General features: G+C 33.1%; 1 protein-coding gene across 3 annotated transcripts; it reads left to right on the top strand.

Moving 5' to 3' along the window:
* The first annotated feature begins 7,818 nt into the window (after nucleotides 1–7,818).
* LOC143065224 (inositol hexakisphosphate kinase 1-like) lies at nucleotides 7,819–26,962 on the top strand. Of its 3 annotated transcripts, XM_076238663.1 has the most exons (7): nucleotides 17,815–18,026; nucleotides 18,669–18,740; nucleotides 19,856–20,126; nucleotides 21,588–21,693; nucleotides 23,182–23,267; nucleotides 24,010–24,185; nucleotides 26,146–26,962. In XM_076238663.1, exons 3-7 carry the CDS (start codon nucleotides 19,937–19,939, stop codon nucleotides 26,578–26,580), a joined length of 993 nt encoding a protein of 330 aa, XP_076094778.1. In that variant the 5' UTR covers nucleotides 17,815–18,026; nucleotides 18,669–18,740; nucleotides 19,856–19,936; the 3' UTR covers nucleotides 26,581–26,962. The 3 variants fall into 3 exon arrangements, with proteins under 3 accessions (XP_076094779.1, XP_076094778.1, XP_076094777.1); XM_076238664.1 differs by lacking the exons at nucleotides 17,815–18,026; nucleotides 18,669–18,740 and adding an exon at nucleotides 7,819–7,908; XM_076238662.1 differs by lacking the exon at nucleotides 18,669–18,740.
* The last annotated feature ends 33,986 nt before the right edge of the window (nucleotides 26,963–60,948 follow it).

Raw genomic sequence — 60,948 nt, 5'->3', positions numbered from 1 at the left:
TGATCTATATATAAGTCTCCCAGGTTTTATTTGACCATGACCTCAATTTCACGGTTCACAGTGTTAAGTTTTTGTGTTTTGGTCTGTTTTTCTTAAACTATAAGTAATAGGTCAAGTATATTTGTTGTATCGAAGAATTGTTAGCTGTTCATGTCTGCCTGGTATGGTTCGTCTGACCTTTACCTCATTTTCATAATTCATTTGGTCTTTGTTTAGCTATCTTGGTTAATGTTAAGTTTATGTGGCAGTTGTAATAAATCTTTATACTTAGGGCTATCAACATAATATTAATGATGAGTAAAGTAGGCGAGACATTTCAGTGTGTGCACTCTTGTTTAAATGTGCTTATTTATCCGAGTCCTGGACTGCATTCCAGTGGCTTTCATTCGTTTACTTTTGTGTAAATTTTATACAGATCAGTATTTTTTCAAATGTTTTACCAATATTTTAGCTGCATGTAACATCTTGAACACTCAGAACAGCAAAACAAAATTTAGATTTCAGAAATAAATAGCCTTTAGTCATCGACGAATAGCCGATGATTTCAAGAGTTGTTTCCGTTAAAGGATGGTTCCTTTTTTTTTGTGCAATACTTGCTCTTTCGTAGGCTCGAGGGTAATTTCAGCAAAAATTTTATCATTTTTGTTTTCATTACAAATTTTATTTATTACACTTTTAGTTATAACTTTATGAATTGGCTCAAAAATCAACCCAAAAAATCGAATGATTTTGGCCTCAGATTTATTTTTCAAATGTTTATATCACTGTAAAAGCTCCAAATTGTCTCCCTTTAGTGCAATAATGACATTTTGTTTTGGCATTAGAATTAAAATGTCTTTTTCAACTCATCGGTGACCTATAGATATTTTTCAAATATGCTTTACGTAAACTAAACAGTTGTAAAATTAAATCGATTTCTGTAATTTAGTTCTTTTTTTATTTCGATATATATATCTCTCTATTTCTCCTATTAGTTCAACTTAAAAAAAAGTACCTTAACAAAAATGGTTGCTTCTTTCGAGGGCAGATTGTGAGCTTAAGTGAACGATAACCCCATGTTTTTATTTGATTTTTCTATTTAGTATATGATAAAAGTTCATCTATAGAAAAACAAGCAAAATCCTACATGTATATTTAAAAAATAATGGATTAATACCCTCCAGTCCCCTTAACGACAAAAAAAAAAAATAAATAGAACATTACGTTTAAGTATCACCTACAGTATTTTACAACCTCCATTGGTGATACATTATATGTATTTCTGCTGTTGTTTTATATAAGTTATTGTCCTGAATAAACATCTTTATGCGTTTTTGCGTTTTTGCGTTTCAGTTTTTATTGTGAAATTTCTTCAATCAGCCAAGACAAACTTTAAATTTCGCCTTAACGATGTTTTCGCGAGAAATCCATGTATTATTATCGAATTACTACATTTAATCATTGTCTAGTGCCCTAAAATGAGATTTTCCGAGACGCTGGGTTTGAAATGGGATACCCTATTTAATTTAAACAATATTTTCAATCTTTTCAAAAAGATGCAGATGGGAATTTTCGTTCCTTATGAAAGTTTTCGCAAGGAGTTAAATTATAAACTCCTTATAGGATTATCAAAAAGCAACTATTAAGGACCCCCTTGGAATAAAGATCTTCCAAGACAACGTGTTCGAGAGTTTGAGTTTAATACATGACTTTTTAAAACTTAATGGACGGAGCAGGATTATCTTACTCTTCCAGTTAACCATACATCATCACAGTTGCATTGGTTCTTGTTGCTCAGATTTTAAATTTCAATGATTTCGTCCGAGACCACAATTGTCGTCCCTTGATTTTCGTTATTAGTCCCTAGTGATAACAGTGGGTTACTTGCCAATAATTTTTATACCCCTTCCAAATTTATTTCTCCTTGTTTAATGCCTCACATTGTAAGTAGGGGGGGGGGGGTGAAATTACACTGTAAAAAAATTTGGGTCCAGAATTTTACAGGAAAGTAGTGATCTGGTCCAGCTGAAAAAGGTTAAAAATTAGCACTTCGGAAGCTGTCAAAAGATTTCAAGACACCCTAAACACAAAATTGTCCATATTTTGAGTTAGACGCGATGAAGTTTTCTATAATTTTGATATAATTTGTCCCAAAATTAGTACAACACACTGTAAAAGTTTCATTGAGAAAGCGCAGGTGGGATTTTTTTAATTTTCATTTATGTTCTAAAAGAAATGCACTACGAATTAATTGTGTTCTCGGACCATTTGTTTTGTGGACTGTTGTGAATCTTGTTGTTTTTCATTCAGCTGCGGCTTTGTTGGTTTGTTTCAACCCTTTTTAGTGTGATTATCCTTTGGTACACTTTGCCTCTCTCTTATATATGATATCGCAATAATTATATATATGTAAGCGTTCATATACATTTATATGGATACAATATTGAATTAAAATAGACATAATAATTAGATGAGTGAAAAAAAGAAAATGAAGTAATAATTGTACGTGTGAGGAGTTGGCATTCTTATAAAAAAGAAGATGTGGTATTATTGCAAATGAGACAACTATCCACAAAAGACCAAAATGACACAGACATTAACAGCATTAGGTCACCGTACGGCCTTCAACAATGAGGAAAGCCCATACAGCATAGTCAGCTATAAAAGGCCCCGATAAGACAATGTAAAACAATTCAAACGAGAAAACTAACGGCCTTATTTATGTCAAAAAAATAAATGAAAAAACAAATATGTAACACATAAACAAACGACAACCACTGAATATACAGGCTCCTGACTTGGTACAGGCACATACATAAATAATGTGGCGAGGTTAAAGTCTTTTACACTAGAAATATTTTAGATCTTGTTATATAGACTAATTCTTATTCATTCTGGTCGTAAGTTAGTCTGTCATCCTCAAACGTGTGAGCAATGGTGTACGTACACCAATTTGTAGAATACATGGGATATTCAAAGACTTAAACGAACGTTAGGCATGACTTTTTATTAGTTGTTAGTGGCTTTGAAATAGCTGTCAGATAACTGCGAGTACTCTCAGATCTGTTCATTGTGACTTTTTGTGTCGGGATGTATAAGTACCCGGCCACGTTCACTTGTATTTGTGTCTATCTGATGAGTTAAGCCTTTTTCAACTGATTTTTATAGTTCGTTCTTATGTAATTCAGTGGTTGTCGTTTGTTTATGTGTTACATATTTGTTTTTCGTTCATTTTATTACTTAAATAAGGCCGTTAGTTTTCTCGTTTGAATTGTTTTATATTGTCTTATCGGGGCCTTTATAGCTGACTATGCGGTATGGGCTTTGCTCATTGTTGAAGGTCGTACGGTGACCTATAGTTGTTAATGTTTGTGTCATTTTGGTCTTTTGTGGATAGTTGTCTCATTGGCAATCATACCACATCTTCTTTTTTATATGCTCGAAACTTTAGAATAGTTTAGAAATTTATCAAATCAAATAATCCTTGAGTGATGGTTTCGTTATTGAAATTCTAAATTGATGTTTAACCGCGCTAAATATTATATATGATAATCATACGAATAAGTCAGGAACGGAGTTTCAATCTGTAATTCAATAGTTGTTGTTTGTTTCTGTATTTGTTTGTCTTATAGTGTTTTGTAAATCAATGGTTTTCTCGTTTGAATAGTTTTATCATTATGTTAAATGGTGTCGGCGTTTGCTACATGTGGAAGTGCATTTACGACATGTTATTGCTTAAACGCACAGTTTCTTCTTCCCGCTAATAATATATAGTCACCATTTGCACTTATATGCGAATGGCCGATTGACAGTCGCTCCAAAATATTTTGCAACATTTCAGTTAAAAAAAAACTTTTTTAAGTCTGGTAATATTTTCGTCATATTTCCAACAACTTTATTTTTCTTAAACATTACAAATATTACAAATATAACAAACAAACAAACTTCATTTTTGGAACACTATCACAAAGTTTACGTAATACATGTGTAGCTATTTATTTAGATAAACTGTATTAATCCATACATTTCGGAATTATTTAGCAACTATATCCAAATGACGAGGAAGTTCGAGGTTATTCAAGTAATAAGATTAAGGAAACTTTGGTTAACACAACAGCATGTTCAACAAAGTAGTTTTTTTTTGTTTGACAAACTCGAAAAGAGGGAGAAGAGTAATAAAATGGTTACTTAAGCATTTACTTAATTTCTATCACGAAATAAATGCGTTTAATATTTTAGATACAGATACAATATAGTGCATTCGTAAATGTAAAACACTTTTTAATAGAAAATTTAAAAGAGATACATCAACAGTGTTTATTTTAGAATTGCTCAAGTCTGTAGGGCTTATTCCCGATTGTCCCACTTTTTTTTAAATTAAGAGCTCATATTGTCCCACATGAAAAGTTCTGACTGGTCCACATTATTTTATGAGGCGAAATGTTCTTATCCCTTGTTAGATTGTCTCTATGGTTTTGTTTCAGATATATAAGCCAAAATCTACATTTTATGCGATGCTCTTCTTTTAGACATTGCGGCCATCTTAATTATTGGGCGGGGTCATCGGATACTTTTTTGAAACTAAATACCCTAAGGATGATTTTGGCCATGTTTGCTTTAATTTTGCCAGTAGTTTCAGAAGAGAAGATTTTTGTAAAAATTAATGACGACGACGAATAATGAGAAAATGAGAAAAGCTCACTTAGTCCTATGGTCCAGGTGAGCTAAAAAGCAAAACGGACAAAAAGCAACGGACAAAAAGCAAAAGTGTCGGACAAAAAGCAAAATTATCGGACAAAAAGCAAAACGGACAAAAAGCAACGGACAAAAAGCAAAAGTATCGGACAAAAAGCAAAATTATCGGACAAAAAGCAAAACGGACAAAAAGCAACGGACAAAAAGCAAAAGTATCGGACAAAAAGCAAAAGCGGACAAAAAGTAAATCGCGGACAAAAAGCACCGTGTCAAACGTTCAATAACATACTAGTAGACGTCGCGTACGGTGTTGGTGATAATACGGGTTTTGCTTTCCAGTTCGCCTTTATTGCATTTGTAAGAAGTTTCGGAATTGATAACTATATAAATGTATATATCAAAATGTGCGTAATTAAAAGTAGAAATGGAATATGCCTTAAAATCAATACTTTTATTCATTTTGTTACTCGAATGATCCCTCATAACACTGATTTTGAGCCTTTAGACAAGTAACACCGCGACATATGATCAGCGTTGCTTTGAAGTTATTCTTGTAATTTTTTAAACTTATTAAAAAAAAGTTGTTTTCCTAGCAAGAGTAGTCTTTGGTGTTAAGGGTGTATGTTTTATTTATGACGTCATCGTTAACTGGACGCGTCTGACCAGGACGAAAAGTTCACTTTGTTTGGTGGTCAAGCCGAAAATAGAAAAACAAATTGGATAGGAGTGAAGTTAAGAGTATTTTTAAAAGTTAATTCAAATATATTATTTCGAAATATATCTTTTTATTCCGTATATAATAAGGAAAAAAAATAAAAAGTTTTGTTACAACATTTCAAAAGATTGTGTCAGAATTAATGATTTTTTGAAATTTGTATTTCTGTCACAAAACCCAAATCTCGCATATTTTTTGGAGCTCTTCAAAATTCGAACGAGTGCTGCAGATCCAAACCACAATTTACATATCCACCCTTCCTGTGTCAAAATTATACAATAAATATACAACTTTCTATGTCTTCAATTAGTAAGTATTGTTTAAATTATGTCCTAAATTGTTCATTTTATTAAATCCGTTGAAATGTCACACTCGCCGTTTTCTGACGTTTTGGCGTATTTGTTAAGTGTCTTATGAAAAGTAATAGGCAGTTGCAGTCTTTTCTACGATATGAAATTTTATTCAAACATGAAAACTATTTTTTTAAGTGTATGAAAAAAAATTGTGTCGAAGTTTTAAGAGATAATATTGAAAAAAAAATTAAACGCGATCTTTTTGTTTTTGTCTAGTCAAAATTTCACAAAACGCCGTTTTTTTTACATTTTTGTTACAGGTATGATAAGTCATATTATACAGTTTTAGAGGGGGAAAATTTGAAATTATAATAGCACAAAAAATACTATATAACATTAAAATCTACTGTTCAGGGATTTTTTTGAACCCATTTTCGATCACATGTCGGAAAAATTAACGACACAGTCAGCGACTACTTTTGTCTAGTCATAATGTCACACCATGCTTTTTTACTTGTTTTGACGTTACGTTCTGTAAAACTTGACATGTAGTGCCTAACGTCGCAAATTACGGAAGCCTTTACGTGCCATGCTAATTAACTTTTTCCAATTTGATATGACGAATTATGAATTTGATATAACAGATTATGAATTTGATATAACAAATTATGAATTTGATATAACAAAATATGAATTTAATATAACAAATTATCAATTTGATATAACAGATTATCAATTTGGTATAACATATTATCAATTTGATATAACAGATTATCAATTTGATATAACAAATTATCAATTTGATATAACAAATTATCAATTAGAAATAACAAATTGTGTATTTCTCTACCAATAGTATGATTTAATTACATGTACAATAATGAGATTGATTGAAACATTGCGTAACCCAAATTGGCGCATTTTTTTGTGTATTGATTCATTGTTTATCTGACGTCCAGCGACAAATATGTCATTGAATGCTTATGTTATACTGTGAAAAACTTTTGGATGCAAGAAATAACATGTTTTACGGAATTGTTGATGTTTTACCAGTCCAGGAATCGGTTAGCCTTTTTTCAGCAAAATCATAGCGATATAATCGAAGCCTTACCTGGTGGTATTACAGATTTTATGCAATCTGTGAACTCTGACAAATGGAGAAACATGATGTGTTGCTTGGCAGATCAGATATTTCATCTGTACGGAAAATTTAAAGGCGAATTATCTGAGCATAGGTTTAATTTTGGTCACTGAAATATCTAAACTAAACAAATGTAGCATATAGATATACATATATGTAAGAAACATGTTTTTGTTTTGTTTGTTTGTGTGTGCTTTAATTGTAGTTTGTAATTATATGTTGTTCATTTCTTGTAATAATTAAATATATTTGTGGTATAAAATGTAAATCTTCAATATATTGGAGGAAATAAAGAGAAACAATCAACCAATCAATCATGAGTGTTACTCACAAACCAAATACATGTTTTCCATGGAAAGAGACAAGGGAATAAGCCATTGGAATCAAATAGGATGAACAGACACGATTACTCAAATGTTTTCACAAAAATACAAACACATCACAATTTCGTGCGCACGAATATTAAAAGAATGAGCCGATGATATGCATTAATGATTTGCTGAATATTTATACATCTGTCGTCTTGCCAGGTAGTGTTTCCTGGATGTTTTCTCAAGCATTATTCTAACCAGATGGTGATAAATTAGAACTTAAAAAACCTCTTGTTAATTTTAGACTGTTGGTTAGCTGCACAGTTTTTGCTACACATGGTAGATATGATTAAATGTAACATTACATCATATTGTTAATCGTTTTTCTTTCAAGGAAGTTAATAATATATATAAATACCCCCAACTAACCGATCGAATTATATATAATAGTCGAAGTTGACTAGTGAAATATCACTATTGTATGTTCACATGGCCATTGGCATTATTTGTGTAACAGGAATAGTTCCTTTTATAAGTCATGTGGTAATAAATATTATTCCATATTGGTATCCATATTGGCCGTCGGCCTCAGTGAATATCATTTCTCAAAAGTCAATAAAACCGCATATTTACCTCATCAAAAGACAGTAATTGTATAATATCTTATATACACGGCTGGTAATCTACACACGCAGAACATTTGGTTCTGCAATGAAAACTGTGAGAGGATTTTCCGGTTGTGCTTGAGTGGAGCAATTGTCACCGCTTCGAAAGGTATATACATTTCTAAATCGCAATTTTCTTATTCGACTGATCAAAATATTGAAAATCGGAGAATGCTATGCTGTGGTGAATACTTGAACAAAAAGATACATGTATTATTTACTGTTGTACGTGGAGTTGAACTCCTACAAAATCAGTTGCCGCACGAGAATTTGCCTAAAAAATTGACATTTAAATTTAAAAATGGTTCTAATTACAGACCCTCACAAGTTCAAATTTACTTTTTATTCGGTGAATGGGTATGAATGTCGTTTTGGGCGGCGTGTACGCTGTCCGGTGTTGAAAGACAACTTAATAAATCTAAAAACCTCATATTTTCATTATGACATGCGTGAGGGGTTCGGTTCTGATTGAGGACATCGTGAATGCGTTTGAAGCACAACCGGAAAATCCTCTCACAGTTTTCATTGCAGAACCAAATGTTCTGCGTGTGTAGATTACCAGCCGTGATATACGACAATTAAAAAATCGATCATTGACATTTGAATATCTAAATAACACATGCAGGAAAAAAGCTCAATTTAATTTGTTTCATTTTGTTCATCGTTAACAAAAGCTATATATTAAGAATAACTCATCGGAAATAAGTGCTTTCATGGTCAATCCTTGGAAAGATGTCGATTTATAAGTTCATCTGAAATTAATGCTTGTTTGCATAATTTAAGCTAAAATATTTGTTTCATAATTTTATTTCCACTTGTAAAGATTTGTTATCAATCCTAAACTTATTTTACCTTTACCCTTTTTAAAAAGAGGGTGTATGGCCGTATGTCAATCAGTCTTTTGAATTGTATTTTATATTTGTTTTTATGTTGTTATTCAGTTATGTTTGAATATATGAAATATATGGATGTGAAATAAATATGTAAACTTTCCTGTGAATTGGACTTTATATCAACTACCGCTAGTTTCCCCCAGAAACTAATTAATATGACAGAGGTGACATATACCTCTTTTAAATACTCGAATCCGTTTTCAGCCCATCCGATGAAATTTTCGTCGCATTTTTCTACAAATCATCGCTTCAAGTTCCTGTTTCGTGCGAAAATGCAAAACTACCAAAAAAGTCCCCATTTATGAACTAGTCACTTATATTAAGGGTTGAGAAACGGCTTATCCAAAAACGATGTTTTGCTACAAGATGTCTAAAACGAAGTAGTAATTTCGGGAAACTGCATTTATTGTGTAAGGTTTAGACTCATTAATTATTTTATCAAAACAATGAGTAAAATGCCGGCTGTTTTTCATTCTATTCATATAAACATAAATGTATCATTAAATAAACATTTTTTTGAAATTATTGATTTTTTTTTACTATATTTGCAATTTCAGGGGCCAATTAATATAGCTCTTATAAATATCACATATATGAATATAAAAATTTCAGGGACTGAATTTTCGGCTCTCCCTTGACACCATTTGCGAGTATGGTCTTGAGGAAACGACGATAGTCCGTCGGAAGGGGACGATAAATGGCTGACCCGTGTGAAGAGAGAGCCATACCCTTGTAGATTTCGAAAACGAGCAACATAATGCCGCTACAAGGCAGCACTCGCACCCGCAAAGTGGAAAGGGATTAATATAAGTTGCAAAACTTGTTTCCCAATCCACTATAATAAATATGTTTAAACTAAATATCACACCTCCTATTTTTGTTTTATTTATTTCAGCGAAATATACCGTGTAAGGCGTTTTATCAATCAAGTACGTTTTACTTTACAGGGAGTATAATTAAAAGTGAGAAATGTACCGTGTAGAACGCCACATGCGGGGTGTCGCCTATGTTTGACATGGGGTGGCAATTTCGAAGCGAAGAAAAACTGTCAAAGTAAGTTCAATTATCAAAATTTCTTTATTTAGAATTCTTAGTATCATATAATGTACTGCACGGAAGGAACTGAAACGCAATCTATTTCCTGCAAGCACAATTAATCTGTCGTTTTCAGTGCTCTGTTTTCTCAAACACCTCTCCCTAGTTTTCCGTGTTTCAGATTTTGAGGCTTCATATGCAAATTTCTGGATAAAAAACTACTTTAGACGACTTCCCTCTGCATCATTTATATAGAATTGAATTCCTTTTATTGAATTTAACCAAATATAGCTTCATACTTAAAATGAATTGGTTTTAAAACTAGTTTTTCATCAAAATATAAAGTGTCGCTTGGGGTGTCAGATTTTGCATCTCAAGGCCAGGGGTAGAGGCTTCCAATAAAAAACGAATAGATTTGCATATGAATCATGTAAATCGGTCTTTATTTGATACTTTTTAATTCAAACACATCTACTATATTATGATAACATATTAAAAACTAAAAGTACTTCATTTTGTCTGTTTTTTTTTTTAGTCATATAATAAATGTGCTTTTGATTTCATAAATAGTAAAAAATGACTCAAAATATTTGTTTACCGCTGGAAAATGATTTCTATTCCTTTGCAGTTACTATCATGGTCATATAAAATAACGACTGTGGCTCAATGCACCGAAACATGGTGTAAAATCACAGAGCAGACCTCCATATAATATTTAGCCGAAGCCACCAACTCTTTCCAATGTTCAGTCAAACTCCATCAAAGTTTATCATCAGACTCTTCTCGAAAGCGCACATGCACACCGCAAAACGCTTTCACTCCAAAACGAATTAGGTTTCTCTCTTCAATGAAACACTCACCGGCATCTTTATCATCCAATGGCTATTCAGCTTCAAGGAGACATGAAAAGGATGACACTACTATTCTTAACTATTTCAAAACAGCGATTCAAACTCTTGAAAAATATCAATTTAGCTGCTGATTTCCTAACTTTTGTCCAAATGGTAAATGTAATAGGTGGACCAAAAAGTATGGAACACATAACAGAAAGCTTAGGTGAGCGCAGAATGGCCGACCCCCAAGAGGAAGAAATAAGTTTTGCAGTTCCAAGTCAAAAGATACTATCAGACTTCATCGCCATGGACCTTGGTACTTAGTATCCTAACGTCTAACCTCTGTTTAATATATCTTGGTTCTAACATTGAAACATTTCATCATGTTCCATGAGGCTGACATGGTTTCTTTAATACAAGATGTCTACTGTGCTTTCATTAACATAATGTGATTGTGTTCCAAATATGTCACTGGCACTAGAAAAACCGAGTTGATACAAGAAAGGCAATTTCACCCAAAAACAAAAATCTCGATTGATGCCAATTGTCACCCGCCATTCCTTCACATTTTAAAGACCATTTTTTTTGGGCGGATGGCGAGCTCTTTGCGATCTTTCAATCGTAGACCTAAATCTTTAAGTGCCTCGTGTGCTCTTTTACAAAGAAAAAGTTCCCAAAACTTGTCTATACCCAATAATTGTTTGCTTTGTATTTATTTGGTCTTCTAGTAGTGTTTTTCTTTCCTTGAATTTATTCCATCTTCAAAACCGTCAGCATATAACATAAACTCATAATTTTGTTGGTTACGTAACATATTCTATACAGGATAAAGAATGCCTGGATAACGTTAGAACCAAGAATTCTAAAGACGTTACGCGCGATGTTCGTACATGTAAGCGTAACACAACGTCGCGACGTTTTTATCTACAAAACGTCGTATTTTAAAGGTTTTTTTTACGTTTATGTGATTGACCATAAATATGTGTTCCTTTGTTTGTTTGTTTAGAGTAAAAAATAGAAACAGGGAATGTGTCAAAGAGACAACAACCCGACCAAAAAGGCAAACAAAATCAACGACCAACAAAGGGCCTTCAACACTGTGAAAATCCCGCATCAGAGGCGAACTTGAGAAAGACCTGAAACACTATTATAATTGATATACTGATCGGGGAAAATGTTTGTTTGTACGTAAACAACACACCTTTTTTTTCTTTTTCCTTTAAATATGACTAGTATATGACAAACAATTATTTTAATTCCTTAATTGCTGATTTATATTGTATGAAAAAAAAAAAAAAACGAAAGCAAGAATTGGGACCTAGCTTGTTTGGGACGTATCGCTTATCGCACATGTATTTACAATTTCTTTTCCACTATAACATATATTAAGGACATTCCAATGATATGAAATACTTAATCTATATTTATTTCTCTTGTGAATAAATCAAAGATTATAATTTGTCATAGTAAACTTTATTATATTATATAAGTTCAACTTTCCATTTCATCTAGTACAGATAGTATGTCCAGATGCACGGTTTCGGGAAGAGTAAGTGCAAATCGAGAATTCACTCTTAACTGTGGTGCAATATAAATTACAGATGCCTCTGGTACAATTGCCTTTTTTCGTCTAATTAATTTATATGACAGTTCTGATCTATTTAAGTCTGATTTGAAGTACTGTCCTCGAATGATTTTTGTGTTTTTTCTAAAAGAAACACCCCAATCGTCAACTTCACTTGTTCTTAGTTTTTCAGGACAAGAAGATGCGCGCAATAAATAAAACTCGGCATTTTCTTCATCAGTATAAAGGGCGAGTACTGTTCCCTCTACAATCAAGTCAGACATTGTATATTCATTGTCGTTTTCATCGTCGTCTATAGTACCTTTGTCATCAGGTCTAATAGGCACGATCTCTTTGCGACCAATGGCGTTGTTTGTACACATGTTATAATTTCCTGTCACACATTCTTCACACGAATAACATGACATATACCTAACTGTTAGTTTTTCCGGTTCTGAATTTAAAACTTGGTGTAAACTTCTTATACCCGGAATAGGTTTATAGGCTTTAACCGAATCACGATTAATTGTCTCTACAAAGCGAAATATTCTCCTCTTGCAATAATGTGACTTCGTATCCTTTAGGTTTTTTTCACAGTAGTTAAAAAAATCATGCGCATTTTGAACAACGGCGCTGCCTCGCAAAACTGCTAAATCGACGTGATTTTTTAAAAAACCTCCAGCAGCGTCCTGAGGCCCCTTTGCATGACTTGTTTCAAAATAGTTCCTTATAAATAGATCGTAATTATTTTCAACACAAATATTACGCAATGTACCGAAACAATTGCGAGATTTATATTGCACGGGACACCCGTCCGTAAATTCGTGAAAAACATTCACATTGTAACTAATTGAATCAAGATATTCTTTAACCAAAGACTGAACTTTACTAGTAAAACACTGGTCATGTTTTTCATCAGAACTGATGACGAAGAAATGTTCGGTTACGATACAGGGATCATCAGGAAAACTTTCAACACCATCCAGCTCTAAAACAGAATGTCTATAAATGATCGAAACATGAATCGTAACTTCTGTTCTCTGAAAATATGTCGATTGCACCTCCACCCTCTCCTTACATGCATAGTTTTCTGAATAGTCATGAATCACAATACAATTATTTTGGGGTAAATTTTCCTTTAGAGATTTGAGTTGAGCATTTTGCCAGTATGCGCGAAATTGATGACCTGCAAAATGATCTAGAACATGTTTAAAGTGTGCAAACATTTCAGACGGCTTTGAGCATTTTCGTACTAATGTGAGTTTTCTTTTATTATGCACTGTTATATACTCATATTTTTCCCAATTTACAGTTGGAGCCTCTGGGTGGTCATTAAGTTCCTGATCGGAGAAATCAAGTAAGCGCACACCACATTCGGTGCATTTTCTATCAAGACAGACTTTATTAAAACAGTCATGTGTTTTGTCTTTGCCACACAAAGTAGCAACCGCTATGTCGGTAAGATGCTCATATACGGGGAACTTATTTTTTTCTTCTTCCGATAATTGCGGGTGAATATGTTTCTTTCTAAACTCCATACACTTCAGAAATAAGGACTTAGCCTCGACGTGATAACGACAGCAACACGTGAGTCTGTCCTTTGGAGAAGCTGCTCTAACGAAAAATGGTTTCAAACGTTCAAAAGTTCTTTGGTTCATACTGATCTCAGGATATTTTATTTTGAATTCATGAAATATTTCTGTTTGGGTTTTATCCAAAATATGTATAGTATGTTTTGAAAATTGTTTTGGTGCGATTCGAACACGTTTAATATCTGTTTTATTCGGGGACGGTCGGGAATTGTCGGGGTGCAACCAAAAGTCATATGCAATTTTTTTTATTTCCGGGGAAATTGCGTCTTTTCTGGTTTTCCTTTGAATATATTTCCAACAGGACTCTTCTGAACTTAAAATTTTGGCTCTTACATTTTTTCCGCCGGAAATTCGTTTTACAGGAAGTCCTATTTTTTTGGCTAATAAAACTTTTTTCTTTTCATTTTGAACATTTGATCCATTTGTAGACGCCGTTATGATGCTGATTGCAGTTCTTGCACCATCTGTTCTTAATAACTTGGTTTTGTCGACAATTTCACGTAAATCGTGGATAACCGCCTTTCCTAGGTGTATGTCGTTTTTATCCTCTGGCGTTACAACAACATTCATTTTTTCCAAATTGAAAACGGTCGGTGATTTTTTACTGCTTAAGTAAGAAGCCATTACCGCAGTTCTTCGGTTCGGCGTTAATGGTAAAGATTGTTTTAATTTTTTTAAGGCGCGACTTTTTTCCGTTCTATTTACGAAAGTTTTCCGATATAGGAATATTTGCTCAATAGCGGCAGTTTTCTTCGCAGATTTGCGATAGGATTGTTTTCTTTTTGTTTCCTTTTCTCTTTTCTCTTTTTTGTCTTTTCTCTCTTTTCTCTTTTTTACTGCAGAATTTGTCATTGAAAGGGTTTCTTGTTTTGGCTGTTTTGTTTCATTACTTAGTTTCTTTTTCAAATAACAATTTTTGTTTTTTTCTTTCATTTTCAAAATTTTCTTTGTTTTCCACAGTTTTATTCTGTCGGCGACAGATTTCTTTACTTCTGTAAATGAAAGTTTATAGGGTCTCGGTCAAAGTTACATATGCTAATACAAATATCAACTGAAAGTATTCAAATACGACAAATATTCATATCTTAACCGTTTTCATAATTTCTGGAATTATCAAAAGAATAATTCGTAACGTTCAAACCAAAACTCCGACAAAAACGTTGTTTTTATCAAGTGCGACATTCTAGTAAGCCTTCGCAAAATCGACGATGCTTTTTAACTACTTATTGAAAATTGATGTATTTTATATTTTTGAAAAATTAAGAAAAATAACATTTTAAAAAATTATAAAATTCTTCCATTTTAAGAGCACAGATAAGCAAACAATTGACGTAAATTTGACTTGAGTTCGTTTGATACGTCAAAAAATGGCGGTGCGACAATCTTGTAATCCTTTGAAAAATCGCTCATAAATTACCATATATCATTTTTCAGGATATTTGTCTTTAAATTTATAGAATTAAGCAAATTAACATTGATGTAGTAAATACAAATACTAACCTTTTTCCATTTTTGATAAATATTTTTGGATTCTAAAATCAGTAATCCCAACTTTTTTTTCCGTGGGACAGATTTGCCGTTCTCGTATGGAACGCTTTTGTGTTCTATGACGTCATCATAACGTCATAACAAATGCATGAAAGACTGACGGAACCTTTCTGTTAAATAATGGAAAAAACCGTTTTTCAAAATATTTAATAGTTTAGACGAAAATCTTAGTTTAGTGGTTACAATAAATGAAATATGTTACGCGGGACAGCCTAAAAATAGCCATTTTTTTTAAATGAAGCTTACCGCATGCAGTATAAAACATTGTTTCAACAATTGTTTTTTTCGTTTTTATTTTAAAAAACATTATTTTTTAAAATACGTACAATAGCAATGAATATGATATTACAAAATTATATATTTTGGACTTGTATCTTGCCAGCTACACCGATTTTCCAATGAGGTACGAACATCGCGCGTAACGTCACAGCACTTTGGGATATCAAGGTCCATGTCAATGAGGTCACATTTTGGGATATGAATGTCTATGGCGATGAGGTCTGATGGTATCTTTTGGCTTGGAACTGCAAAATTAATTCCTGCGTCTTGGGGATCGCCCATTCCGCGCTCACACAAGTTTCCGGTAATGTATCCAATACTTTTTGGTCCACCCATAAAATATAAAAATTTACCGTGAAAAAGTCTGTAGCCAGTTTTTACGGGGCGCCGAATGGGACTCTTGTGATTTTGTACTCGAAATTCAATTTTGTACGGACAAAAGTGAGTTTTGTTCAACAAAAATGAGTTCAGTTTAACAAAATTTGTAGCATACTACAAATTTAAAATTTTGTCATACAAAATTATCTTTCAGTGGACAAAAGTTACTTTTGTCATGACAAAATTCATTTTTGTAACACAGACTTTACTTTTGTTACCTAATTTGAAAATTGGGCGACAAAAGTCAATTTTGTATGCAAATTTGTTAAGTTTGGATTCTGTGAACTAATTTGCATACAAAATCGACTTTTGTGAGACAAAATTGACTTTTGTGAGGCAAAATTGACTTTTGTGAGGCAAAATTGACTTTTGTGATACAAAATTGACATTTGTGAGACAAAATTGACTTTAGTGAGACAAAATTGACTTTTGTGAGAAAACATTGACAAAAATTGACTTTTGTGAGACAAAATTGACAAAATTGAATTTTGTCTCACAAAAGTCAATTTTGTCTCACAAATGTCAATTTTGTCGTCACAAAAGTCAATTTTGTCGTCACAAAAGTCAATTTTGTCTCACAAAAGTCGATTTTGTATGCAAATTAGTGAGACAAAATATAATTTTGTCAATTTTGTCACACAAAAGTCAAGACAAAATGTCAATTTTGTCTCACAAAAGTCAATTTTGTCTCACAAAAATGAATTTTGTCATCACAAAATTGAAGTTCTCATAAAACAAGTCTATATCACATAGTTTTGTAAGACAAAAATGATTTTGTTATGACAGAATTGAATTTTGCACAAAACTACAAGAGTCCCATTCGGCGCCCCGTAGTTTTCCAAATTAACCTCTTAGTTGTTTCCCGATACCATAGTTCCGATGTTATTCTTTTTGACATAAATCTGACCGTCCGAAAGAAAAGTCGAAGAGAAATATTCTCGAAAGGATATTTATTTGCTTTCACCATTCGGATAAAATCAACAGCCATATAAAGTTTTTAAAGATTTTGAATCGCTTTTTTAAATTGTTGAGAGTAGAGTGTCATCGGCTTCAGGTCTCCTTGAAGCAGTATTGTCATTTGATGATAAAGATGTCGATGAGTGTTTCATTTGAGAGAGTAATCGATTTCGTTTCGGAGTGAGTGGTTTTTGCAGCATGCACAAGCGCTTTTGAGAGGAACCTGATGAAGACCTTTGATGCCAATGATAGAGTCTGACTGTTGTTGGCTTTGGCAAAATCTTATATTGAGGTATGCTCTATGACTTTCCTCCATGTTTCGGTGCTTTGAGCCACAACAGTGACATTTCATCTGACCATGATAGTGACTGGAAAGGAAAAGGGATATTTTTTAGCTTCAAAACAAAATATTTTGAGTCATTTATACTATTTATGAAATCAAAAGCCCAGGTCTTATATGACTAAAAAAAACAACAGGCAAAATGAAGAATTTTCAGTTTCTTATTTGTTACCATAATATAGCAGATGTGTTTGAATTAAAAAGTATCAGATAAAGACCGATTTACATGATTTATCTGCAGATCTATTCGTTTTTTTATTGGAAGCCTCTACCCCTTGAGATGCAAAATCTGACACCCCAAGCGACACTTTATATTTTGATAAAAAACTAGTTTTAAAACCAATTAATTTTAAGTATGAAGCTATATTTGGTTAAATAAAAGGAATTCAATTCTATATAAATGATGCAGAGGGAAGTCGTCTAAAGTAGTTTTTTATCTAGAAATTTGCATATGAAGCCTCAAAATCTGCAACACGGAAAACTAGGGAAAGGTGTTTGAGAAAACAGAGCACTGAAAACGACAGATTGTGCTTGCAGGAAATAGATTGCGTTTCAGTTCCTTCCGTGCAATACATTATATGATACTAAGAATTCTAAATAAAGAAATTTTGATACTTGAACTTACTTTGATAGTTTTTCTTCGCTTCGAAATCGCCACCCCGTGTCAAACATAGCCGACACCCCGCATGTGGCGTTCTACACGGTGAAATAGCAACCGACCAACTGGATGTTTGGCAACCAACAATCAAGCAATCGATCCTGTTACTTAAATTGTGTCCTGGTATCTTACTTCGGTTGTGAGCGAACGGTAGGAAAATTTGTGTTTTCGTTACAGTTCAATTTGGGGTCCTCATCGCGGTCCGCGTTTATAATAAGTCATGTTGATTAAAACCTAAAACAAATTGAACGGTTTGGAAGCAAAAGTCTAGTTAAATTGTACAAGAACAATATTCAAATAATTCGTACATAATTAAAAAATGTGTATAAGCTACGAAACAAGAAAATGTTTCTAAAGCTCGAACAAATAAATTTTATATTTGCCTACTGTAAATGTAAACAAGAAGATTTATCCAATGATATTGTTTTTTTTTTGCATCGTAGAAAAGAGATAAAGAAAGTCAGGTCAAATTATATGTATCCAGTTTATCTCATGATATCCCCTTGAGACAAAAAATTCTGCCACTTTGTGGCAAACTTTGCATTTCAAGGTAAAACGAAATCTTGGATTGGAAGTTGACAATAATTTTCGCCACGAGTTTATTTCTGTCTATATATATTATCTTATATCTTATCTTATATATATATGCGCAATTTTAACAATGAAATAAGTTTACAGTTAGTTTTATTTACTTGTGAGAGAGCTGTGTACAAATTCCATTACTAGTATGTCTCTTGTGAAGAGTTGTCTCATTTGCAATCATACCACATCTTCTTTTTTTATATTTAACAGAAATCATGAAATATGTGACCACTAAAACCATACACAGAAGCAGTGTAACGTTAAGAAAAAGGAAATCTAGAAGTAATGTCTGCTTTGTTTGTTTAAAGACAAGTTCATAATTAATCGTAATTCTGTCCATTCAGTCATACTGACAGTGTATATGCTTCTAACAATTCTCAATAATTACGTTAGATGTATGTTTCATTATAATACTTTATTCTAATTGGCTAATTGCACATCACGTGTTATTCCTTAAGCAATTGCATTACTCAATAAAACTTTTCGTTCATGATAACACGTGGTCTCACAATAAAGTGCACAGGTGAATTAAATAAAACAATTATAAAATTCGTGTTTTCATGATTATAGCTAAAAACTGTAATTATAAGTATTGAATGCTTCTTTTTGTAACTTCATAGGGTTGTAAAAGCGTTGACCGTGCGCATATTTTTAGAATGAAGCGCTTCCGCGCTTCATACAAAATGTACTTCGGTCAACGCTTTTACACCCCAATGAATTTACAAAAAGAAGCATTCAATTCTTAAATAAAAGAAAAGTCTACATGCACTTTAATTTGCCACGATAATTTTTGAACTTCTAAGCCACCCAACATATGCGTTCTGCATAGTGAGTGCGTATATAACAAAAAATATTGCAAACGTGTAGAATTATTTTTTTCATATTTTTTTTTCTGGCAGCCAAAAAGTAAAACAACAAAATACCGAACTCCAAGGAAAAGCTCAAACGAGGCTAAAACACATCAAACGGCGAATGGATAACAACTGTCATATTCCTCGCTTGGTGCAGGCAGTTTCTTCAATAATGTTAACTTGAAAGAGTTCAATATCTCATTTTTACATCAATCATTATACAACCGTCAGATTTACTAATGAATTGACTGACTTCGTTTGCAGGTATTGTTCTCTAATAAGAGCATTATTCAACAGGATTTACACCTAATCCTTTTCCGCATTCATACACATTTAAGATTATTGAAGTAACGTACTAAAATCGTTACATTAAGAGCCTCAACTCCTTCACGTATCATAAGTGAAACAGGTGATTATCGAATCCAGTCATTCATACAACACACCTACACTACAGACTGATATGTCCGTCAATGTATATAAATACATAAGTTCTAGGTCAAGCTGGTTTATACAACCAATAAATAATATTGTTGTGTGTTTGTTTAGTTGACAGTATTGATTAACGGTTACAAGAAGATTAACATTCATGACTGTAGCGAAATCTGGGGAGATAACTCTTGTTGACAAATGGAACCATTTTTCGCAGAAGAATTTGAACAAGTCGTCGTCTGTCGTGCATTCCAGCATCAAGTTGGTGGACACAAATGTGTACTGCAAATTACTGATAATTTGATTTGCAAGCCTTGTGAAGAAGCCGAAAGATTGTTTTACAACAGCACCCCTGAGGAGCTTATACCATATGTTCCTGGCTATCGAGGTTGGTTCATTTAAATTATATTACGCTTCAATTATTTTAGGCTATTGTTATATTCTATAACGCTATATCGAAAATGATGCTTCACTCTATGTGAGGCAATTTTCTGTTCATTATTGTAATGGTAACGGAAAAATTTATTAAGAATAAAAAGATCTCAACTCTCCTTAGGCTACAGTACCTTCTCCAAAATCACCAAAAATACCACTGAATAATATGACAATTTAATATTAGTTACATGGGAGATTTTATTCAAACTCAATTGAACTGTGTTGAATTGATGGATGTGAGGTTAAAAAGCAGTTGTATTAAAGAAACCATGTACAAAACATGTAAAAGTATTTCAGTTAGCAATTAATTTTACTTGTATTTTATAATTGATGTGTTCGCCGATGGGTAAAAAGATCACCGTCAAAACATTTTTAATGTGAAGTTATCCGTGTGCGTGATAAAGAATAATAATTGTGCGAAGAAAGAATTATCAAACTAAACATGAACTTGATCAAGGCAGTTTCAACATTTCGTTAACTTATAAACATGATGAGTAATAGGGGGCACGAGGGAACCTTTTTGAGTGCACAAAAGTGACTTTAAGAAAGGAATTGTATATTTAATTTTTAGTGAAGTGCGCTAATCAGTAATTGAAATGACTTAATTTATTTCCGTATTAGTTTACGACTAAGCGGAAGTATGAAACTACTTTCCCGGTGTTAACATGATCATATGTTTGTCGTGTTGATACAAATGATGTTAGATTAAATAAATGAAAACTGTCAAAACATGACCCGGCCGCCTATATTTACCAAAGTAATGTTCTTAATATAACAACTTATTGTGTGATGTAACACTAGCAAAAATAGTCCTTTTTATCTTAAAGTGATCACATTTTTTCATCATACCATGACATTATAAACAATCTCCTTCCTTATAAAGATTGAATCTTTCTTAAATGTTTAGAATCATCTTGTTTATTCCTCATACTTTAAATATTAGTTGTCACGAGTGTGATTTGTAGAATACAAAAGCTTCCGCCAATTTCCCGGTTTAGCATTTATTCTTCATATGTTATAGCAGACACACTTATGAATTAACACACTCAATTATGTTAAAAAAATCTAACTGTATAGATAATATTCAAAGCGAATAAAGTAAAACCCAAAATACAATTTACACTTTATATTTTCGCAGTTAGCCGACATGGTATTTAATAACTATTTGTTATATTTATCTTTTTAATAGATTCAAATCTATCCGTCAATACCCGTCAACATAGGAAAACCCAGTCATCTTCAACCGTTAAAATCACATTATACAATATTTTTATTTTTATTTTCAACAGTTAAAATACAATCACATTATATAGTAAAAATGGTAAAAAATCAATCTCCATAAAAAAGAACTGCATACTAGATCTGTTTAGAAACATGACTTGGCTTTGATGTCATGCAATTATTTTCGTTCCAGGGGAAATTTTCGTTTACTGTGAAGGAGACGAAAATAAACACACTATTTATGCCAAAGTTCCAAGATCTATTCTAAGAAATCAGCGACTAAATGCTGGTAAAGACAGGTATGAACAAATATCTGATTAAATCAAAACGTCATATGACCTTGACCCCATTTCCATAGATCTTTAGTGTTAGATCAGTGGGAAAAGATCTGAAAGAATTCAGTCATGAATAGTTATGCAGGCGAGTCATCTCAGCGAGTTCACTCTTGTTTTTCAGTTAAACAATAGTAAATGCAAAACATTATCACAACAATCGAAACACCATAATTCACTGGTACTTGGCACAGGACTTCTGCACTTTTAAACATGTTCACAAAAGGGACATTTGCACGCATTCATTTAATTTTGTTGTATACAACATTGACCGGACATAAGCAAATGTTACCTATACAATTTTACCAATAACCACAATATATTGTAATCATTAAGGTTAAGTGATTAAAGTTTGTGGTTGGTTAGTTAAAACTAAAGCTATAGCAACAAGTCAAAAGAACAAATGTATATAAATTACGATGCATTTTAATGTCGCTTTGATTTATGACGTTCAACTTTACTATTTTAAGTAGATACATCTATTTTCTTAAGTCGTAGCTGTTTTATTCAGTGGAATGTAATATATGAGGTCAATGTTGAATATATTTCGAAGTCTCTCATAATTCTTTATAGAATGGCACTTGTAACTTTATATCTTTGTAAGTTGTTTGTTCTATATTATTTATATACATTTTGTAATTTGCATATATACTGTGTATATGCTTTACAAGTAGATACACTCTTATAAAATATTGAATCTTAAATATCAAAAGTGAAGATCTTTCATCGAAATGTACCAATAAAACTGTTCTTGGATGAACTCAGTCTATGGTCTATGGTAGAACCTGATATTGTTTGTATTTCTTTTGACCAAGATATTGTGCGTCATTCTTTTGACCATAATGGTATCTGTATTTCTTTTGACCAAGATATTGTGCGTCATTCTTTTGACCATAATGGTATCTGTATTTCTTTTGACCAAGATATTGCCTGTCTTTTTTTTGACCATGATGGTGTCGGTATTTCTTTTTTGATCACGATGTTGTTTGTATTTCTTTTGACCAAGATATTATCGCTCTTTCTTTTGACCATGATGGTGTCTGTCTTTCTTTTGACCAACATGTTGTCTTTTTTTCTTTAGACCAAGTTATGACTGTCCTTCTTTTGACCAAAGTATTGTCCGTCTTTCTTTTGACCATAATGTTGTTTGTCTATCTTTTCGCCATGATTGATGTTATCTGTCTTCTTTTAACCATTACGGTGTCTGCTTTTCTTGCGTATGACTTAGATTGCCCTATTATATAACTTTTCTCGTTTTATACAATATGCAGATAATATTTTTCAATCCTGTTATTGTTAAAAAAAACATCCAAACTACCAAATGTATAGTTTTAATGTAATCTCTTTAAAGCTAATATTGAAGGAGGCAAAGATCGATTTTCCGTTGTGAGTCCGTCCTATGGACTTTTTCTGTACACGAAATTGACAGTAATATAACTATTCCTTTTTTTTCAGATGCATTGGTGACGGAAGTTGGAGTCAGTCACGTCTGAATCATTGCATAGAAGGAGGGGCTTTATGGAAGGATAACAAAAATGAAAGTATCCTTTAGTATGTTAAGGAAGGTAGAACTGTATAAAAAGTGTCGATGTTTACAGCTAGATGAACTAAATTTTAAATAATGTTAGCTTGAATCGAAGAAAATAACTTTCTTTATTAAGAAGTTTAATGCCTATTTCGTATTTTCTTCCTTGCTCCAATAAATTGCCACTGCTTACTTAGACGAGCTTTTGCAGACAATATTTCCCAGTCATCTGTAGAAATAGAAAATTTATTTCCAAATTAGAAGAAAAGAAAAGAAGTCACAGTCATAAGTAGAAAGGAAAAGAAACGGATAGTAAAATAACTAAAGAAAAAAGACTTCCAACTGACAAACCAACTCTTATCAGAAACAAAAAAATCGGTATCATCAAAAACACAATTGAAATAGTTCAATATCGCACAGTGTAATATAAGAGTAAAAAATGTATGGAAAAGATATTGACTTTAAAAATCAGTAAACTCACGAATTTCCATGTTAACTGAACGGCTATAAATTTTGAACTTCATTTCAGAATGAACATGTGCACTATGTTTCGATTAACCACAACTTCACTGTAAACTACAGCATACCAAAACTTAAACCAACAGTTGGACAACACGGACAATGGACAGAAGGACGGAAGCACAGACCTGAAAACATAATGTTACTTTCTATTATATAGTATATGCTATCGTCGATGTAAATATAGTTTGTTTGTCTCATACATTAATCGTACTTTCATTAGTTTCCTTAACCATAAGAATTCCTTATGTTCGATAACCTGGTGGCTGACTTTGAACGACCTTGTGCCTTAGACATTAAACTATGTAGATACTATCACGGACAATGTGAAGATGAACATAAAAGAAAGAAACTGGAACAAAAGAGCAACAACTCCACAAGTTTGAGTATGGGGTTTCGGATCTGTGGAATGCAGGTATGTACAGGTATATTTATGTCTGTCGACTCATACTTCTATTTATAACAATTTATAAGTGAATTTAAACATACTTCAGATGTGGATACTTAAAAATTCCAAAGATCTTTTAGAGTACATACAATCTAACTCTCTCTCATCTTGTAACAGTATTAAAACATTTGATTTTTCTACTCTTTACACTTGTATTCCACATTCCAAACTAAAAGACAAATTGAAAGAGTTGGTATTGCTTAGCTTCGTAAAAAAGAATGGCCAACGTAGATACAAGTATCTTGTCTTAGGGAGGGATAAATCCTACTTTGTAAAGGATCACTCTGATATAAACAAAAAATTCTCTGAAACTGATATTATCAAGATGCTTGATTTCTTGATTGACAACATATTTGTTAAGTTCGGAGGACGTGTTTTTCAACAGACTGTCGGCATTCCAATGGGAACAAACTGTGCCCCTCTACTTGCCGACTTGTTTCTTTATTATTATGAGGCTGACTTCATGCAGGAACTTCTTAGGAAGAAAGATAAGAAGTAAGCAATATCCTTTAACTCTACTTTTCGCTATATAGATGATGTTCTTTCACTAATAATTCAAAATTTGGTGACTATGTGGAACGCATCTATCCAATCGAGCTGGAGACAAAGGATACTACAGATTCAGTTAAGTCGGCCTCATATCTTGACTTACATCTAGAAATTGACAATGAGGTTCGGTTGAAAACAAAACTTTACGACAAAAGAGATGGTTTCAGCTTTGCAATTGTGAACTTTCCATTTCTAAGTAGCAACATTCCAGCAGCACCTGCATACGGGGTATATATCTCCCAATTGATACGATATTCCCCTGCTTGCATTTCCTATCATGATTTTCTTGATAGGGGGTTGCTGCTCACAAGGAAGCTATTAAACCAAGAGTTCCAAATGGTGAAGTTGAAATCATCCCTTCGTAAATTTTACGGACGCCATCACGAGTTGGTTGACCGTTATGGAATAACCGTTTCACAAATGATATCGGATATGTTCCTTACGTCGTAACTACAATCCCCTTTCCTTTCTTGAATGTGACTACCGAATTAGACTATTTACCGGATTTGTTATCACATAAGCAACACGACGGGTGCCACATGTGGAGCAGGATCTGCTTACCCTTCCGGAGCACCTGAGATCACCCCTAGTTTTTTGGTGGGGTTCGTGTTGTTTATTCTTTAGTTTTCTATGTTGTGTCGTGTGTGCTGTTGTTTTTTTGTCTTTTTCATTTTTAGCCATGGCGTTGTCAGTTTGTTTTAGATTTATGAGTTTGACTGTCCCTTTGGTATCTTTTGTCCCTCTTTTATTGCGAAATACACAAAAGAATAATCTAACACAAGTTGTTTCAACTTATACAGGTCCTGTTCATTTTCTCATGATAAGATAAGCAGTATATATCTATGTATGGAAATTACATAAATCAAAGTCACTAAAAAACAATTAATTGTATGTAATGAAAAGGAAATTAACACCAATACTGCAGATGGAGCTTGTCTTCTGAAGCATATTTTAGAAAAAGTAAAATAATGACCAAAATAAAAGTAAAAAAACAACAACCAGGGACGGTAATTAAACAATAAAAAACGATAAAACGTAAAGACATCTTTCACTCAGTCTAGTTTATGTACAGAAATGGCAAACCAAATGCATTGATATAAAATCCTTGTTCATTTATAATTTACTAGAACTGATATTAAAGTTTTTCTTATATAAGTACATGATCTAATGAAAGGGATATTCGAAATAGCTATCAGGAAATCAAATAATTATGCCATGGTTACGACAAAATTCGATCTAAAACAAATGATAACCTACCGTTCTGTTTAACCCTTGCACTCTAATTCGCATTAAATGTTCACTTAAACGCTGTATGTAGCTTGAAAAAAACAAAATGAAACGCAGATACCGTCAATGCAATTATTTTGTTTTGTTTCAGGTATATCACCCAGAAACTGGAAAACTTGAGAAACACAACAAGTACTTTGGAATGTCCATAAATGACAACCAGGCAGTCGACGTACTAAGAACTTTCTTCGGAAATAGTTCTAACACAAATCTACATAATATATCTAACACAGTTAGAAATATACATACTGCAATTTTAAATCAAACCGACTTTGTGTTCCTATCCATTTCGCTTTTTTTCTTTTACGACTGTAAAAAACCCGACGTCACACCGTCGATAGAGAAAGTGGAAATAGACGACCAGAATGTTCAAGCAGGTTTTAAAGTACGTTTAATAGATTTCGAAAAAGCGATCGCAAGTTCAGACAACAAAATCCACCAGCTTCCACAACGTATCAAAGACAATATTAATTATGGAATGGTAAACTTGGCGAACATTATTGACAGTTTTGTGATAGAAAAGTGAGAATAAGTGTAGTTTTACTGAAGTTTTTAATTATGCAATAACTATAAAATGGCAAATCATGCTTTTAGTATAGGAAACTGTATAAACGGATCAGTACATTGAAACCAATAGAAATTTGCTCCCTTTTTTTGTGAATGGTATACTTTCTTGAAAAAATTCGAAATGTATTGGAGCCTTGTATGTCAATTTTAACACCGATAGCAGAATGAGCACGGAGAGTTAAGACATTTGTAAAATTCACGTTTGCCAGCGTATGACACCTTTACAAAATAGACACAATAATATCATTCTATGACGAATTTGTAACCCTGAAAATCACGTTGCTTAAGAAGATGAAAAATTCCCGTTTTTTTAATTACGAATAAAAATTGGCATACGGATATTTGGCGGTGAAAATTGTGTTGTTTTATGTTGAACAAGTGCCCCTTCAATGAAGCTCATTGGATATATGGTTCAAAAGCACCATAATTTTCGTTTTGTTACATGTACGTTTGAGAGAGCCTTGCAAGTCAAATATGGCGATCACTTTTGCTACTACTATACAAGTATTACATATTGATTAAACTGTATTTAAAAGAAACTATGGACTAAATATACGATATTGAGCCCCTTCAATGGCATACATTTTTCGTTTATGAATCATGAATTATTTAAGTATGGTTCCTACTTTAAAAATCACACTCTGATTCAAACAAAAAGTTCTCTTTAACTGACAATTTTATTAAGATGATTCATTGATTGAAAACCTATTGAGTACGTGTTTTCAACAAACAGTTGATATTTTCATAGGAACCAACTGTGCCCCTTTCTTGTCGTCTTACTTCAGTATTCATATGATGCTGGTCTGGTACAGGAGCCTTATAGGAAAAATGAAAAGAAACTAGCATTATCCTTAAATTCCTCTTTCCGTTAGATAGATGAATCGTGAATGTGACCTACCGAATTAGACCGGAATTATTTACCGGATTTGTTATCACATAAGCAACACGACGGTTGCCACATGTGGAGCAGGATTTGCATACCCTTCCGGAGCACCTGAGATCACCCCTAGTTTTTTTTGGTGGGGTTCGTGTTGTTTATTCTTTAGTTTTCTATGTTGTGTCATGTGTGCTGTTGTTTGTTTGTCTTTTTCATTTTTAGCCATGGTGTTGTCAGTTTGTTTTAGATTTATGAGTTTGACTGTCCCTTTGGTATCTTTCGTCCCTCTTTTACAACAAAAGATGAATTAAGCTCCCAAAATGCGAACTTTCTATTTCTATGTATAACATCATTCTAGGGCTTGCGTTTTTTTTTTCGTAATTATTTTATTTTTGTTGATGAAACATGTGAAATTACATACTACAGTATTTGATACACATTTAAAAAATAAAGTAATACTTGATAGATCAATTAAGTCATATGGATATAATAAGATATAGATATAATATTACAAAAGATTTTGTTAATTAAACAAATAAATTAAATAAAAGCTGCTTCTAACAAATGCCATTTCTGATCCATTTTTAGCTCACCTGGCCTAAAAGGCCATGTGAGCTTTTCTCATCACTTGGCGTCCGTCGTCGTCGTCGTCTGTCGTCGTTAACAATTTTTCAAACATCTCCTCTGAAACTACTGAATGGATTTGAATGAAACTTAGCATGATTGTTCCTTAGATTATCCTGCACAAAGTGTGTGCTTCGATTTTTGATCCGTCAAAAAACATGGCCGCCGTTACTTAAAATAGAACATTAGGGTCAAATGCAGTTTTTGGCTTATATCTCAAAAACGAAAGCATTTAGAGCAAATCTGACATTGGTAAAAATGTTCATTAGGTCAAGATCTATCAGCCCTGAAATTTTCAGATGAATCAAACAAACCATTGTTGGGTTGCTGCCACTTAATTGGTAATTTTAAGGAAATTTTGCAGTTTTTGGTCATTATCTTGAATATTATTATAGATAAAAGTAAACTGTAAACAGCAAAAATGATCAGCAAAGTAAGATCTACAAATAAGTTAATATGACCAAAATTGTCAATTGACCCCTTAATGGGTTATTGTCCTTTAATGACAATTTTTCACAATTTGTTCATCATATTTGCTAACTTTAAAAAATCTTCTCCTCTAAAACTACTGAACCAAATTCAACCAAACTTCAACTGAATGATCAGTAGGGTGTATAAAATAAAGTTTGTGCTTTATTTTTTATTTCGTCAAAAAACATGGCCGTCATGGCTAAAAATAGAACACAGGGTAAAATGCAGTTTTTGGCTTATATCTCAAAAACTCCAGCATTTAGAGCAAATAAGACAAGAAGTTAAAGTATTTATTAGGTCAAGGTCTACCTGTCCTGAAATTTTCAGCCGAATTGGGTAACTGGTTTTTCTGGTATAATGCCCCTGAATTGATGATTTTAAAGAAATTTTGCAGTTTTTGGTTATTATCTTGAATATTATTATAGATACAGATAAACTGTTAATAGCAAAAATGTTAAGCAAAGTAAGATCTACAAATAAGTCAATTTGACCAAAATTGTCAATTGACCCCTTAAGGAGTTATTGCCCTTTAAAGACTTTTTTTCACAATTTGTTTATCATGTTGACTTACTTTAAAAAAATATTCTCCTTTGAAACTGCTGTATCAATTTCAGCCAAACTTAGGCTAAATGAGTTTCAGAGTATCTAGTATAAATTTTATATTTCATTTCCTTGTATGTCAGAAACATAGCTCCTATGGCTAAAATGAAACATAGGAGAAAATGATTTTTTTTTTTGCTTTTGAAGAAAATAGGACGATTCAAAGAACATTTAAATAAATTGAAAAGCCAAAATAATCATTGATGAGAGATTTAACCAAAAAAATTAAGGTGAGCGATTCAGGCTCTTGAGAGCCTCTTGTTACTTTTTCTACAGGGGTTAAGAAACATACAGAGTATTTTTCTATATTAATCCAATATTTTAAATATTCTACCCCACCATATTTTGTGGGGAATATGTACTTACATCTACATTTGTATATGTAATATTTGAATAACAACAAAATATTATTAACTGTTTTACTGTTAACAAAATCCTCAGACACACCTAAAATTACTTCTTTTGCACTGAAAGGCAGGAGAATGCCATAATTTTTAATCCAATCTATAACAGATAGCCAGAAGTTTTGTGATACATTACATTCCCAAAAAATGTGAAAAATATTTTCTTTAATTTCTGAACAAAAAGTACAAAGTTCAGTTTCTTTTAATTTACATTTCAATAATAATGAATTACATGGTAGAATCCTATGAACAATCTTAAATTGAAAGTTTTGCAAAATAGAGTTTCTAGTTATAATGAAGGGCATGGAATAAATAGCATTCCAATTCTCAATCTGCATATTTAAATCTCTTTCCCATTTTTCGCGGGAAGATAAAGATATCACTTTATTATCCTCCAAAAATAATGTATAGAAAAATTTACAAGATTTTGGTTCCTTTTTAACGTTATCTATTAATTTATTTTCAATAATTTCCAGTTTTGAACTACCTTCTATAATACTTTTCCATCTCTTTGGAATTGCACTTAAAATACTATAAAATTCTACAAAATTAGTATTGATATCATACTTTTTTTTTAAATTCATCAAATGAGAATAATGTATTATTATCTGATATCAGATCAGTAATGAAGAATATACTATTTTCAATATATTTGAACCTCAAAATCATCTTGCCATCCATTTCTAGGGCTTGCGTTACCTATCATGATTTCCTTAATATAGGGTTCCTGCTCACAAGGAAATTATTAATGTAAGAGTTCCGAGTATTAACAGTGGGGTTGACATCATGTGTTCGAAAATGTTACTGACGCAAACAAGACTTCGTTGACCGTTATCTGCTTCAAATATGACGACGAATATGTATCAATAGTCGTAATCTGATCCCGCGTCCTTCTTTTCCCAAATATTACGACGAATATGTTTCAATCGTCGTAACCTGATCCCACGTCCTTCTTTTTCCAAATATGACTACGAACATGTTTCAATCGTTGTATCCCTATCCCGCGTCCTTCTTTTCCGAAATATGACTACGAATATGTTTTAATCGTTGTAACCCTATCCCGCGTCCTTCTTTTCCCACATATGACTACGAATATGTTTCAATCGTTGTAACACTATCCTGTGTCCTTCTTTTCCCACTTATGACTACGAATATGTTTCAATCGTTGTAACCCTATCCCGCGTCCTTCTTTTCCCAAATATGACTACGAATATGTTTCAATCGTTGTAACCTGATCCCACGTCCTTCTTTTCCCAAATATGATGACGAATATGTCTTAATCGTCATAACCTGATCCCGCGTCCTTCTTTTCCAAATTTGACGACAAATATGTTTCAATCGTCGTAACCTGATCCCACGTCCTTCTTTTCCCAAATATGACTACGAATATGTTTCAATCGTGGTTACCCTATCCCGCGTCCTTCTTTTCCCAAATATGACTACGAATATGTTTCAATCGTTGTTACTTGATCCCGCGTCCGTCTTTTTCCAAATATGACCACGAATAAGTTTCAATCGTTGTAACCCTATCCCGCGTCCTTCTTTTCCCAAATATGACGACGAATATGTTTCAATCGTCGTAACCTTATCCCGCGTCCTTCTTTTCCCAAATATTACTACGAATATGTTTTAAATCGTTGTAACCTGATCCCGCGTCCTTCTTTTCCCAAATATGACTACGAATATGTGTCAATCGTTGTAACCCTATCCCGCGTCCTTCTTTTCACAAATATGACGACGAATAAGTTTCAATCGTTTTAACCCTATCTCGCGTCCTTCTTTTCACAAATATGACTTCGAATATGTTTCAATCGTTGTAACCCTATCCCGCGTCCTTCTTTTCACAAATATGACTAAACGAATGAGACTGATCACTGGGTATGTACTTACATATGGCACATGTTTGAATGTGTATTTTGTGTCGCCCAACTGCCTTTTTCAGTAACTGCGATAACTCTTAGATCGATGCTTTGCGTTTATTGATTTATATTTTTTAAGCGTTGTCCCGATTTATCGCATTAAGCCATTTGCTATGGAGTTTTACAATTTGTGTTTGTGTTGTGCTGTTTCATCACTGGTTACGGAGATGGTTGAACACTTCTACACAATTTCACCCCTCCACTTTTTTGTGTGTGCAAATTAAGATAAACTAGAGGCTCTAAAGAGCCTGTGTCGCTCACCTTGGTCTATGTGAATATTAAAGGAAGCAGATGGATTCATGACAAAATTGTGTTTTGGTGATGGTGATGTGTTTGTACATCTTACTTTACTGAACATTCTTGCTGTTTAAAATTATCTCTATCTATAATGAACTTGGCCCATTAGTTTCAGTGGAAAATGTTAGTAAAAATTTACAAATTTTATGAAAATTGTTAAAAATTGACTATAAAGAACAATAACTCCTAAGGGGGTCAATTGACCATTTCGGTCATGTTGACTTATTTGTAAATCTTACTTTGCCGAACATTATTGTTGTTTACAGTTTATCTCTATCAATAATAGTATTCAAGATAATGACCAAAAACAGCAAAATTTCCTTAAAACTAACAATTCAGGGTCAGCAACCCAACAACGGGATGTCCGATTCATCTAAAATTTCAGAGCAGATAATTGTTGACCTGATAAACAATTTTACCCCATGTCAGATTTGCTCTAAATGCTTTGGGTTTTGAGTTATAAGCCAAAAACTGCATTTTACCCCATGTTCTATTTTTAGCCATGGCGGCCATCTTGGTTGGATGGCCGGGTCACCGGACACATTTTTCAAACTACTAACCCGAAAGATGATTGTGGCCAAGTTTGGATTAATTTGGCCCCGTAGTTTCAGAGGAGAAGATTTTTGTAAAAGATTACTAAGATTTACGAAAAATGGTTAAAAATTGACTATTAAGGGCAATAACTCCTAAAGGGGTCAACTGACCATTTCAGTCATGTTGACTTATTTGTAAATCTTACTTTGGTGAACATTATTGCTGTTTATAGTTTATCTCTATCTATAATAATATTCAAGATAATAACCAAAAAGAGCAAAATTTCCTTAAAATTACTAATTCAGGGCCAGCAACCCAACAACGGGTTGTCTGATTCATCTGAAAATTTCAGGGCAGATAGATCTTGAACTGATAAACAATTTTACCCCATGTCAGATTTGCTCTAAATGCTTTGGGTTTTGAGTTATAAGCCAAAAACTGCATTTACCCCGTTCTATTTTTAGCCATGGCGGCCATCTTGGATGGTTGGCCGGGTCACCGGACACATTTTTATACGACCGCAAAAATTTTAATTTTTTGGTCGTATATTGCTATCACGTTGGCGTCGTCGTCGTCGTCGTCCGAATACTTTTAGTTTTCGCACTCTAACTTTAGTAAAAGAGAATAGAAATCAATGAAATTTTAACACAAGGTTTATGACCACAAGAGGAAGGTTGGGATTGATTTTGGGAGTTTTGGTCCCAACATTTTAGGAATTAGGGGCCAAAAAGGGCCCAAATAAGCATTTTCTTGGTTTTCGCACTATGACTTTAGTTTAAGTGAATAGAAATCTATGAAATTTTGACACAAGGTTTATGACCACAAAAGGACGGTTGGGATTGATTTTGGGAGTTTTGGTTCCAACAGTTTAGGAATTAAGGGCCAAAAAAGGGCCCAAATAAGCATTATTCTTGGTTTTCGCACAATAACTTTAGTATAAGTAAATAGAAATCAATGAAATTTAAACACAAGGTTTATGACCACAAAAGGAAGGTTTCGATTGATTTTTGGAGTTGAGGTCACAACAGTTTATGAATTAGGGGCCAAAAAGACGCCCAAATAAGCATTATTTTTGGTTTTTGCACCATAACTTTAGTATAAGTAAATAGAAATCTATGAAATTTAAACACAAGGTTTATGACCATAAAAGGAAGGTTGGGTTTGATTTTGGGAGTTTTGGTCCCAACAGTTTAGGAATAAGGGGCCCAAAGGGTCCAAAATTGAACTTTGTGTGATTTCATCAAAAATTGAATAATTGGGGTTCTTTGATATGCCAAATCTAACTATGTATGTAGATTCTTAATTTTTGGTCCCGTTTTCAAATTGGTCTACATTAAGGTCCAAAGGGTCCAAAATTAAACTTAGTTTGATTTTAACAAAAATTGAATCCTTGGGGTTCTTTGATATGCTGAATACTGAATTTAAAAATGTACTTAGATTTTTAGTTATTGGCCCAGTTTTCAAGTTGGTCCAAATGGGGGTCCAAATGGGGGTCCAAATGGGGGTCCAAAATTAAACTTTGTTTGATTTCATCAAAAATTGAATAAATGGGTTCTTTGATATGCCAAATCTAACTGTGTATGTAGATTCTTATTTTTTGGTCCAGTTTTCAAATTGGTCTACATTAAGGTCCAAAGGGTCCAAAATTAAACTAAGTTTGATTTTAACAAAAATTAAATTCTTGGGCTTATTTGATATGCTTTATCTAAACATGTACTTTGAATTTTGATTATGGGCCCAGTTTTCAAGTTGGTCCAAATCAGGATTCCATATCAAGTATTGTGCAATAGCAAGAAATTTTCAATTGCACAGTATTGCACAATAGCAAGAAATATCTAATTGCACAATATTGTGCAATAGCAATTAATTTTCAATTGGAGTTATCTTTCTTTGTATAGAATAGTAGTTGATAATATATGTTGGAAATTTGCCAGACATGACTATGATGTCATTTTCTATTTTTATTTGCCAATAACTTTATGTAAATAACTTCATTGGAAATTTGCCAATATAAGATGTTGCTGATGAAGCTTTTTTTCCTTATCTTAACTAAAATGTTTTTAGATAATGTATGTTGGACATTTGCCAGACATGACTATTTACATTTTGGATATTGAACCATAATAGTTTAATATTAAATTTAAAAACTTTAAATTCTAATTTTCATTTCTTAAACCAAATTCATAATGTGACATAAACCTATGTTGTGTCAACTATTTAATCACAATCCACATTTATAGCTGTATCAAACTTAAAATTTGTGTCCTTACTTCTTCTCATTTCAGATTTCATAAATAAAAAGAAAATTTCTTCAAACATTTTTTTGACAGGATTAATATTCAACAGCATAGTGAATTGCTCAAAGGCAAAACAATTTCATTAGACCACATTCATTCTGTGTCAGAAACCTATGCTGTGTCAACTATTTGATTTTAGATTTAAATAAGTTTGAAGAAGAAATCTTTAATTGATTTGTAAAATCTTGACATTTGTTTTGTGTAAAAAACCCATATAATGTCAAAAGTTTGATCACAATCCAAATTCAGAACTGTATCACGCTTAAATGTTTTGTCCATACCTGCCCCAACTGTTCAGGGATCGACCTCTGCGGTCGTATAAAGCTGCGCCCTGCGGAGCACCTGGTTTAAACTAGATACCCCAATGATGATTGTGGCCAAGTTTGGTTTAATTTGGCCCAGTAGTTTCAAGAGGAGAAGATTTTTGTAAAAGTTAACGACGACGACGGACGACGACGGACGCCGGACGTCAAGTGATGAGAAAAGCTCACTTGGCCTTTTAGGCCAGGTGAGCTAAAAAGGGTAAAGTACAGAGTTAGTTACCTTACCTATAAATCAGTGGTTGCCATTGGTTTAATGTTTGTCATTTTTTTTTTAAATTGCATTATTTTAAATCAGGCGGTTAGTTTTTCTCGTTTGAATTGATTCACATTTTCATATCGGGGCCTTTTATAGCTGACTTTTAGCTGTTGGGGGGGGGGGGGGGGTAAAAGTTTCATCAATAGGCTTGATAATTCAATATTCCCGACTTAATCACCAATGTTGATATTATAAAAAGACATAGTTCTTCGAGCACAACGATCTATACATCCATCCATGTATTCAAATCAAATGTCATTGTTCAAGTAATATTAAAAAATGGAGTTATCTTCCTTTGTACATACTTATAGTTGAACCAATTCCAAAATATCTTCATTCAATGCCTAATAAACTGTTAATTTAAAGTTACTTTGGTTAAACACATGACATCTTTACCCTTTAGTGGTCACAAATGCCGGAAAATTATGTCAAGTTTTAATAACAAAATATTCTACTACTTCTTATATTAAGATTCCTCTTACCATCCACAGAATTATTGATTGGAAAAATAATGGAAACAATTTGAATAAATAGTGTACTATAAAGCAATTGAAATATTAAAAGAATAAGCATCAATATTGAAAAAATTGCCATTATTTTGAAAATAGAATACATCTTTGTGTAAGGTTATTGAAATGAAAATTCTATGCGACTGTCGTCAAGTGAGGGGTTTAGCTAGCTAAAAATCAGATCCAATACACCATGTTATACATACGAAAATGCCTGTATAGCAAGTGAGGAATATGACAGTTGTTTTCCATTCGTTTGAGCTTTTGAATTTTGCCATTTGATAAACGGATTTCCCTTTGAATTTTGTCATTTAATAAAGGGATTTCCCTTTGAATTTGGTAATGTTTCTATTTTACTTTTTACCCTATGTCATCCTGCAATTATTCATATTCAGTGGAAAATATTTATTTTAATAAAAAGTCAATAAACAAGCCTAAGAGGAATTAGACAAATAGTATACTTATATTTTAGCAAATATTTACAAGTAAATGTAGCTCATTTTATCAACAGAGAAAAGAGGATTATTAACCCAAATTTGATGCAGTAGTGTTATATCTGGCGCATAAATAAAGTACGAAGTTGAAGAGCATTGAGAACCAAATTCCTAAAAGGCATAATGAACCATTTTCTACATAAGAAAATGCCTGTCCCAAGTTAGGAATATGACAATTGTTATCCATTCGCTTGTTGTCTTTTGAGCTTTTGATTTTGCTATTTGCTTATGGACTTTCCGTTTTGGGTTTTTCCTCGGAGTTTGGTATTTTTACTTTTTATTATTTTTTTTTTAGAATTGAGAGCGCTGTGATTATGAACACGAAAACATGTCAGCAATTCAGATCTACAATTTACAAATCTTGCAATGTTGAATGAATGCGATCGCTAAAGTTGCAAACTTTTCTATTGCTTATAGGTCATTATAGATATATATAAGGATAATATTGAAATCTGGTATAATTGCCAGTGTGACAAATATTCATATCAGACCAAAAGACGCGAATGTTAACAACCGAAGGTCGTCGAAAAAGAATCCTTGTCAAGTAGCTTCTTTACAAGAGCACTCTTAATTGAGGAAATCATGTAGAAAACGCTTATCGTATCAATTGTGAGATATAAGATCACATATGCAAACCCAGCTCTACGCTTCTGTATAAGAATAACGAGTATATACTAAGTAATAGGAAAATTGAAAAACAAACCATTCACTGTACAGTTCATATAGTAGATCACAATAAGAAGACATTCCTTTGTCTGTGAAATCCCATATTTCATTTTCAATAAGATAGGTGCGATTCCAAAAGCAACCAATTCAGTGACAGCGGATCATCTTTATATACGGGAGGTAAAATTCAATGATATTGCTAGTTTCAAAACATTACACTGGAACAATCCGTTTAACGAGGTCTACCTCATATTGATAAATAAACAAGTCAATGATAATAAAAGAAGCAAAATTGATTCCTATCAAACCCTACGTCCATCAAAAGTCACAAAATAATTACATTTAATTGTACATACATCTACATAGCGTAATTATCCATATCATTTTGATTAGCGCTCAACCTTCCCTAACCGGGGACAGATGTTTAACAGCATAACAATAAGAACAATATGTAACACTCAGTTGGTTTAACTCAAAGGATTGTTTTTGAATACAAAAACCACTAACATAAACACCAAGCACCGAAAGAAGAAGAAGAAGAAGATGTGGTATGATTGCCAATAAGACAACTGTCCATATGAGACCAAAATGACACAGACATTAACTATAGATCACCGTACGGCCTTCGAACATTCTGGGAAACGCATGACCTCGCAATGCAAACATATAAGTTAACAGTATCGACAGGAGGTAAGATTTTCAAAAACAAAATAACTGGTAATACCGATGAATTTTCATAGTGTGTCTAACTGGTAACCTTTAAGTAAAGTAATATTCAAGGGATCAATTGGTTTCTTTCGCTCATGTTTTAAATTTGAGGACTTAAAAAACAATATCCTGTAAAAATAAGGATGTGATATCTATGACAGAATTTGGTAATTTGCTTGTTGAAAATCCTGACTAAATGATTTATTTGTTATATATAAGTTACGTTCAATAAAATCTCAAACCAGACTTCAGGCATAGAAAACAAGTTGTAAATATATACACTGTACAATAGAGCCAAAGGAACACTAACGTTCAAAAATGGAAAGTAAACAATCGGGAATCGTCTTATTTGTCATACAAATAAGTACAGAAAATAGTACAATATTACCGAATTCCAAGTAAAATTCAAAACAGAAGTTCTTATATCAAATGGCAATATCAAAAGCTCAAACACAAATTAACAAATGAAAAATAACTGTCATATTCCTGACTTGGTACAGGCATTTCCTTATGTAGAAAATGGTGGATTAAACCTGGTTATGTATGCTGCTATTTTCTAGAAGTTTCTTGAAAAGGAAATGCGATGCTAAATCATCGGCAGAAAAATCCATGTTTGATAGTTTAACATGAAGTGGTATGTCATTGATACTTATAAAATATAATATAGATGACCTTGAGAAATTTTGCTGGTGTTGTCGATTTATCGTAGACTTTTGATTTTTTCTTGGGTATCAGTGTCTTTTTTCATCTGATTATGGAGTCGATTTATTGTAGACTTTGGGTTGCTCCTATGGTATCAATCTATTATTTTTTTTTCATTCGATCTGGAAGAAGACAGTCTTTAAGAATCATATAGCGTTTCTAAAATGCTAAAGTGTTGCAAATAGTTAAAAAAAAAAGTGTATTAAAGATCTCCCACCAGCATAAACTCCTGAAAACAAAACAAAAAAGATCTGCCATCATCATAAATTCTTGATAACCAAACAGAAACCAACATACACACAAGAACACAAGTAAAAGTTTAACATCTTAACACATGTTTTATTTTCGTCTAAACCAGAATAAACGCCCCGTGTTGATGTCCATACTTTAACGCATACTTGTATACTTTTTACACATTTTGACTTGGATAGAAAGTTGTCTCATTGGTACTCATACCACATCTTCTTATTTCTAGTTTAAAACTTTTAAGGTTAAAAATATTGTAAACGAGATTACTGTTAGTTCGTGCTTACATATGTTTATTGTTTCAATTAAATACTCAACATGCCCACGAAATATACCCCAAAAAAGTACGAGAATTAGACTAGTACCTGACCAAAACATCTATTTCATTTTAAAGAGAGCAGTGTTATACATATAGCATGTCATAAATCAATACAGTGGTCAGTGACTGGAAATTTAATTACACGTGTATTGTCAGATTAACTCTTCAATCCATTTAAATGCCGGAGGTCATGTTTTGAAAATATGTGTATTATTTCGAGAAAAAAAAATTAGCATTAAATGCTTTTGTTAACCTTGGGATCGTAAATTTAGTTCGACTCATCAGGAGTCGAATTACATACATTTATATGGAAGAAAGTTCGGAACCACGTGAAAACTTCGACTCATCCGAAATTTCGAGTCAACCGAGTTCGAGACAACGAAAGTTACCTGTAGTAATGAATTTATAGGTGGTATGCAAAGATATTTATTATTTCTCAGATTGAACACACACTGCAATTCAAATTACATACTAAATTGGTAATCTCCAAGTTGATTTTGTTCAAAGTCGTCATCTTGATTAAAACCAAACATAACAGTGGTAGCTGAAGAAATCTCATACTTATTAGTCTGACAATCAAAACCAACTTGAGTCTTTATATTCATCTATGCCAATTGTGTAACAGTCAGTGTTTTTCTAACATGTTATTTAATGATATTCTCAGTACAATGCAATTTGCATTTCGTAAATAATTCGTTTAATGATTTAATTTAACCAAAGATGGGTTCAAAGAACTGAGAACCATTTTTTACGAACGTACTAAATAACATTCAAGATGAAATAAATAAGTATAAATCAACAGGTTTTGCTTTTGATTCGTACTGAAACATTGCGTTGACATATCATTATTTGATATCGTAATCATTAATGCTGTTTTAAAACACTGTTGGATATGGTACTCCAAGTCTTTCTTAATGAGCAATGCAGATCGAGAAATGTTTTTCTTGTTTGTTTATGATTAGAAAACTAGCAAATTGTCGTTACAAGTCTGAATTCTCGCTTTTACTATACCAATGAACGCTGGTATATTTTAAAAAGTAAAATCACAAAATACTGAACTCATCTCATATTATGAGACAGCTGAGAAATGTTAATAAAAACTGAACTAACAAGTTTTATACCATTAAATTCATCAACGTAAATGCTATTATCGAAGTACTGAGACAATTGGCTTTTGACAGTCAACCAGTAGAGGAATCAACCTTGTGGAAAAATACATTACTGGTGCATTTGTTTTGCACCAGATGCGTAGCTCGATTAGTCATGATTTAAGACCACTTATTGCATGTCTTCACATCGTAAAAATCGTACAAGGGCAGCAAACAAATATTACGGAGTAAAGTGATAGATTTGATTTAAATGAAATTGAATAGTTTCTAAAACACACTGTTGAGTTTCAAGTACATTTTGTAATACGAGATAACATACAGTGTGATAATGTCCACTAAAAGTTCCCAAACTGTCAAACACTCAATGAACATGCAGTACAAGACGATATTTTTCAATCGACGAGAGGCTTAAAATGGCTTTGAAATACAACTGACTAAAAGTGACATGTGGATAAACTCATCATGGATATCAGGATAAAAATTGAGTTTCATTAGTGATTCTTGAATCAAAGGTAAAAAGGTTTAATAAAGATTAAATTTGAAGAGTATTAGGATTGAAGATTCCGAAAGGATTTAGAAAATACAGTTGAGGTAATTATTCCCGGGTAGATAATAATTACTAGTAGTATTTCAAACAATTCAACTTTTTGTAAACAGTTTATGACCACATCACAGCTAAATCATATATATGTAAAGTGTAAGGTTTAGATCTAATAAACATGTTTAACTCCGCTACATTTTAGCGACTGTCCCTCGTCAAGAATCTCTAGCCTTTGTTACTCATGTGTGTATTGTTTTGGTTCGTTCGTTCGTTTGTTTCGTTTAGTATGGCGTCCGTTTTCCTAAACGATTATACCCTTTGGAAAACGCCACCAGTAGTGGCATCGACAAACTGATTCAGTGATTGTAAATAATAAACTCACTGTGTTATTTCGGAGAACATTTGGTGAAAATATGAAAATAGTAAGGCATTTGCCAAGTTACATTTCACAGTAACACTTTGTAGAATGGAAATTGAATCATATGTCGAATTAATATTGTATACGGATTTTTACTGGTGTGGATGTACAGAAAGATTTAAAATGCTGTAGAAATAATGAAGAAATCTTAAGGGAAATGCAAATCAAAATTCACCAGTTCAATAGCAAAATAAAACCATCCCAAGACAATACTCAAAACTCTTCAACAACTAAATACCGTAAAGGATAAACATGAATCCGAAGAGTAGGGGAACTCGTATGTTATGGATTAGAGATAGATCTACTGGGGAACTCATATGTTATGGATTAGATATAGATCTACTGAGGAACTCATATGTTATGGATTAGAGATAGATCTACTGGGGAACTCATATGTTATGGATTAGATATAGATCTACTGGGGAACTCATATGTTATGGATTAGAGATAGATCTACTGGGAAACTCATATGTTATGGATTAGAGATAGATCTACTGGGAAACTCATATGTTATGGATTAGATATAGATCTACTGGGGAACTCATATGTTATGGATTATAGATAGATCTACTGGGGAACTCATATGTTATGGATTATAGATAGATCTACTGGGGAACTCATATGTTATGGATTAGAGATAGATCTACTGGGGAACTCGTATGTTATGGATTAGAGATAGATCTACTGGGGAACTCGTATGTTATGGATTAGAGATAGATCTACTGGGGAACTCCTATGTTATGGATTAGAGATAGATCGTTATGGATTAGAGATAGATCTACTGGGGAACTCCTATGTTATGGATTAGAGATAGATCTACTGGCGAACTCCTATGTTATGGATTATAGATAGATCTACTGGGGAACTCGTATGTTATTGATTAGAGATAGATCTACTGGGGAACTCGTATGTTATGGATCATAGATAGATCTACTGGGGAACTCGTATGTTATGGATTAGAGATAGATCTACTGGGGAACTCTTATGTTATGGATTAGAAATAGATCTACTGGGGAACTCGTATGTTATGGATTAGAGATAGATCTACTGGGGAACTCGTATGTTATGGATTAGAGATAGATCTACTGGGGAACTCGTATGTTATGGATTAGAGATAGATCTACTGGGGAACTCGTATGTTATGGATTAGAGATAGATCTGGTGGGGAACTCGTATGCTATGGATTAGAGATAGATCTACTGGGGAACTCGTATGTTATGGATTAGAGATAGATCTACTGGGGAACTCATATGTTATGGATTAGAGATAGATCTACTGGGGAACTCATATGTTATGGATTATAGATAGATCTACTGGGGAATTCGGGAACTCATATGTTATGGATTAGAGATAGATCTACTGGGGAACTCATATGTTATAGATTAGAGATAGTTCTACTGGGGAACTCATATGTTATGGATTAGAGATAGATCTACTGGGGAACTCATATGTTATGGATTAGAGATAGATCTACTGGGGAACTCATATGTTATAGATTAGAGATAGATCTACTGGGGAATTCATATGTTATGGATTAGAGATAGATCTACTGGGGAACTCATATGTTATGGATTAGAGATAGATCTACTGGGGAACTCGTATGTTATGGATTAGAGATAGATCTACTGGGGAACTCATATGTTATGGATTAGAGATAGATCTACTGGGGAACTCGTATGTTATAGATTAGAGATAGATCTACTGGGGAACTCATTTGTTATGGATTAGAGATAGATCTACTGGGGAACTCGTATGTTATAGATTAGAGATAGATCTACTGGGGAACTCGTATGTTATGGATTAGAGATAGATCTACTGGGGAACTCATATGTTATAGATTAGAGATAGATCTACTGGGGAACTCACATGTTATGGATTAGAGATAGATCTACTGGGGAATTCATATGTTATGGATTTGAGATAGATCTACTGGGGAATTCATATGTTATGGATTAGAGATAGATCTACCGGGGAACTCATATGTTATGGATTAGAGATAGTTCTACCGGGGAACTCATATGTTATGGATTAGAGATAGATCTACTGGGGAACTCGTATGTTATGGATTAGAGATAGATCTACTGGGGAACTCGTATGTTATGGATTAGAGATAGATCTACTGGGGAACTCGTATGTTATGGATTAGAGATAGATCTACTGGGGAACTCGTATGTTATAGATTAGAGATAGATCTACTGGGGAACTCGTATGTTATGGATTAGAGATAGATCTACTGGGGAACTCATATGTTATAGATTAGAGATAGATCTACTGGGGAACTCATATGTTATGGATTAGAGATAGATCTACTGGGGAACTCATATGTTATGGATTAGAGATAGATCGACTGGGGAACTCATATGTTATGGATTAGAGATAGATCTACTGGGGAACTCATATGTTATGGATTAGAGATAGATCTACTGGGGAACTCATATGTTATGGATTAGAGATAGTTCTACTGGGGAACTCATATGTTATGGATTAGAGATAGATCTACTGGGGAACTCATATGTTATGGATTAGAGATAGATCTACTGGGGAACTCATATGTTATGGATTAGAGATAGATCTACTGGGGAACTCATATGTTATAGATTAGAGATAGTTCTACTGGGGAACTCATATGTTATGGATTAGAGATAGATCTACTGGGGAACTCATATGTTATGGATTAGAGATAGATCTACTGGGGAACTCGTATGTTATGGATTAGAGATAGATCTACTGGGGAACTCATATGTTATGGATTAGAGATAGATCTACTGCAATTAGCGCATGTCGTGTTGCTGATATCAAGCTGAAATCTGGGTAAATGTCACAAATGAGGTAAAAAGGGAATGTTGGCTACAACAAAAAGAAAATACTCATCATCAGTTGGATGTTATTGATATTCGGTCACAGTTAGCCAAGTCCTGATGATTTCAATTATTTATCATTGCTAGAGTGTCTTCCCTGTGAGCAACAAACATTCATCAAGAAAATCATCATATGTATATTGTATCATCTGCTACACTCCGTATGCACGGTTGTTGAAATTGTTAACTAAAAGTTGACAGTTCAGAATTGGAAAAAGTACTTTCCTCTCTTTTTGAAGTTAAGTCTTCTACGACCCCTCACTGTCGATTTCAAGTTTATTGGAAATATACTCCCAAAATCCGACTTTAAACGGCATTCAGCAGTTTCCTTAATAAGAAATGATAAATCAGTGATATGTTAAATATTTATTTACACATACATTGAATGGTGGGAGCAAACTTAAATTAACATCAGAATAGACATTTACTTTAAAAAAGAAGAATTTCTTTTAATCACAAAGTTTTATTAGGTAGACAACGTATATATTAAGTGACAAAAACATACATCTTGAAACATAGGATAGAACATATTACATACCATATATACTACACCATACATCATACAAAATAGACCGGAACAAACAACATAGGATAGAACATATTACATACCATATATACTACACCATACATCATACAAAATAGACCGGAACAAACAACATGGAATAGAACATAGAAAATACAACATACACTTGCAGAAAGGACTTACAACATGGACTACAGTATACAACACAAACTAGAACATACGACATAGACTAGAACATACGACATAGACTAGAACATACAGCATTAATAAAAACATACAGCTAGAACATAGACTAGAACATAGACTAGAACTAGAACATAGACTAGAACATACGACATAGACTAGAGCATAGACTAGAACATACGACATAGACTAGAACATGCATCATTTATAAAAACATACAGCTAGAACATAGACTAGAACATACGACATAGACTAGAACATAGACTAGAACATACGACATAGACTAGAACATAGACTCTGAATTATACACAAGAAACTAGAATATAGTACTGCACAAAGTTGAGAAGCCCTGTTTATTCACATGAACCATAAGAAATAGTGCGTTAACAAATGAAACACATATGAAGTAAATTCGTGTTGAAAAACGCAAAGTAATACAATGTACGAAAATACTACATAATTCGTAAAATTTATTAACAGCATTCCTATTTGTTTTGGATATAGAATTTATTACTTTATTAGAATGTTCCAAATGAATTTATGATATTTTAACATAGGTTATTAACTCTTACTTCTTATTCAAAGATACAATTGTAAATTGCGTGTAACGTGCTTTAAGTGAAACACTATGTAAAATAATTATCTTTTTTAAAAATCAATAATATACAAAACTATATATTAAGAATCATTAGTATCAATATTTACAGATTGATTGTTGGTTCCTTAACTGATTGTTGGTTCAATTCAGTATTTGAAAGACCATACCAAAGCTCACAAGCAAACATTGCCTTTGGATAACACATCTGAAATACTATTTTGGAGCACGTTAATGGATTGAGGAAGGATGGGTGTATTCCGGATTTCATTACAGATAACGCAGTTGCACGCAAAATTCGGCATGCATTTAAAGTTCTTGACATGCTCTTACATTCGGCATTTAATATAATTCCAACATGCTTAGTTGATGTTACTACTGGAATGTCCGCTCCGTAAAGTTTCAAAACTATATATTAAGAATCATTAGTATCAATATTTACAGATTGATTGTTGGTTCCGTAACTGATTGTTGGTTCCTTAACTGATTGTTGGTTCCTTAACTGATTGTTAGTTCCTTAACTGATTGTTGGTTACTTCTGATTGTTGGTTCCTTAACTTATTGTTGGTTATTTAACGTCCAGTTGCAAATGTGTCATGCATGTTTAGGACGATCATTATTTACAGACAGAAGAAACACCACAACATTTGTACAATAAAAACACTACATATATGTATATTTCGTATTGTTATTCAAACTACTAAAAGATAACAATATATAGATATTTCAACGACAGACTAACAAGTCGACTTTAATCAGCAGAACTGTTGCTACTTCTAGTGGTTTGAGTTGATAAATCAATATGTCCTCCACTTGACATGTCCAAGGGATTTCGGTCCTTGCTTTTATGAATACCAATGCAACAAAATATACGTGCGAGCAAATTCCTGTTAGACTTCCTTATAATGATGTAAACAAAGGGGTCTGTCGAGTAGTTAAAGCCACCAAGCAAGTGAATCTTTGAAACTATGTTGTACTCCATTGGTATGTTTAACAGCTTATAAAGAACCCATACCTGTAGATAAAATTATAGATTAATAGTTTTAATAGCCTATCTATGTAAGTATGTAATGGTTAGAGCGTCTTGTCTAAATGGTGGTCCATACGATTTTAATCTATTTTTTAAAAACTGTGTGAATATTTAAATACATTCTTTGATAAGTTTTCTGTAATACACGGTTATCATGTGTGCAAATAGTTTGTCTCATAAGTTTTTTTAAAAACCGTCATGAATGCTATAAAAGAGTAATAATTAGTTTTCCTCTTCTTTTCTAGCTTATATATATAACTGAACTGTATAATATTTTTATAGAAGCTCCATGTGTCCGTATACAACTGGCTAAAGATGAAATAGTTCTTGAAACTTTTTTTTATATATAATGGAGGGCTGACAAAAGTTAACGCAGTTGTTGAATGTTTTCTCAGCTACCGGTATGATATTTGTTTAGTTTCTACTACATCATCAATAACACAGTCCCAGAAGGGTACCCATTGACCCTTCAATAGTGTTTCATTGGTTCTAGCAGGGTTTCAATGATTCAATTAAAAATGTTTGTTTACTTTCAGGCTGAAGTTCTTACTTCCTCCAGAAAATTGAAAATTGGACTATTTTGATTGTTTAATCTTTGAGCATTCCTGATGAAGGTAAATCCAGAAAAGCGCTTCGGACGCAATAAATTATTAAACGTGTTGTTTTCATTTTTTACATCACTGGGTCGATACCTCTGCAGGTGGACTATCAGTCCCCGATGGTATCATCAGCTCAGTAGTCAGTATTTCGGTACTGAACGTTTCTAAATTTGTCCGTATATAGATGAATAAAATTATTAAGAAATTAAGGTTTCAACTCACTCAGGCAAAGTTGGCTTTAGATGAATTTGGCTATTTGTTTTAGATATTTTTGACATATAGCTCTTCAACGGTTTCGGTACTTATACATCTTCGGATTTCAAATGTTTGGCTTTGAGCATTCCTGATGAAGGTAAATCCAGAAAAGCGCTTCGGACGCAAGAAATTATTAAACGTGTTGTTTTAAATTTATTATTTCTTTGATGCATTTTTAGCTGTTTTGTCAAGACACGTTTTTGGTTAAGTGCTCTCTAAAGTTTAATATTTGGTGAGTTTTTAGCTGTTTTGTTCTGCACGTTTATGTTAAATGCTTCCAAACGTTTTATCTTTGATGAGTTGTTAGGTGTTTTGTTTCCGCACGTTTGTGTTTAATGCTTCCAAACGTTTTATTTTTGACAAGTTTACAGCTGTTTTGTGAAGACACGTTTGTATTTACAGTTTTTTTACCTAAAGTTTAATGTAAAATATTCCACAATTTGTATTCGGGTTTTTGACATTTTGATTCGGGTCATTTCTGTTGCAAGTGTGATTCGCACACAAAAGGTTTTTTAAAGCGTTGTTTCTATTTGTTCAGCCTTATATTTCTTTTTACTAACCCTTACATTTCCATTTACTATATTTTTACTTGAGAGAAAAAGTGTATAACATTTTGGTCATGTCATCTAGTATTAGTTATAACTATTAATTACATTTTGTTTGTTGTCGTCTTTTATAGATGTTTATGTTTATTTTAATTTTTGAGTCATTTGTGTTGTATGTCTATTGTGTATGTAGACGCAGTTTTAACTGCTATGTCTCAATTATTGTCTCATATCTATTTTGTATGTTTAAGTTGCTTAAATATTTTTTACAATGAAATGGAACCATACACAACTGTCATATAAGTTGGAGGTTAAACTAGTTATAAAACCAGGTTTAACCCACCAATTAATCTGGTAAATGCCTGTACCAAGTCAGGAAAATGGCAATAGTTTTTAACGTTTTCCTTTGGAGGATAGCGTTTGATTTTGCCAGTTTATATGAGTTCCCCCTTTCTGAATTTGCATTGGAGTTCAGTTTGTTTTTGTTATACTTAAAAATAAAATACATACATGTCATTTATAAGATTCTAAAGAACTGAGATACGTCATAAATGTGTAGGATAAGATATTTGAAAAATTTATCACAAACATCTATTATAACAATTCATCTTACTCCAATACATTTCTAGGAATATGATTGGTTAAGAGCGTCCGCGTGGAGACCGTGTATATTCCATATTATGTTAGTAGGGAGACATGGCTTATTTCAATACACGGTTAGTAGTGGAGTTACGACTTTGGCACTATTTGATTATTTAAATTTATTGAAAGTTCTGTATAATATTGTTATATCAAGGTTGTTGATATTAAATTGTTATTGTTGACATTAGTGTTTTTTTTGTGCAGACCAATGGAGGTAGGTTCTTAAAATTGAACTTTTGAACAATTAAATATAAGAATTAGAAGATGTAGCATAATTGCAAATGAGACAACTGTATAAAAGTGACATTGATCAGATAATCTTAAGAAACTTCCTTTACAAGTTGGAGATTTTCCGTTCTTCAATGAATTAACTACTTTCAACACTTTTGAATGATACTCTTGAAAAAAAATCGTTGTTAGTTTCTGATGAATATATATTTAACAATCTTATGCGTTATTTGCACGCAATATCGTTTCTTACAAACCTTTATATTTAAATTAGGTATCGACTGAAAGTTATGTCTGAATTCGCTTATAAAATATTACTTTATCAAACATCATGTTTCTTAACACAATTTTTCACATAAAAGAAAAAACTACTGTTAATGTTATGTACGTGTTCATGAACCAAAGTCCAATAAATTAAAAAAATATTAAAAATATTAAAATAGAAAGTCTGACAAAGTAGACAATATATGTATCATCTGTTCCTGAGGAGTTGGTATTTTTTATTATACGACTTGTCCATTAAGGATGTATTCTTCTGACTTTTCAGTCTTGTTCAGTCTCGTTGAAATCTCGTTTTTGAATTATTTTCAAAACATGTGATACAATTGGAAAATTCAATGAATTTTTAAAATATTATAATCAAACATAACTCTGTGAAAAAATTGTGTATTTACAATGAATGGTTTTTGAGTAATCCAGTTTTTAAATTTTACGACCAATCAAGTCAGTATTCTTAGCCTTAATTTTGAGAAAATGGGTTAGGGATACAAAAAATGATTTTACAAGAATCATGTACATCCCATACCATTTTGGTCTTTTCAAATTTCTTAAATATGTATTTTTTCAATTATTTATAACAAAAAAGTTAAAATAATATGCATTTTGTTCTTAAAACTGAGAATAATCACAAAAATACAAAATTGACAGCATGGTAAATTTTACACAAAAAAGCGTCAAAATATGATAAAACTTTCTTATATTAACACCTACCTATAGTTTTTTTAAGTAAATTTTATTCAGATTGGTCCACTTCATCTTTATAGAAAGTATGAAAAAAAGTTTAATTGTGGAACTGTGATTTTTTTTTCACGATAATAGCCCCAAAATAGGTAAAAATCAATTAAAAATTGGAAAATCATCAAAATTGGGCATTTTCAAAGGGCCGTAGCAAAAAAAGAAGCGCACCACCATATGTTTTTTTCTTCACCAATTATTTTGTTACAGTCTTATAAACCCAAAAATCTGGTTAAGAAAAAAAAGTTTAATTCTAGAAATTTTTGGCTCCTCAGAGGTGTACATCCTTAACATTGAACTTCTAATTACTAGTACTTGTTCTTTTTCGTGTTGCTCAGTCTTACTTTTTTCTGTGTTTTGTTTTTGTGTACTATCGTACGTCAACCCTCGAAGTACAGTAAATTGACAACAACTTGTCTACACATCTCCTGATAAGGAAATACAGCGGATCATCGATCGTAGCTGTTAGCTTGACAATAACGTTTGTCTGATTGTCATTTTTAACCGGATTTTTGTGACAAAAATGTCGGTTATTGATTTGGGGATGTACGGCGGGCGGGTGGGCGGTCGGCAATCAAATGTTGTCCGTGCATTAACTCATGAACCGTTCAACCAAAGCTTTTAAAATTTTAATATGTTATTACTGACAACTATACGAAGGTCAAGTTCAATAATGGCGATTTTGACTTTTACCGTTCAGGAGTTATGGTTCTTGAAAGATTGAAAAATGGAGTTGTCCGTGCATTTACGCATGAACTGTTCTACCAAAGCTTCCCAAATTTTAATGTGTTGTTACTAATGAAAGAATGGAGGTCAAGTTCAATAATGACGAATTTGACTTTTACCGTTCAGGAGTTATGGTTCTTGAAAGATTGAAAAATGGAGTTTCCAGTCGTGTCCGTGCATTTATGCATGAACTGTTCTACCAAAGCTTCCGAAATTTTAATATGCTGTTACTGATGACAAAATGGAGGTCAAGTTCAATAATGACGATTTTGACTTTTACCGTTCAGGAGTTATGGTTCTTGAAAGATTGAAAAATGGTTTTTCCCGTCGTGTCCGTGCATTTTCTCATGAACCATTCAACCAAAGCTTTTGAAATTTTAATATGTTGTTACTGATGACAAAATAGAGGTCAAGTTCAATAATGACGATTTTGACTTTTACCGTTCAGGAGTTATGGTTCTTGAAAGATTGTAAAATGGCGTTTCCATTCAGGTTGTTGCATTTACTCATGAACCATTCAATCTAAGCTTTTCAAATTTTAATATGTTGATACTGATGACAAAATGGAGGTCAAATTTGATATTGACGATTTTCACTTTCACCATTCATCAGTAATGGTTCTTGTGATATTGCCAGGACACAAATAAATGTTAATAAATCCGGTTTGCTGTCGTTGTGACAGCCTCTTGTTTTTTTTGTAATGACGTTGTTAGTTTATTTTCGAATTTTGAGTTTGAATGTCGCTTTCATACTTTCGCCTATCTTTAAATTGGAATTTAAACAATTATAGTTAATAGTTATCAAAGGTACCAGGGTTATAATTTAGTACGCCAGACGCGCGTTTCGTCTTCATAAGACTCATCAGTGACGCTCATATCAAAATATTTAAAAAATATTAGTTAAGTTTCAGATACATACTTAATCTAAATATTCATCTCATACTAGTGCAGCGGCGAAATCTGAAAAGACGCTTAGTTAAAGAGTTTAATGCACCCAAAGAACACACACCTGAATTTTTTTTTAAATGAAAGAATACATGTTAAACTTATATTGTAAACATGCCGTAAGAAAATCGTATGGTCGAATTTCCGTAAAAATGGCTTTTTAGAGCGTTATGTAGTGTATAAAAAAAATTCACTGATACACTAAAATGTTAATTATTATTACGAATCACAATATTACGGCTATTTTTTAAATTGATAATGTAAGAATATATCACTGTCGAAAAAATAGTCAACAATTCTTTTAAAAATATTTACCATTAACATTTTAAAAAACCGTTTTACTTCAGTAGTTGTGATTAACACGATTTTCACCGGTTTCCGTTAAAAACAGGATAATTATAAAACACTTCATTTGTGTTTATTTGGCATAAATATACACTTCGATATTTACTTTATACAAAACAACTTTCGTTTGTAACATTTCTTATTCGATTAACAAGACATTTTTAATTTGAATAGAACACCTCAATCTGTTACACATTTATTTAATTCCGGAATTACGGTCCGGGACGTTTATTGTTGTTTAATCCTCACTCAGTTCAGTTCTATCACTGTACAAGCCAAATGTCGATTAGCATTTCACATTGAAATTGTTTGATTAATATCAGTTTTAGGGTTTCTATTTGTTTTTACACTAGTTTTATATTTGCTTTGTTGTTGATTTCATTGTTTTTTTGTTATTTTTGATACCCAGAGTCTGAGTGGTAATATATTGGTTGTTTTTATCATTGTTCATCAGTAATCGCTCAAACATTATTTGCACAAAGTGGAATCAGAAGACAGAATTAAGAATATACTTGAGGCAGCTAGAATTAATTCGGATCATGAAATTGAGTCAACGGTTTTACATGAAAATATTACTGAAAATGCCCTTTATCATTCGGCCTGTATAACTAAATATCTACTGAAAACACCCCAAAAAGTCAAAGCAGAATCTTCTGACCACGATACTGCATTTGTGAAGTTAATATCAGAAATTAATTCAGACCTGATGGTAAAGCATAAGACTTTTATGATGTCCAACTTGCTTGAGAAATTTCGTTTCTTGCTACCACAGGACTATGCCGACAAATACACAACATATAAATTGCAAAATAGGTTAATGAATTATTACGGGGATTCAATTGTCATACAACCACAACAAGGCCAAGATAAATCAAATATCATGTTCAGCAGCTCTATATCTATCGGTGACGCAATCAAAGCTGCAAGTCAGCTAAAATCTGAACTCAAAATAGCACAGTTAGATTTGGAAATTGGAAGTTCCAAAAATACAACAAGTGAAGAACAGATTTTACACACCGCTGCCAATATTTTAAGGCGTGATATACATATCCTTGATATAAACAATGATTTTTACCCAACACCTTCCGAATGTTCTCTGTCGTTGTCAATTCAATCAATGCCCCCAAACCTGACCAAATTTATTTGTTGGTTAATAGATGAAAAGTCTTTTCTGGCCGTTTCAAACCAAAATCATACTACCGTAGAAAAAATGCGAAAATGTATGTCGTTTACAGAAAACATAGTGTCAATGAGAACTAATGTTATCACTCAATTTCAAATTGGTCTTGCATTACAATTGTATCACGAATTTGGATCAAAACAATTAGTTGAAACATTAAATGCTCATGGGTTTTGCAGTTCGTATGATAAGGTTAGGCGTTACCTAACAAGCTTATCAGTTCATGAAATTGATAGGATCAAAAATGGCGTGTATGTTCCAAACGGTATTGTTCCGCTATCTTCCAATGGTTGTCTTATCCAGGAAGGATCAGATAACATTGACATAAACACGGAAACGGTGGATGGCAAGGATACTTTCCATTCTATGGCTAGAGCTGTTTTCCAACTGCAGACTGAAATGACGGATTCATAACTGTACATGCTGAACAGGTTAAAGTTAAACGAGGACAGGAAAAATCTCTACCAGTCGACGAGCAGACAATGTCTTTGATAATCTGTGTACCAGTCAACAAGCCAAAAGAGCGTCCTGAGCCTCCCCATCGTGAGAATGCATAAAGTGATAAACAATCTTGTTCAGAAAGATGTGAAGCTTCTTTAGACTCCGTTTAAGTTTTGCTGCGACTTCTGTTCAGAGAAGTAATTGAATTTCCAATGGAACTTCCAGAACAAATTTAACAAGCAATCCCTTTCTGGACTGGGTTTAATGGCCTAGTCTCAGAATCACTTCCTTGTCGGACACTTGTTACATATGCACCAGTTGTTGACTCGAAGCCAAGCGATATGTCAACCGTTTATACAACAATGAAGAAATGTATGGACATGTCAAAAGAAGTAGGACAGGACTTTGCAATACATACGTTTGATCAACAACTTTACGCAGTATCACAGCAAGTGAAATGGTCAATGCCGGAAGTTTTTCAATCCCATATTTTGAGGCTTGGTGGATTTCACACACTTTTTTGTTTTATAGCTTGTATTGGCAAATTGTGGGCAGATGGAGGTCGTCGGGATCTTATGGTTGATTCTGGTGTCGGTCGCATTATTGTAAAGTCTCAGGATACGGACGTGTTAGTTCTTTTAATACATTATTTCCCACAGATGAATCATATATCTGAATTGTGGTTTCAAACAGGAATGATCACTAGCATTAAGGATTGTCGGCGTTACATTCCTGTTCATGAGCTGTGTGGGTCGTTAATTTCAGTTTTGTGTAAAATCCTACCAGCTGCACACGCTATTACAGGATGTGATACTACATCGTCTTTATTTGGCATAGGCAAAAAATCCATGCTAAAGGCACTAAAAGAAACGCCTGTTCATTTCAATGACTTGTCCTAGATATCTTTATTAGATATAGAAGATTCGGTAGCCGTCAGTCGAAAAATCGTAACTAGGCTTTATGATCCTAAAGGAAAGTCCAAACGCTGCCATAATAATATGAACAGTTTCCGGGTGAAATTAGCCACATGTAAAGATTCTAGCTTGGTCCGACTCCCTCCTTGTGAAGCATCTTTCAAACAGCACGTCCTTAGGTCTTTCCAAACCAAAATCTGGATGACTGCACATATCGCCAAGTCTGCTATTGGATCGCCTCTTTAGTTTGGCTGGAAAGAAGGAAAGTGTGGTCTTGAACCTGTCTTGTTTGAAGGTCAAATGTCATCTGACTTCCTTCAAGATTTGGTGTGCACATGAAAGGAAAATAAGTTTGCAGTAAAAGTTGTGTGTGTTTTGAACATAATTTGTCATGTACTGAACTGTGTCAATGTCAAGCATCAGACCTTTGTAAAAACATCAATACACACCTGGCAGATGATGATGATGATGATGATGATGATGATGATGATGATGATGATGATGATGATGATGATGATGATGATTACCTGACCTATATACGTCTTAATAATGCTAATTCATATATAAACTTGTTTTGCTTTTAGTTTTTGTTAACTTTTTCTGTTGATTTAATATACGCTTAGTTTCCTTTGACACTGAAGCTATTTCCGTTTATTATGATAGGACGATCGGGCATTCCTAACGTTAAAAAACGTCAAAAAAAACGTTGATATGATGCTAACATATTTTATAAACCTTATATGAATACATTTTGATTGTACAACAAAAATATTAATGACAGCTTTTGTCTGCAAACAAAATGTAAAAAATTTACTGAAATAACCATCATGACCATTGAAACTGAAATCAATGAAATTAACTTTTATCCCCCTTTACCTGACTTTAAACTTTTGTATAGTAGCAAGTCGTCTTAAGACTTCATTTTTATGGGGAAAAAATATTACCAAAATTCAAGGTCATCCTTGTATGGAAACTAAATGAAGTCATTAATACACAAAATGTATCATATAACGAAAAACGTCAATTTTAACGTTAAAAATAACGTATTTAGAAAAAAAATGGTATGCCCAACAGGCTCCATAAATGTTGAATGAAATATTGTCCCCTGATTGTTTAATATGTTTTATGTTCCTAAGTTTAGCCCAAAATAAACGGTAAAGACAAAATTTTGTAATATTCAATTGTTGACCTTTGACCTCAATTATGCAAAATTCCGACCACTTCTCATGCTTACGGCATCACTAATATTAAAGTCAACAATTTTATCTTTTCAATGATATATAATTTAGCCGTGTGTTCGGTGGGTGCATTAAAAAAAAATATTTTTGATTCTACCGCTGGTCTATACCAATCACGTTTACATTGATGTCTTGATTAACGAACAAAGGTAAGTTTTCACGGTTTGTGATGAGTTAATTATTAGTCCATGAAAGTGTTGTTCCGTGTAAAAACACCGTTAAAAATTTCTCTAATCAGTTGCGTAGGGTTAACTGTATAACACTTTGATTTTGTTCTTGTTTAGAATTATGATCTGGTCAACAATTTCAGACGAAAGTGAGTGGAAATGTGAAGAGAAATATCTCAAGATGTGTAAAAGGCAAACAAGTATCCGAGTACTAACACTGTAATAGAGTACTCGGCCTTCAAAAAGAGTTCAAATTACCATCCCTAATAATAATGAAGAAATTTAAGATTCATCAGAAGTTATGGGAGAATGAAAAGTCGTTAAATAAAAAACATAAACGGTACCAATTTCATTTGATCAGATACACAGTTGGACAATGGAGGGTTTCATGGGGAAAATCTATTTTTTAATTTGATATCTGTTAACAAAAGTAAACTTGGGAATACAATATGGCATACCAGTAAGATAGTTTTAAGTTAGCTACCAAACCGTCAGGCAAAACCATGGCCATAAAAACGGAAGGCTCTAAAGAATCTCCATTGCCCGCCTCGGAAAATATAACCTGTAGTTGCCAAACAGATGATAACTTCTTGAAATGAAGGGACTATTTTTTGTTTCAAGTTTAAATTCGCTACAACTTGTCCTCTCTTCTTTTCTTTTAAATTGCCATATCAGAAGCAAAAAATGCTTGTAGAAGCCCTTTAGTTTTTCTTATAATTGACATTTTTATCATAGATCAACTCGATAAAGGGATCTAACATTACACCTTCATTGGAATCGTGTACACCAAAGCTGTATCATGCATGATTGTCACCCACCAATATTAGATCGGGATTGTGCGTAGAGGTTTTCAAATCAACAATTTCTCCAAGTTATAAAATTTCGCCTTGTAATTTCAGATAAAAAAATGTTATTGGCCAAAAACCAAGGGAATCAATAATCGAAGCGTGACGGGATGCTTCTCCTGATGACGATTATTCTGGTATCTGAATATCTAAGACCGCGAAACATGTCAGTTGTGAATTGAAACACAGACACATCATATCGGACAACTAATATGTACTTTTGGCCGTATACATATGAAGTGTCGATTTCACAGTTCTTATTGCAGGAGCATGGACTGGCAATGAGGTCCGTAAACTATGCATGCCCGTAGCTTATCAATTAAAAAACGAAAAGCTATACAAATAGACAATGGGTATGTAATTGCTGTAAAATTTTAATTTGACAACGGAAAATCGGAAATCCCCATGTTTGTCATATACCTTAGTTAGAAGTAGTACATCTCTGTAAATATCATTTAAATAGATTCAGACCAGTTCAGTTGCGTTAGTATCTCCAATCATATGTTCGCTAAGAAAATTAGAGATATAACCAGTCACTAAAATGTGGGTTCTTCGGTGGCAGGAATATTTTAGGCGCCAGTAGGTAATCGTTGTCCAAATAATTTAAATTGACCAGAATGTGACAAATCATGGTAACAAACAAAAGCTGAATAAATCGAGTGAACTCCAAAAAAGGAGAGACGTCGGTTAAAAAGACGAAAAGACACCACACTTCACGTAATATTTTACAGGAAACAAAATATTGCGCACTAGGAGCCAAAAATTCAGGTTGAACACAGTTGCAGATGATTTGTTTCTGTCCACTAACTGCTTTTTTTTTTTTTTTTTTTTTTTTTTTTATTTTTCTATTTTTTTTTATGGTACTAAAAGAGGGACGAAAGATACCAAAGGGACAGTCAAACTCATAAATCTAAAACAAACTGACAACGCCATGGCTAAAAATGAAAAGGACAAACAAACAACAGCACACACGACACAACATAGAAATCTAAAGAATAAACAACAAGAACCCCACCAAAAAACTAGGGGTGATCTCAGGTGTTCCGGAAGGGTAAGCAGATCCTGCTCCACATGTGGCACCCGTCGTGTTGCTTATGTGATAACAAATCCGGTAAATAGTCTAATTCGGTAGGTCACAGTCATAAAAGGGAAGGGGATTGTAGTTACGACGGAAGGAACATATCCGATATCATTTGTGAAACGGTTATTCAATAACGGTCAACCAACTCGTGATGGCGTCCGTAAAATTTACGAAGGGATGATTTCAACTTCACCATTTGGAACTCTTGGTTTAATAGCTTCCTTGTGAGCAGCAACCCTCTATCAAGAAAATCATGATAGGAAATGCAAGCACGGGAATATCGTATCAATTGGGAGATATATACCCCGTATGCAGGTGCTGCTGGAATGTTGCTAATTAGAAATGGAAAGTTCACAATTGGAAAGCTGAAATCATCTCTTTTGTCGTAAAGTTTTGTTTTCAACCGACCCTCATTGTCAATTTCTAGATGTAAGTCAAGATATGAGGCCGACTTAACTGTATCTGTAGTATTCTTTATCTCTAGCTCGATTGGATAGATGCGTTCCACATAGTCACCAAATTTTGAATTATTTAGAGAAAGAACATCATCTATGTAGCGAAAAGTAGAGTTAAAGGATATTGCTATCTTCTTATCTTTCTTCCTAAGAAGTTCCTGCATGAAGTCAGCCTCATAATAATAAAGAAACAAGTCGACAAGTAGAGGGCACAGTTTGTTCCCATTGGAAGGCCGACAGTCTGTTGAAAAACATGTCCTCCGAACCTAACAAATATGTTGTCAATCTAGAAATCAAGCATCTTGATAATATCAGTTTCAGAGAATTTTTTGTTCGAATCAGAGTGATCCTTTACAAAGTAGGATTTATCCCTCCCTTAGACAAGATACTTGTATCTACGTTGGCCATTCTTTTTTACGAAGCAACACAATACCAACTCTTTCAGTTTGTCTTTAGTTTGGAATGTGGAATACTAGTGTAAAGAGTAGAAAAGTCAAAGTATCCACATCTGATTCACGCCCCCTCTAGAATAGGCAGTTTCACAATAACTTTGAAGCCCGTCTTTGATTGCTGATAAAATAGATGTTAATAATTTCGAAAGAGGTTTCGTGGAGCACTTGGAAGACCCAGCAATATACCGTTGTTTGTAAGGACACTTATGTAGTTTAGGTATCCAATATAGTGATGGCAGATCCAGTTCTTCATCTTTGGTTGAAATTCCAAAGGAACACAGAACAGACCTATGATTATCCAGGATTTCCTCTTTGGTAAGTGTCGTGAGGGTATATGTTGAGTTTCCAAGTGAATTGTCAATACCTAATTCGTTTATCAAGCAGTTAATGTAATGAGTTTTACACACAAAAACGATGTTGTTTGGGGCTTTATCTGAGGCTTTATTGAGAAAAGGAAAATATGATAGGAGCAGCGACAAAGGGTTCCTATTTGAAGCAGATATCCTGTAATTGACGATTATCGTTGATCATCTCAACGAGATTGATCTTCTCCCTTGAGCCGGTACTGCGAAAGCGAGAAAAGCAATCGAGTTTAGATGAACAATGATAATCTGGGTTGCGTTCAATATCGTAGCGGCTACGTGCCTCCTTAGTTTCTAGCGATATTTATCCATCTCAAGCAAGTAGCATGATATGCAAATTTATCACTAAAAAGATCAAAGGAAAAATGCACAAAATAGCGATAATGGTGACTTTATTTTATAAAACACTTATTTCATTCGTTTATTTGAAAATAACCGTCTATTAAGAAAACCAAGATTTTAAACGCATACTGCCGCATACAAATTAAATTTTCACAGAGGGGAACTGTCTTCTGCATCAAGCCCCCCACACTTTTAAGGTATTATAGACAATTAAGTCAAGGTATGTAGCAGATTTGACTGTGTATGTGCCATTGGGTAAGAGCGATTATAACTGTATATTGAATGTGAAATATTCAGTGACAGGACATCTCTGAACCAGAAATTAAAAAGTACTGGGTAAAAAGCGTAGAAAGAACTGTGTTAAAAAGCTTAGTCTTAGATGCATGATTTTTTTTGGTTAGTTGTTTGATGCATTAAACTAGCTCTCAGTTAACTCCGAGTACTCTCAGATCTGTACATAGTGTCTTTTTGTTGTAGGGATGTACGAGTACCCGTCCACGCACACTTGTATTTTTTTCCATCTGATGAGTTAAGCCCTTTTCAACTGATTTTTATAGTTCGTTCTTATATTGTACAGTTATACCAGTGTCACAGGTTAGGGGAGGTTTGGGATCCCGATAACATGTTTAACCCCGCCACATTATGTATGTATGTGCCTGTTCCATGTCAGGAGCCTGTAATTCAGTGGTTGTCGTTTGTTTGAATGTTTCGAAGCATTTCAGAGCCTTTTATAACTGACTATGTTGTACGGCTTTGCTTTTGTTGAAGGCCGTACGGTGACCGCTAACATTGTTAATTTCTGTGTAATTGTGGTCTCTTGTGGAGAGTTGTCTCATTGGCAATCATACCACATCGTTTTTCTTACAATTATTTAGAATTTTGGGTCCTCAATGTTCTTCAACTTTGTACTTGTTTGGCTTTATACTATTTCGATCTGAGCGTCACTGATGAGTCTTATGTATACGAAACGCACGTCTGGCGTTTCTTATCCTGGTACCTTTGATAACTATTATATGTAACTTCAAAAACTTCATCGCGTGAACATGAGAAGTAAGATAAATACCATATTCTCTTAATGTTAAAAATGACAAAGACTAAAACTTCACTTCTATGAAGCATACCGGTAATACGTAGTGTGCATGTCATCGATGTCTTCTCACTAATATGATAAAAACTTTGATCAGGGTAAACTCATGGATGCTTTATAAAAATCGGATAGAAGATATTAAGGAAATTAACCCCTTTCTTTCAACAAATCTAAAAGTTGCTTCTGATCTTGTAAACAACGAGATTAAGGAAAGGAAACCGTCTGATTGGAACTTTCAAATAAAATAAAATATTCTCACTTTGTCATGATCTGATCACGTTATTGATACACGACATATGTCCATAAATAAGAGGGTTAATTTCAAGGTTTATTTGTAGGACAGTTGTTCTTAAATCAGTGTTTACGTCCTCTTGTTCGTGTAATTTGTGTACTAAGTGCTATTGTTTTTCTCCTTTTATTTGTTTTACCTACAATTAAACCTACAGGTCAATACATTTTTGTAATAAACACATTGTACGTTGAATATGAAGTCCATTATTGTGTTTCTTAATCTTTTGTCATCGAATAATACCTATCAAATTTAAAGTCATAAGAAACCTCAAATCAAAAAAAATAATGCATACGTTTTTTATAACTCAATGGATAGTTTTCATTGTAAAACTTATGTACATATACTTTTTCTGAAGAAAATTCTTTAATTTATTCATATATAGAAGAAGTTTACTTTATTTTAATTGTTTCCTTCCAGGAAGCAATTCCCCAGACATATTTTCCGTATGCAAAGTGACCTCAGTGTGACCCATCTCGTAAAAGTCCGGTGATCACAATACGCATGGATGTCCTTAAAATAAACTATTATCTGAATTTACGTGTTAAACACGTGCTCAATTTCCATGCTTTTTTGTTTATTTTTTGTCGATTGTTGACAAACAGGTGACAATCGTTAAACTTCGGCTTCAAAACACGAATTTTAATTACCTGCCATATTTTCACAATAACAC

This window comes from Mytilus galloprovincialis, chromosome 2 (genome assembly GCF_965363235.1).
Source record: "Mytilus galloprovincialis chromosome 2, xbMytGall1.hap1.1, whole genome shotgun sequence".
Lineage (NCBI taxonomy): Eukaryota > Metazoa > Mollusca > Bivalvia > Mytilida > Mytilidae > Mytilus > Mytilus galloprovincialis.
Note: the sequence above shows the minus strand (reverse complement) of the source record. Positions and strands in the feature narration are given on the sequence as shown.

Excerpts from the sequence above, each read along its gene's own strand:
- LOC143065224 (XM_076238664.1), top strand. The coding sequence starts at position 19,937 with ATGGAACCATTTTTCGCAGAAGAATTTGAACAAGTCGTCGTCTGTCGT. Across the intron at positions 21,694-23,181 it reads CTAAATGCTGGTAAAGACAG|ATGCATTGGTGACGGAAGTT; the intron begins GTATGAACAAAT and ends CTTTTTTTTCAG. Across the intron at positions 23,268-24,009 it reads GAAGGATAACAAAAATGAAA|AATTCCTTATGTTCGATAAC; the intron begins GTATCCTTTAGT and ends CTTAACCATAAG.